Here is a 71,850-nt window from a genome sequence, read left to right as displayed (position 1 = left end):
GCCCTGGGACTTAATGTGGTCCGGTTTTAAAAGATTAGGATTGCATTATATCTGGTATTCTGGTTTAAGGATAATTTCGAAACTCGACGTCAAGATGAGGGACTTTATGTGAACTTTTTCCCATCAGAAAAAGTTACGTGTACATGGGCTGGGCTCATGAGATAACTGGGCCTAATCCTCTTAATCAGGACGGTTATCTTGTCTAGGAATTCCTCTTGTCTACGGGCTGGGTTCTATGCATCGAAGCGATGTCGATGCAGCGTGTCGGCCCTGAACGTTTTCAGCGGCAGCCCAGGTTTCACCGTGCTAATATATGACTCTAAATTATAAAACCGGATATCTGTACCTCCAAACTTTTAAAACCGGTGTAATTTGACTCCTTGATGGTTTTGGAGGGCGGTTTCGCTGACGTGGCGGTATTGACCGGGTCTCCTTTACACGTGACATTGACGTGGCGTTTAGGTGGCATTTAGAATTAAAAAATATGTGTGGGACCCATTTGTCATTGACACAGAAAACAAATTATGGGACCCACGATCACTTGTCTCTCTCCCCTCCTTCTAGTTCCTTCTCCTTCCTCGCCACTCCCTCTTTCTCTCTCCCGCGGCAGGCAGCGAGGGCCGGAGCGGCGGCGGGCGGAGACGGCGGCGAGCGGCGGAGACGCGGGAGTGGCGGCGGCAGGCATTGGATCGGCGACGGCGGCCTCGGGAACCGCATCCTTGCTGCCGCGTCGGCCTTCCTCTACGCTATGCTCACCGCCCATGTCCTCCTCGTCGACCCGAGCAACGAGATGGACGAGCTCTTCAGCGAGCCATTCCCTGGCACGGCGTGGCTGCTCCCGCGCGACTTCCCGCTGGTGTTGATGCGAAAAACACACACTGGCCTGGAAGGTCTGCTTAACTTCAGTGCATGTCTAAAATCTTGCTTTTAGGTTCATGAGCGTGCCAGTTGATTTGATCCTGCAATCAACAAGAATAAAGATAAGAAAAACCGCGGTTAAATCCATAAACGATAGCCGATCGGCTAGTCGCCGATGACATATCATTTATCTTCAAGCCGATGTCATATTGAAATCGATCGGCAGTCATAAGTAAATAAGATAAGACTAAATCTACTCGATCGGCTGTAGATATTAACGACATATAATCTCTTCGTCGATGTATATTTAAACTAACTGATTGGGATAGATCGGTCGCCATGTAGAGACGGTATAAATCACTTAAGTAGAAATATACAATAACATAATAACATAAGTATTATAAACATTTATAGCATAGCCGATCAGATAGATCTAGCATGTATCGGCTAATACTCCGATACCACTCTATACCAGGATACTAAAACAAGCAGAATATATCAAACAAGAAGCCTAATATACCTTAATGTAGTAAGATCTTAATATAAAGGGCAGATTTAGCATATCAATCAAGCATATGAAATATAAGGTAGCTAAATCAGGTAGAATCGGCTGAAACCCCGATGCTATCTCCCTGATGATTATAAAACAAGCTGGATATCATAATTATAGATATTACTTAATAGATCGAACTCAACCGATGCAGCATTAGGCATAAAGATAAGTATAAGATCTAGGCAAGATGATGAAAATTTATAAGAGATGGTAGATACACAATATAATCTAAACTAATAACAAGATATAACTCTACCGATTGCTTCCTAACAGTAAGAATCAGCCGATGATAAGTTATATAGAGCAACTAACAAAGGTTACAAAGTGTATATGATAACTCGACGAATTACATAAACAAGATTAGAGTGTCATAAAGATGGAAGCACTAATCCTGAGAACGCAAGCCACCATGACAAGTTTACCTTTAGTTTAGTTGAAGATCGAATCGATGTAGCTCAACCTAAAAGCAAGAACTCGTCGAAATAGAACGAAAGTAAAAAGGATGGCGATGCGCCAAAAGTGTATTGAACTGATGTTAATTGATTACATGGATTCGGATCATATTTATACCCGAGATACAAAATATGTCCTTGCCAGACACGACTCTTATCTCTAACAAACTCCAAGATACCATAAGTCTTTGTGGCAGACTTTTGCCCAAACATATCTCTAAGGAAATTTCATAATATCCTGATTAATAGATACAATTGTCTTATTCAGAGCTTTATCTCTATCGTGGCAATCCCTGTGAAGCACGTCAATCGATTTTAGAAACAGCCCCGAAGCATCTTCGTTAGAATCGGCTATACCAACTCCATCGGCTGCATCGGCTGTCCTCTGTCCGATTCATCTTAGCCGATGCAGACTCCAACCGATGCCACCGCAGCCGATGCATACTATGTTCTTCGAATTCAGCCTGAGATGTGCCCGTCAAACCACTCGATGGCGGCGACTAGATGTGTTACACATTCAGGAGACTTGACAAAAATAGCTAAAGATCTACAATATCTCAAATATTCTTAACTCATACTCATGTGAATCTAGTTCAGGAAGTGCACTAGATTCACACTTTCATCTTAAACATGAATATACATAGCAAGATACATTTAAAGCAAATAAAATTTAAATTACAACTACTAAATAAATACATGGGCCGACCGGCCAAATATAACTATATTAGAGAACAACGAAAGCTTAACTACCCAATCCTCAAGCACACCGACTAGAGGTTTACCCCATTAAGTTCAAATCCTAGAAGAAGCAGACGAAACCCGCATCACTCAAATCTAACTAAGCCTATTTCTGCAAAACAAAATTAGACAACATATGACAAGACTCAGTACATTAATCAAATTAATATACTGGCAAGAAGCACTATCAAACCTACATACATGAAAACCTACATACATGAAAGCTCTAATTCAACGGAAGGCTATTTGTGGTCTCAATTTTCTTTCAGCATAAAGCAAGTTTTAGTTCACAATCCATTTGCAACATAATTTAAGCAAATCATTTAAGCAATATGTAAAGCATAATAATCATGGCATGATATCAACATAAATAGATAGACATCATTCCCTTACAACACAAGGGTAAATAAGGCAATCATATAACATATACCAATCTCAACATCATCTCAAAACATTTAGTTTCAAAAGCATTTAAAAATCACACGATTATACCCATAGCACATCATCATGTCGCTCATGACCGTGAGCACGGCTAAACGATTAGTTTAAAGAACTCTGCAGAGTTTGTACAGCTTTACCCACATGATATGAACACTCTAGTTTGTTTTGTGCCCGCGACGCATCACCACACTCTACACGTTGAGTGCGGTCTAGAGGTCATAACGAAGCCTTTGCACTACTTAGAATCTAGCCTTGCACCAGCGCGATACGTGTTCCTCCATCCTAGGCATACTTGGATATATGTCTAGAACCGTTAAGTGGCGGGCCCACGCCTTAAATTTAAGGTCGTGGTGGCGGACACGATGGGAACCCACCACGTGGCACAATACCGTTGTATTAGACAGACGTAGTCACCTAAACTACCACGTCGTGGTAAATAGGAAGTTCCTCTAAATCATCGACTAATCCCTCAGGATTATCGACTAACACATACACACCGGTCTACCAGAATGGCTAGTCCTAAATAGATTAATCAGCTTAGGCCATCCCATACTAGCACATATGGATGTACGATAAACATAATGGGTGGTATGATGTTCGGTCCTTAATCTACTCAGGCGAACACTCCCTCTATCGGTATGCAACTACTACCATATGCATATCACTTGCCGCCCAAGTATAAAATCACATTTTATCTCATTTTATTTCACAAATAATCAGAGAATTACCCCTGAACATAATGTTTAAAAAGAGTTCCAAATAGTATATCAAGTGACTCATTGCCATGTTTTATTTATCACTAAGCAAGGCTAAGCATTTGCACTTTATAAAAGCATAGTATAGTCATATGAGCACAATCAAAGTACTCTAATTAATCCTAAGGTTCAAAACAGCAAGGAAGTGATTTTCAAAAGGGGAGTTATGCATCTTTTTAAGGGACATCTACAATTTATAGTTTGGAAGTACCGATAGTTATAAATACGCATGCAAATTTACAATCAAAACATTTAGCCCGAAAATATGGGATTCAATGTGTTCAAAGGAAGGGCAACACTTGCCTTGGTTAATATAAGACCTTCTTGAGATCAGCTATAAGACCAATCACCTCACCGATAACGAATTCACCGTCTAAAAGAAATAACGGTAACGATAAATGCCAAAATATGTAAAAATCTAAAATGCTCTGAAATGCATGATTTTACTGGTGTGGTTAGGTGCTGGTCTAAGATGAATTTAGGTGAAAGAATTTATATTTTATCACTTTGCATTAGAGAGTTATAAATTTTCAAGGTTTAATACTAGCACTAGATTAATTAAGCTCTAATAGCCCTTAGGTGCATTTTAGGTCCATGATTTATGAATTGTTGGCTTGCTGAAGTGAAGGGGATGTTCTTAGGTGTTCAACAAAATTGGTTTCACAATTTTTAGAATTGGGATGATTTTACTATGAATTTTACAAGCTAAGTGATTTATTATAGTAGTTGTTAACTATTTCAAATTTTAGACAAGTTTTGGGTACTGTAAGTGTCATATTTTATTTGATAAAAACTAAGTTCATGGTTCTTAGAATCTAGCAAACCTGAGATCACTTCATTTAGACTTGTATTAAATTTTATATGAATTCTAGAAGTTTCTATACCGTTCTTTAATATTAACTCATTATTCAAATTTTAGTGATGGTTCTAGATATGGTTTCTTCTACAGATTTATCTACAGAACAAATGCACATGATTTTATCAAACTAAAAATTTTTTAGTTTGCCTCATTTGGAGTTAAAATGAATTACTTGTGGATTTTATAGTTTCTAGTTTACACTATACTAGTTATTTTACTAATTAAATAATTGGTGATGATTTTAATACAGAAAGTATCAAGTTTTAGTTCATTTAAATCAAGAGTATGGTTTTGTGAGCACACTGAAACTTTGTTCACTCCAAAATGAGTTAAAATGAAGTTTATATGAATTTTCTAAGTTGGAGATTGCTCTATGTTGATTATTTATTATGTGAATTATTAGAGCTATTTCTTCTACTGTAAGTGCCAAGTTTTATGTTTCTAAATTAAAGTTCATAAGTTGGTGAGTTCACAGATATTTTATTAATCTCAAAATGAGCTAAAATGGATTTTACATGTATTTTACAAGTTTGATCATTTTTCTGTTGAACACATATTGGTTTGAGTATTTTTCTTATTATTTTCCAGATTTTAAAAGGATTGGGTCCACAGGTCAGTGAGAGAACTTTTGCAGAAAAGTCTCTGGAAATTCTAGGAATAAGTCCCGTAGTCCTTAGCACATGTTTAAATGAAATTTTATTAAGAGGGCTCAATGTTTTAGGTATTTATAATTAGATCCAGGTCCCACATGTCATTCTAAGTATTTTTACAGGATAAACCGTACAAGATTTTAAACTCATACTAATCAAATCCTTAGCATCTAATGAAGTGGGGCCCTTATGTCAGTGGGACAGTGGCAAGGAGAGGCAGAGCAGCGGCTGGCGCGGCAACCCGGCGAACTTGTCGCCGTCGCCGGCGGCGATTGGTGCTAGATCTCGCGAGGCGGTCAAAAGATAAATTGTATAGTGGGAGATGATGAAGCTAACGATGGTGTTCTCACGGGCTGCGGTGGTCGGTGTCAGAGATGGCGGCAGCACGAGCGGCGGTGAGCTTCGGCATGCATATGCATGTCGAGCTCCGGCTTGTTTCGGTGTGAATGAGTGTATGCATGTGTTTCTACGGAGTGCCTGGGTGCTCACTTGAGGTCGTGTGTGCGCCGGCGGAGCCTGAACGACGACGGCAAGCCGAGGAACTCTCCGGCGGCGATGGATGGCGTCGGCTCGCTCCGGGCTTCGGGCTGCCAAGGAAAGGAGGGAGACAACTCAAAACCTATCTGAGGATGCCACACGTGCGAATAATTGCGCCGAAGCTCACCCGAGAGCGAGGAATCGAAGGAATAAGCCGGCAGCCGGAGATGAGGAAGGCGAGCTCGATCTTTAAGACGGCAGTGCATAGGCTTCGATCTTCTTGAGCGTCTTTCTCCTTGGACCTAGGCGACGTCGCTGGCGCAGTGGCTCGGCCAGAGATCCACCGGATGGATGGGAACGGCGATGCGACGCAAGGCGGCGCTCTGGACGCCGGGAGCGACGACGAGCTCGACGCAGGGTGTTCGACCTGTGCCATATTGAAACACAAGAACATGGATAGATCAGGCATAGGAAGATGATCGCGATCCAATCCTTGAGGAAGATGATCGCGATCCAATCCTTGAGATGCGGCGAAGCCCACCAGAGAAGACATGCAATGGATCAAACACTGGCCACTGAGAAAGATGGGGTTTTCTAGGTTTCTCCGAGAGAGTTCTTAGTGTTTTGCTTAGTGGAACACGATGAGGGATGAGAGAAAATTACTATGGCGAAGTGATTCTTTTAATGGTGAAAGTTGAGGTGGCATGGTGAGAGCTAGGTGTCCATATGTGGTGTTAGGATTGAGTTTAGGGCTGAGATTCAGCTTGTACTTCAGCTAATCTAGTATGAGTGGCTGTCTAGTGGCCCCATATAGTGATTTCCTAGGAGAAGATGTGAGGTATGGTGAGGTTTTGGGTGAAAATTGTTTTTTAATTCTCCCTCTCTCTTTCTTTGTCTTTGACTAAAAGAAGGATAGATCAAAGGAGTATTTTAACTAAGGTGTATAGCTGATGTGTAAATGATAAGTGGGTCCATGTAGATACATTCTAGGTCCATGTGAGAGGTAGAGTAGTAGTTTAGGTAGGAATTGATTTTCATCTTATCCTCTTACTTTTGAATTAACAAAAGATTAATTTGATGAGAGGTGATGAAAAGGGGTGTTGCTGTGGTGAGGATGAGACATGGGTCCCACTATGGCTAGGTCCCATTTGTAAGAGAGATGTAGAAGAAGAGGCCTAGAAGCTCTAAATTTTCTAAGTGTTGAATTTATTCTAACATGTAGTTTTAATCCCTCTCCTTTCTACCATTTAATTTAGAATTTTGGGATACAAGGTTGCTGTAAGGTAGACAAGGATTTGATGGTTCAATGTGCCAAGTTCCAAGATTTAATTACTTTTTGAGTTACCATGGTAATTTAGTAAAGAGGCATAAGTTACTATGTTGGCTGCAGTCTAAATATTGTTTAAGCAATTTGTGGCTCTCATTTTCTGTGGTTACATTTCGAATTTAATTAATCAATTACAGCAGGTGGTAGAGTACACTATAGTTAACATTTTGACCAAGTGGTTTAGCTAGATAAATGATGGTTAAATTTTGATGAAGGTGCAAAGTAGGCTAAATGATATGTTGTTTTTCAGATTTCTAGATGAGTTGTTGGAATTATTTGAGATACCATTTGATGTGATAAATTAAAACTAAAATTACTACAAACTCAGGATGTTATGTAATATTTATGAGAATTTTGGTGTAATTTATTGTTGCATTATTTTCTTTTAGGAGTTTCCTTTAGACATGACATGCATATGAAACCTATTATGAGATGCACCAAGAATATCCAAAAACAAACCTAAAATAATAAAATGCACATACAACCAAGTATATTTATTTCCATTTAGGTTTTGCTTATTTTAAATCTTATGTTTTCATTTGTTTTTCTTTTAGTTCAAATATTTTGCTTAGTGAAATGCAAAACCAAAAGAATTAAATTCCTATTTTATGGTTAAACCAACTTATTTGAATTGAGATTTGTTAACTCAAGATTTTATAAAATCTAATTTTAGATTAGCTCTAATCTTGTTTCAGCAAAACTTTGTGTTTTATCTTATTTACAGGATTTTAACTCTAAGCTCAACTATTATGCTCTCAAATGTCTTAGCTTTCAAAAAGTTTTAAATTTTGCTGGTATGTTACACACTCCTGCGTCTCCGCCGCTCGCCGCGCCTCCGCCGTTCGCCGCCGTCTCCGCGAGCCGCCGATCCGACCCTCGCTGCCCGCCATAGGAGAGAGAGAGGGAGCGGTGAGGAGGGAGAAGGAACTGGAAGGAGGGAGAGAGAGAGAAGGGACACATGGGTCCCACAATTTATTTTCTGTGTCAATGACAAATAGGTCCCACACTTATTTTTTAATTCTAGATGCCACCTAAACGTCACGTCAATGCCACGTGTAAAGGAGACCTGGTCAATACCGTCACGTCAGCGAAACCGCCCTCCAAAACCGTTAGTCAAATTACACCGATTTTAAAAGTTTGGGGATCGAGATATCCGGTTTTGTGGTTTAAAGGTTATGGATTAGATTTCGATCACTTTTAAGGATCATCAAGTGAACTTATTCCCCCTCTTGTTCCCTTTGCCGGCCCAGCCAGCAAGGCCAGCGGCCCATCAAGCTAGGACAAGTGGGTTCGCGAGCGTTCGCTTGTCGCGAACGGGCTCCGAGCCTCCGACATTTCTCGCTTCTCGGCTGCATATGCATGCACGTGATTAGCATCTAGCAGCAATTAGCATTGCTTGTTTCAGCGCCCAGCAGGACAATTGCTCTTCGCGTATGGCCCAACATACTCTAACAAACACAAACCAGAGAGTGCTCTTGCATGCATGCGTGATTACAGTTTAAGGGTGTAAAAATTGGATATTCCGCTTGATTACTAGTAAATATTAAAAAAACATTATATTGAAATACATATAGAGAGAAAATATAATTATCTAGTATTTGGTATCAAAATTTTAATTATTCTCACACATTTTTTCTTAAATTATTAACACTTCTCTTTTCAAATAAAACCCTACTTAAAGTATTTATGTATGAATATAAATTGGTGTTCAGAAAATTTATGCATAAATAAAAAATTCTATTGATAAACTTTATACATAACATATATCCATTCATAAAGTTTATGCATAATAAAAAAATTCATTCATAGACTTTATACATAAAATATTTCCATTCATAAATTTTATACATAAATAAAAATTTACATTCATAAACTTTGCACATAAAAAATTTTCATTCATAAACTTTATACAAAATTTAAAAATTTCCATTCATAAACTTTGTACATAAAAAATTATATTTAGAAAGTTTCATAATACTACCAACTTTGTACAAGAATAAGAAATTTAAACCCTAAAATTATAAAAGGTTATCTTGACAATTTATGTACTCCCTCAGTAAAAAAATCAATTCTAGCTACGAATCTGACACACACGTGTCCAGATTTATAGTTAGAATTGTTTGTTTTTTATAGAAGAGAGGATGTAGTTGAAAAAAATTTGGGAATAAAATTTGCAATCTACTACTGTTTGATGTAATTGACGATATAAAAAAATAAATATACATCCTATCAATTTGGGATTAATATTTAAAGTTTCATAAATAAATGAGCTAATCAAGGGCACTGCCGCTAATGACACATGGTCACATGCACAGGAAAATCGCTACTACTTCGTTAGTGACATGGGCTAATCAAGGGCACTGCCACTAATCAGGCATGCACAGGGGAGTTGGAACTGGACGTGTTCGTGGCTCGAAAGCAATAAGCCCGGCCCAGTGAAAAAAAAAGGCCTCCGCCCACACAAAAACGGAAAGGGAACGGATCAGAAAAGGAAAGAAATCTGTCCCGCGACACGTTCGCCGTATCGAAAATCAACGAACGTTCGCTAACTAGCTATTTCGGTCGCGATGTCGTACGTGCCGTGCCCGTGCCACCCTAGTCGCGCTGGCTGACCCGCACGACGTTGCCGCGCGTACTGCCCGCCTCGCCGACTGGCCACCAATGCCAGGCTAGTGTGCCGCGCGCCTCCCGTGCGCCCCGCGCATCGTCCAGGCGGATCGGAACCCCTGCACTGCGACCAGCAGCACCGCGCCTCCGCTTGCGCCGCGAATCCCGTCCGGCTCGGTCCTGCACCGCACCAGCGCCCAACCTCATGCCACGCACCAGCGCCCAACCTCGCGCGGTCCGCAACGCTATATAAATCTCCAGCCCAGCTGCCTTCCTCTCCCTCTCCGTCTTGCCTCCCTCGTCCCGCAGAAACCTCTCGCGCGAAGGAGATGGCCGATACTACCTTGCGGCCATCCGGTGAGGCGGCGAAGAAGATCGCTGACGCGCTGAGGAAAACGCGTGGGTGAGTTGCTGCTTAATCTCTCGCTTTCTCGCCTTCTCGATCGGTTTCTTCGCTTTCTCGACTTCTCTCGCCGCGGCGCTGTGTGTTCGTTCGTTCTTCTTCCAATCAGTTCATCCCCAAATCTAAGCGTGGTTTTCCCACTTCACAGGGTCTTCTCCAATGCGTATCGTACTGTCAGAATAAGAGTGAAAGGGACAAAGGTCGAGGAGATCCTCGATAAACTCGAGAAGCTGTTAAATCTCTACAAAATCGGTCACTCTGACACATCTGATAGTACTAGGAGGTGGAGGTGGAGGGGGAGGGGGAGGAGGAGGCGATGTTGGTGGAGATGGAGGAGGGGGAGGAGATGGTAATGTCGGTGGAGGTGGAGGAGGTGGAGGGGGAGGAGGAGGCGGCGGAGGTGGAGGAGGAGGAGGAGGGGGAGGAGGCGATGGCGTCGCAGGGGACGATGACGCCCCAAAGGTTAGTTAACTTGGTGTCTGCTTTGCACGGTGAAATTGGATGTGTTGTTTAACATTTTGTTTGCACGGTGCAGGGTCTTAGGTTAATTCTTGTCGCCGCACCTTCTTCCATGCCGTGGCCGCGTTACCTCGCCGTGAAAAACTCTGGGGAAAAGCTCGTGCCTCGACAAGACGGAGGCGGCGGAGGGGGAGGCGACCAAGTCAAGATCGACAAGCTCCGCACCGCCGCCGGCGAGTTCGTCTCACAGAAGAGCAGCTCGGTAACGTCCCCCTTTCCCCCCGAGCGCACCCGTCTCCTCTGATCCTCCCCTCCATCCTCTGCAAACTTTGCTTGGTTGTAACCTGTGATGGTGTTTCGCTTCTGAGTTTCTCAGCCGCGCGTGTAGTCGTAGTGCTTCCTGTAAGTGATTCGCTTCTGGGTTGAGTTTCTTCTTCCCCCCCCCCCCCCCCCCCCCCCCCCCCGTGCGTACTACTAGTTCTTCTTCTAGCAGTTTAATTTATCTTGGTGGTTGGTTACAGTGTTGGATCGGTTGGGATGCAGCGTGGTCGTCGTTTTGTAATGGATCATGTCGAAGACGCGATTAGCATGCGAGTTCATGCTGTTTTGCATCGAGCCTTGTGTGTGTTTAGGGGGGAAAGGTTTTGTTTGCGAATAGGTTCTTGTTTCACCATTTTAATCATTGGTGGGTTCAATGTTGTATTGCGGAGTCTCTGTTTCTGTACAAACTCTACTAGTGCTTTGAGGTTTAACAAGCGTTGTGAGTTCGATTCTTGGCTTTCATTGTGTTTAAGGGAAAACCTGTGAGTAGGTTCTTGTGTTTTCGATTTGAATCGTCATTTGTGGTCAGGTTCAATGTTACTCGATTTGTGCCGTAGAGAAGCAGAGGCGTTCGGTTTTTTCCTTGTGGATTTGTGACGCTATTTTTGTTGTGTAATGATTTTTGTTGCTAGCAATCATGTTAGAAGTAGTGGCAAATAAAAGATTATGTTGAAGATGATTTGCAAATGACATGGAACCTGTCCTGCTTTCAGTTACTACTAAATCTGCTTATCAAGTCTCTATTTCTGCATATACTTCTACCAGCGATGACATTTCTGCACTGTTTTGTCTTGGTGCTGAAATATTTGCAAATGATACATGGTTCTCTATCTTGGTATGCAAGGTTTAGCTGTATCTGCTTGTGTGATCTCTCCTAAACATTTGCCATGGACAATTACTTACCTGCAGCAGCGTATCCTAGGCTCCTAGCATTTGCATTTCAAATTAGCAACGCACTCTAAATTGCAATCGGGTTCTCCAGTTGCAACGAATGGCATTTGTCATGTTCTCTGTTCTTGGCAGACTTGGCAGACTGAAGTTAACTGGACTTCTTTTTATGCTGTTATTTTGATAGCTAATTACAACATGCTGTTGCCTCTGATGGTTCTCGAGGGCTAATCTGTGGTTTCCTGTCATGTAATTCAGGTGTTTGGCAAGAAGAAGGTCGAGCCCGTGGTCAAGGATGCTGCAGTTCCAGGGGAGACGAGTTCGGTGACAGTCGAGTCTCAGTGAGGGGGGCCTCGCTTCTGATCGGTACCAACTTTGATGAGACAAGTGTAAATCCTCTTAGGAGTTCAGGTCTTTATCTCTTACCGACAACGACATGCTGTTCTTTTTATGCTGTTAATTGACAGCTAATTAACAATATGCTGTTGCCTCTGATAGATCTCGACTCTGTTTGCAAAGAAGAATGTCGGGGCCGTCTTGATGGATAAAGAAGCTCCATGGAAGGCGAGTCCGGTGGCAATCGAGTCTCAGTACAGCCGTACAGGGGATCCTGATTGTTTCTAACTTTGATGAGACAAGTCTGCAGAGAACTTGGTGTTGTGAGGTCTTATCGATCGTAGAGTAGTTTTTTACCATGTCATCTTTTCCGTAGTTCTAGTGGGAAGAGTAGTTTGGACATGGTTGGCTAAGTGATACTACTACTATGACCTCGACATGTTTCTAGTTTCTACCTGAAAAATATGTGTGCCTCAAATCTTCTTGGTAGGAGTAGCATATATGATTTGATATCTTCAGTGGAGCTGGTTAAATTTGCGCCGCTACTATTCTGTGCGTTCTTGTGTTGAGCATGGGTGATATTCTCACTGGATTCCTCTTGTTTTTCTGAATGCAAAGATCAATTAGCAGTTTAGCACTAGTTCATGGTGATACTGTAATATCATTGAGTCCCGGAGTCTACCGCTTTCTCCGCTTTCTGTTTCATTATACTCCTATTTGCATTGGTTCTTTGAGCATGCGGATGATAAGCAGTCACACGAGATCAGAATACTGGCCTTGTTTTAATTGGATCTGTACCATTGTAAATTGTTATTACTATTTATCTATTTGGATCTATACTATTATAATCTGGCACATATTTAAAATATATGACTCTACTCACCTCTTCAATGTGTTTATTAATTTTTTTTATCAAATTGCCCTCTTATGTTTTTCTTTTTTTCTTTTTGACCAAGCTGTTGCTGGCCTGCTGCTTTGCCTCCGCCGTCGCTAGCAGGCCGCGCTCCAGCCCAGTGGCGCGAGCCACCAGGCCGTAGCCCGCCTCGCTGCCCTGCATGCGCGGGGCTCGCTCGCTCGCGGTTCCGGCGCGACGTCGTGGCCGACCGGCTAGGACGCCGGCGTCACCCACCCAGCCTGCAACGGCGACCGCCGTGTCCCCGCTAGCCGCCAGTTTCGTGTAGGCAGAGGCGCCCGCTCCGCTGGCCCACTCCGATCCCCACCAAAGCAGATTTCTTATATTGTTACTAAAATTTGACATTTTTTTTATAACTTTATCAAAATTTGGTAAGATTGAAAATGACATTAAACTGAACATGCCCTTAAGGAGCCCGTGATTGTGAAAGAAAAGCGGTTGGGAGGAGTCCGGTCCAAATTGGGACTTGAAAAAAAGAAGTGCTACTCAGATGACGGGCCTGATCCAAACTCATCGAAGAAGCTTGGTTTCCGACACGGATTAAAATTAGAAATAGGATTCATTACTTACCCCGGCTCGTGATGAGATATCCACCGCGTATGCCGCCTCTCCACGTCGACTTCGCGATACAGCCTCAATGGATTACCGCCACTTCTCTCTCTTTTTTACGCCAAGGGCACCGGCCGGTAAGCACGTATTACTCAATTATTTTATTTCTTTCTTTCCTTTTTAGATACTCACAGCGTTCAGAGGGATTAGACGGATCGAGTACTATGTTCTATCACCGGCTAACCGCTTCCTCTCAATCAACAACTTTCTTTTCGAAATCAAAACAATACGTAGATCCTATCAGTTTTGAAGAAAAGAATTTGGCACCATATTATTTTTATTTCTATTTTAGTCACTTTTTCATATGGAGTAGTAGTTGATACATCACCTTAATTTAACCTCTTATTCACAAGAATAATATTTATTTTAGTAATTTTCTCCTATGTAGCTGATATATCTATTTTAACCTCTTATTCGGAAAAAGAAATACCTCCCTCTTGATATAAGTATATATATTTCTATCCTCTTGTCTCCTCTTTCAAGTCTAGTACCTAATGGACTATTTTGCAAATATGTGATACAACAAATCAACAATTATATGCCTTTAATTTAGTGGGCTCTATATACAGGACTTGTGTAAACACGAGCGATAATACCAGATCAAAGTGGCAAGCACGGCTAGTGGGCTGGGCCACTAGCCCGATTGCCCAAAAGCACAAGTTTTGGTATGAAAACTTGATCCATAAAAATAACTAGCCTAAAGTGTAATTTACTCAATTTTGAGTAAACTTATTTTGTTGGTTTCACTCCATTGTTTCGCTTATACATATACTTATGTGAATTGTTTATTAGTAAATAAAAGATTATTTGTGAGTAAAACTTTTATATATGTGTCCTTAGCGACTCAAAAGCAAACTTTATAAAATAAACTACGATGAGAAAACCAAAAATAATAAATTCAAAATTAAATTTTAAAGCTTAAATTTTAGTTTATAAGTATAAGTATAAGCTAAATAATAAGATCCTTCAACTTTACGATTGGTTCCTTTTTCAGCTTGGAGAGTTGGAGATGCCTCGAGCCGGGGATCGGACAGCTAATTCGATGCCAAAAGTAAAATACGAGCTCCTATACGTGTCTTGCATCATTGGGACATGCTACATGCAACGGAATTATGTCAGACAAGGAATAAACTGTGTCCTTCCTAATCTGATAGCATGCGGAGCGTGGTTTACAGGAGTGGTCGGTATGGTGCAGACGGTTAAGTTTTTCATTCTGGATGCAATCGACTCACCTTATGCACGGGAAGATTCAAGGGATGAGAGGCTCTAAAGACCAACTTAGTGCTGGATAAAACATTTATTTGTACAATAAATTTGAACAAGCTTGTATCCTTATGGTGCTATAAAACGTCCCATCTAAATCTAGATTTGCTTTTTGCGTGACGGAGGGAGTATCTACATACATCGGTCAACACTGGGCACACCCAAAGATGCGACTTTTTACTGTGATATTGTCATTTGGATTAACTGTTAATGACTTTACTCTAGCATTTGTGCATTTTATGATATATAACTATATTGAAATGACAACCAAAGCCAAAACTACGACGTACTCCCTCCGTCCAAAAAAAAATCCAATCCTAAAGATATATATTTAGACATACACTGTCTAGATATATCTCTAGGATTGTTTTTTGTTTTTTTGCTTGTTTTTTTTTTTACAGAGGAGTAGACACTGAAGCTTATATAACAATTGAAAGCTGGCCAAAATGCGACAAATTAGTGGGGGCAGAACATGCAGGTTGATCTTCAAAGCAAAAGCATGAAGTTCACACTCCACAGCAGCCAAAACAATTTGAGTAGCCTATATTTAGCTTCATGGACGAATCAACGAAACACAAGTAAGTTTATTTTTTTCCAAACCAACAACACATTCATGATACCAAGTAACTAGTCAGCTGGTAAAACACACTCTTAACATATGAGAAGTGCTTCTATGCTCCTCAATAAAAAAATCCTTTACAAAAATTAAAGCACATCAATGGTCTGGATTAAAAAGCGATTAACAAGGTAAACCTCATTAGCGAGGGGCAATTTTATCCAGAAAGCAAAAGTTCATATCGAGAAATATAAAATTCCCACCATCAAGATCTTGCGGCCACCACTATGTAAGGCTGTGTTTTGATCCAAAGTTTGGATCCAAACTTCAATCCTTTTCCATCACATCAACATATCATACACACACAACTTTTCAGTCACATCATCTCCAATTTCAATCAAAATTCAAACTTTGCGCTGAACTAAACACAGCCTAAATCATGCATAAAACTACACATCTTACGTACTGGTCAGTATTCAAATAGTTTTACGACAACGTTTCACATCGGTCGACCGATTGGAAAAAATATATCAGGCGCTCTAAGCCTTCCACTAAGGCCATGTTTAGTTTCCAAATAAAAATTTTTCACCCTTTCACATCGAATGTTTGGACACATGCATAAAAAACTAATTATCCAGATTGTGTGTAAATTGCGAGACGAATATTTTAAGCCTAATTGCGCCATGATTTGACAATATGGTGCTACGGTAAACAAATACTAATGATGGTAAACTGTACAATTAGTTTTATTTTCAACTATATTTAATGCTACATACATCTGTCCAAAGATTTAACGAGATGTTTTTAGAAACTAATCAGGGCCTAATACTAGGAGCACGCGATACCCAGTGATAGCATCAGAGCGCGAAGAAGGCATACTCCGGCGTCATGCAACGGTGAAGCACGAGAACATGTTGGTTTGACCGGCACAGCTGAAATCTCTAGACAAAATTATTTAGCTTGACCGCACCAAACGAAACAGGAAACAGACAAACCGGTCAGGTTCAACGTATCTGAACCCTGGGCCCAAGAACCCAACCGCCAATGATCACACGCCACTTCGCCCCCTTCCCCTTCCTCTCGCCAACGTCTCCTCTCCTCTCCGCCCCTATCCCTTTCTCCGCCACCTTTGTCATCGCACAGTCCACATAACTTATCCCCACGCAACGCCCACCTACCACACTCCCACCGACACCCATGGCCCACCGAAGTGGGCCCCACATGTCATCGCGAGGCATCCTCCGTGGGTAGGATACCGTCGGTGCACTAGGCATGCGCGAAGTGTAGGCCCCACCGGTCAGTGCTGTGCGCGCGGGCCACGGTGTGTTTTGTTTTCGGGGAGCTCGGCGACGCGCACCGCACCGCGCAAGCACACGACACCTCGCGGCGGTGCAAAGTTACGGAAACGCCCCTGCCGCCGCGGCCCAAAACCCAGAACCCCCCCACGCGGCCACGCCACGCCTCGCCAAGGAGAGCCCAGGGCAATGCCGTCCATGCGCGCGCTCGAGCGGCTCGCCTCGTGGCCGACGCCCCCGCCGCCACCTCCGCCGCCGCCGCCGCCGGCGAAGGCGGCGGCGGCGGAGGCGGAGAGGCCGTGTCCGCCGTCGTCCGCCGCCACCACCTCGTCGTCGTCTTCTTCCTCGGCCTCGGCCGCGCCCGCGGCGGCGGGGGCGCCGCGCGTCTACCCGCTGCGGGACTTCCCGGGGAGGGAGGCGGCGGGGCTGGGCGGCGCGTTCCGGGACAACGTGCGGTGGCTGCTGAGGCAGTGGGGCGGCGCCTCCCCCGCCTCCCCCGCCGCCGGGGGTCCTGGGTCGGCGTCGGCGGCGGTGGCGGTGGCGTGGCGGGTGCTCCTCTCCGACGACCGCACCGGCGTCGTCGTCCCCATCTTCGCCGTCGAGGAGCCCGTCGCGTCCTCGCCCAAGCCGCTCTGCGATTACTGCCGCTGGGCGGGTGAGTTTCCCTCCTCCTCCATATGGCTCCTCGCGTGCTTGGCCGTGCGCGCCGCGCCTTCCCCTTTCGAAATGGGTGGGAGTTGACGGGTGCGGATATTAGGTTTTCCCCCCAATCCTTGTTGATTACAGTTGATTTGGGCGAATTGATGAGTAGTACTCCGTATTGTTCTTGCAAATGATATTTTCATCGTGGTTTGAGGAAATGCGCGGGTTTGTGATCCTAGAGATTTCTTTGGACGACTTTGAGACGGTCATCTTCTTCCAAATTGCAAATTTCTTGGTGAATAACGTTCCAGAATCGTGCCCTCGATTGAGCACTTACTAGTTAGCAACTTTTGATTCCGTTGATGAAATGGATCGTGATAACTGAATTCTGTTACTGTACTTGAATCGATGATCATTGGAACTTTTTTTTTCTGTACTCCTTTACCTGGATTTGGTGTGTCTATTTCAATTATTTTTTGAATCCGTTTCCTAAAACAGCAATGCTAGTTGTAATGATGGCCTCTGGCCTCTTAAAGTTTATTGCTTCTATTGGAAAATTGGTAGTTTGGGCATTGATTTGGGTTGGTTCCTGGTTCTTTGAACCAGTACTAACAAATACGTGCTATACTAATGGTGTCAGGTTGGAGCCACCATTGGGTGTCAAAGCGGAAGTACCATTTCATTATTCCGGCGCCCGCCGACTGGGACCGCCAGCTTGCTGCTGATCTGATCCTTGGACGCACCGACCACCTCCTCCATGGCCTGATCCACAGCAATGGTTTTGGTCACCTTGTCATGCTCCGTGGTCGCGATGGCGGCTCCACTGCACTATCTGGCCGTGACATCATGGACATCTGGGATCGCCTCTGCTCCGCTCTTCGTGCCAGGTAGCTTCAGATTGTTTTCTGCCTGATCATTAGTTCTCTGCACATGCTTCTGTTATCATGACTGAAGAATTGGTTAGCTCATGTTATGTAAACGCCTGAACGGAAAGGGGCTTAGTGTAAAACTTCCATGGCACAACTTAGGAGGTAAGGAGGATAAGTTATAGAAGTTCATAACTTTTGCATGTATTCTTGGTGATCCTAAATTATGATAAGCACGAAAAGGTTATTATATCATGATGATTACTACTTCATCTATTGAGCTTGAGAACCTTCTGTGCAGGGCTGTGTCTGTGGTGGACTTTTCCCAGAAACGCTCTCTGGATCTTCGTCTCCTGCTCAGCGTGGCACATGGTGACACATGGTTCACCCGATGGGGATACTGCCTTGCAAGGGGTTGCTTCTGTGTGTCTACCTCGACCTATGCAGCTTCCGTGGAAGCGTTGGCTGCCCTGCCTGTGGACTATCTTCGCAGCCGTCACGTCCGCCGTGTGGTAACCATTTACCGCCGCCTATCCAACAAACCTCTGGTTACAGTCCGTGAGTTCCTCCGCTGCCTCCTTGATTGGAAGCACCTTGAGCCACCCCTTCAATTACCTCCTGTGAAGACATGCACACGGCTGCAATTCATGCTGCCAAAGCCATCTTTGATGAAGAGACACAGGCAGCAGCCATGCCAGCGCTTTGAGGATGTGATTGACCTGCTCCAGTGTCGCTGGTCCAAGAAGCGGCTTCTTGATGCTGCAGAGGTTGTTGTTGACAGGCTGCTAGAGCATGGCAGCGGGGCAGAGATGACACGGCAGGCGGTGCGAGATGCTGCAAGGGGCGCCATTGGTGATACTGGTCTCCTTGACTTTGTCATCAAGTCCCTTGGTGATACCATTGTTGGCAACTATATTGTGCGACGTGTGCCTGATGCTGAAACACGTGTGCTTCACTTTAGCCTTGAGGAATATGAAGAGCCAACACCAGCACTGTTGGATGTTGAGGTAAAGTGCACACCATTGCCACCTGTGGTACGGTGGCCTAGCACAGTGGAAGTAGAGCGAGATCTGCGTGCTGTCTACCGAGCAATGGTCGAGGCGCGCAGTGAGGCAGCACAGGCTGTGCTGGACTGCAAGCACTGGGTGAAGTGGTGGGGCCTTGGGGATGAGTCCGATGACCAGCTGAGGTTTTTCGTTGAGTGGCAACCCCAGCCATGGGAAGCTGCTGAGCTTATACGGCCAATGCCACTGGGGGAGATTGTGGTGGTACCACTTCATGCATCCATGGGTGAGCTTCTTGTCGAGTCAGAGCATGCGCTGCGGGACACTTACTACTTCTTTGAGGAATTCCAGGCTGAAGGGCTGCATGGCATTGCTGGGGAGAAATGGGATCCAGTGATGCTTGGTGGGGCAGAGAATGGTGACACAATCAGCGTGTATGGCAATGGGGCAGACATGGAAACTGAGCTGCGGTGCCATGGTGGACTTGACTTGTGGGAGGTGCGGTGCGTGTGTGGTGCGCAGGATGATGATGGTGAGCGCATGATAGCATGCGATGCTTGCGATGTATGGCACCACACACGTTGCGTGGGCATTGCAGACAGCGAGCCTGTGCCACCATTATTTCTTTGTGTGCTCTGCGGTGGTGCGCTCATGGCAGCTGGACCGATCAATTCTTGAAGAGGCACTAACGCTACCTGAAAGCCAAGTGACTATTCTATTCTTTTCCCCTTTCTTACTTCCCTTCGGTTCATATTTCCAGTGACGATAGTCTGACGAGGTAAACTTAGTTCTGAAACTGCAACTTATGGTGTAAAGTGCGTTGTTTTGGCAGTATGTAGTAACTTCTAATGCTGTGTAGTAAGTAGTAGATGGGAAGCGGGTTTAGACAGTAGACTTGGGGAAGCCCTATCCATGTCGTTAGCAATTCGACTGGAAATTTTGTACCTGATACACTACAGAAGATGATATAGCTAGATGTAAATACATGTTCTGTGATTGTATCTTTTACGGCCTCCCAGTCCCAATTGGTGAAGCTATACAGTGTAATTTTTTGTGCTAGGTATACAATGTAATTTAGCATCAGCAATGACAAAACTGTATCTTTCTTCTGTGCTGGTGTTTGCTTTCTTGTTAGCCATTTTTCTAACTGTCCTTTTTGTTAGCCACTGGCATCGCTTGGAGTTCTTCTACAGTCGTCAGGATGTTTTCTTCCAATTGGGTGTTGATGCTCGTCTTAGTATTAATGAACAAGTATCGAGGTACCCAGATCAAGATTAGAAAGTAATTCTGCAACTGCGAAAGTTATTGTCATTCGTTCCGTTGCTCATGAATTACCACTGATTAGCATCACGGGTTCTATGTTAAAACATAAAAGCTATATTCTGATGTAAAAATGTTACTACATACATTTATTCATATCAGCTACACAACATATACACTCAATAAAAAAAATGTAATACCTGGTTTTGGTGAAATAAAGTATTGACGTAAATATGTGTACGAGAATTATACGTAAGATACACCATATTTTAATACATGATATTGTTAACTTTATTTGGTTAAGCTTTTAAATTTTTTTTTCCCATCAATAGCTTTTAAAATATTTAATTTAAAAACATAAAAACCATACGGTAGATTTTTTAATAAGTACTTGTACAATACTATAGTCTTGTTAAATATCATTGTTATATTTTAATAGGAAAATGGTGGTCGAAATTTAAGAGCCTTAATATTTTTTAGGTAAGAAAGAAAGCATGTTAGCATTTGTTTAAGAGTCTTAATCTCCAAAAAAAAAAACATGGAGTCTCCCTCTTCTTTCTTTATTATTAGGGCACGCATAGAGGCTCTTAACTTTACATATTAGGAATACTTGCTGACATCAAGTAAAAAAAAATTACGGACAGGAAGAGAGAGAAAGTGAAGAATGGAACATTAGAGCATGTAGAAAGATGAGTCTAATAAAAGCTCTCTATATATTAGTTGATGTCACTAGAGACTATCTTGCTTTTATGTTTTAACTTTCTTATTTTTCATTAGCATGTAAATTTTATATAGAAGTTTCTTTATGAAATGAAATATGATTTTTTTTTCTAAAAGCAACTTTTCTATAGATAACTTTTGCAAAAAAAAAACATTTAGCAGTTTAAGAAGCGCACATGTGCACATGAAAGAAAAGTGGAAAGTGAGTTGAGAAACTAAAGGGGAAGTTTACATGTTGCTCCTAAATTTGCCATAGAGAAATGATGAGGTGGAGGAGAGGAATTAGAAAGCGAGAATGAGTCACCGGATGCAAGGGACAAACCTTCATACAACTTCTCAAGAAAAAGTAAGATGGTTGAGACTTGAGAGTGAACTGATGTGATATGTTGTACTTGTTACCTCTTAATTAATGAGTAGATGACATGATTTAAATTATAGGTGGCATTCACCTGTTTTATCTTTAATAGATACTCCCTACATTTCAAAATACAAGATGCAACTAGCACTAACACAGGTACCAAGAAAAAATTTATTATCATCTCCTCGTTTGGATCGCTTCAATAAATACAATACATGCACCCAATATGATTTGAGATCTTGAGGGCAGAGAATTTTAAAAAAAGAAATTATGGAGAGAAAGAAATGCTAGTTAATTGCATGTGCACGCACGTCTTATATTATGAAATATGGGGAAAATAATATAGTTGTCCCTTATATTTGGGATACGGTGAGTTATCTGAGTGCATTTATCATGTATGTGGTCTTAATACGAATTTGTTAACACTAGTATATATATAAATGACTGGACTACTGGAGGGAGTAATTTTTCCCAAACTCAGTCAAAAACTCACAATGCCAAAGTAGTTAACAGATAAATCAACCACAATGCCACAGTACAGTCATTAAGGGGAAAAACAAAATCAGAATGCAAGAGTATAATCACTAATGTTGTGCATGTAAATCTTATCTAGAACTACAATCAGCCGGTCATCAACCACGCCGTGCATTCGATCGTCTCGAATATCGCCGTGCATTGGGTGAATTGGTTGCATCAAGGAAAAAGAATCTAGCAGTCTCCACCATGCCTACCAGTCCTGCCACGTACAATCCGAATTCCACTAAATTAAGAAGAATGCCATCTCCGTTTCCCCGTCTCACGTACTCTCGTTCTATGTAACATGTCGCCATGATGCAAGAGAGATAGAGGAGCTCATTTGCCACTTTAGGTAGCGAGCATGCTGTCCGGTCGCCGACTCGAGGCATTATATGGTCAAATTAATCAATGCCAACTCGATACGACTGGCTTGAATGGAAGATATATAGAGACTAAAAAAGAAAAAAGCGAGTGAATTAGCACGGTGAAGAAGAAAAATTAACAAAATGAAACTCGGAATTGACCGAAAAGCGATTATTTAAACATATATGAGGGAGCTACATATAAGAGATAAATAGCCTTGTATGAGTTGAAACTAATTTTTTTTAGAACTTGTTCGATTAATCCTTATGATAGAAAGAAATTAATTAAGAGGGATTAATTCTATAACTCAATAGCCATTGCCAATCCCTCCTATGAGAGAGTAGATTTTAAACTCTCGAGTGGACCTTCCCTCGTTATTTGCATGTCACATAAATAGTTACAAAAAAAATTAAAAAATTGAATATATTTATTAACATGTGATATATCACCCATGTAAACATGTAAGTTAAAATTCAGCCTCTAATATCACAACAAATTAAACTAAATGTAGTTAATGTATATTCACCGTTAGTTTTGTTTTTTTTCCGTTGCAATGTGCAAAAGTGCATGTGGGTGGAGTGATTTATCACATATTAAAATGTCTTATTGATTTTTTTTCATAACTATTTGAGAGTTTAGAATAGTTTCTTCTCCTACGAGCGGGTTAATCACAGAGCCTTACCGATCGGTAGATTATCCGATCCGTGTAAACTCTAAATTGGGACATCGGATATATATACGATGGGTGTTAAAAGGCGTAAGGAGAGAGAAGGGGGAAAAACGAATGAAAGGGACTTAATAATACCTTCTGGGCTAGCTTGGCGCTAAATCAACCACGCGTAAGATCTCGAAGAGGAGCCCGGACGAAAGCACGGTGTGGGCATCAAATACGTGCGGCAAGTCGTAGACTCGTAGTGGAGAGGCGGCGCAACGCAAGGGGCGCAGAAAAAATATACATCCATCTATATTTGATTTGTGGTGCTACAGTACCACGGTAACGGATCCTGTCTCTAATTAATAATAGTCTAATTAGTACTAACCGAAATAGTTGTCCGACAAGATTCTGTATTAGTTTCCGTCTCTAATATAGAAAGGCGAAACTTGACGGACTCTGTCTCTTGAATACTACCTTCGTCCCAAAATAAACACAGCCATGAGTTTTCACACCTAACTTTAACCATCCGTCTTATTTGAATTTTTTTTATAATTAACATTTTTGTTGTTATGAAATGATAAATATAAATAGTACTTTGCTCGTGACTTATGTTTTAAATTTTTTTAAAAAAATTTTAAATAAGACGAACGATCAAAGTTGAACGTGAAAAATCATGGCTGTATTTATTTTGAGACGGAGAGAGTACTGTATAGCTCAGGTTCAACCGTAACCGTGCCGAGCGTTGTTATTGGTTGGCACGTACTTTGGCAATGCGGGTTGCACTTGCAACGATCAATCGATCATGCCTCATGCATGTGACGTTCGCCGGCAGCGACGTGTCTTCACTTTGCCGTCGTCCCTGTCGGGCGGTTGCAGCGACGAGAGCGCACTGAAAACATATTTTTACAGGGGGTGAAAATAAATTTCTCAAGATGAACATTCATCTCATCTGTACTTCTTCAAGGCGCCTGCAAAAATATATCATTTTCACATGCGAATTTCGATCCCGCCTGCGTCTACACTATATCTTCACAGGTGTTAGATTTATGAAATATTTTCAGCGAACAAAATAAAAATCCGTCACCATCAACCCTACCCGCCACCCCCTTGTCCCCTCTTGCCAGATCTGGGAGGGAGGGGAGGGGATCGCCGCTATCAATTGGTTCTCAGAAGGACGAAGAGAGCTAGGGGAGGAGAGTGACACCACCGTCACTCCCTCCTCGTCGCCTCCATTGCTGTTGTCGCTCCCCCTCCTCTGACCGAATCTAGGAGCGGGGAGGGAGAGAGGGGAGGGGAGCGCCACCACTATTGCCGTGCTGCCTCTATCGCCACATGCGGTGGCCGCCGCCGCCGCCGCCGTCACTCCCCCCATCTCCAGCCAGATCTAGGAGGAGGGAGGGAGGGAGAGGAGGGGAGTGCCACCTCCGCACCGTCTTCATGCCACCGGCCTCCCTTCTTCCGCTCGGACTTGGGAGGGAGGGAGGGGAAGGGAGGGGGTCGCGCTAAGAAGGTGGAGGGTGAGGTGAGGGAGAGGGAAGGGGAGGTGGGACTGTGGGAGGGGAGACCAGGAGAGGACTCGGTGGAAATGGGGCTGGGTAGATGGTGATTTTTATAAGGTATAATGAGATTAATATCTTTAACTATTTTTATAAAGAGAAAATTCGATACATAGCACAGGAAAAAACTCGGTACCAAAAAATAGCACAACACATTTTTCACTTCGACCAAAGGCACAGGGCACCAATTTTCTTGCGATTCATAGCACTCCTGTCACATTTGCCATCCAAACATTTGAGTTGACATGGAAAAAGACTCATTTGCCCTTCTTCCCCGAGCCTGCCATGCAATTAGGAGGATGCCTCGCATTGTGATTAATCTGGGGAGTACTGCACTTGCAAAAAGCTAATTAGGATTTAATTAATTAGTTGATTAATTAGGTAATTAATGACCATCTCGGCGAGGCTATGGCTATCGGTGGCTTGTCCCATCCTCGCCCTCACATGGATGTAGTCTTTGGCTGGCTCTGGCTTCTCCTCAGCCGCCGCCGCGTCGCCATCGCCATCATCTCCAACGCCAGCGACCTTGGGCCGCTTTGGGCTCGCGTTCGAGGCGTGCTATAGCACGAGTTGTTGGCGCTAGCGCCACCGTGGTTGCAGATGCTCCCGAGCCGGCCGATAAGGCGCCGATGGCCGCCATCTCATCAGTCATCACCACCGCCCTGCGGAGACGACACGAGTGAGCTGAGCGCGGAGTCGAAGTGCGCCACGGACTCCGCCGCCGCCAGCGTCGTCATCATCATCATCTGTTCAACCGCCACCGCCCACGATGGCATCATCGTTATCATCCCGTACGCCGCCGCCCCGCGGGCAGCAACGCGCCCGCACTCGTGTCGGCGCCGGACGAGGAGATGGAAGAGGAGAAGTAGTCGGCCATCATCGTCGTCGTCAGCGGCGGCGGCGGCGTACAGCAGCCACATCCATCCACGCTGACGCTAGGGCCGCCCGCATCATCATCGTCGTCCTCGTCGTCAAGCGGCCGCCAGCGCTGGAGGCTCGCCCTGGATCAGCAGTGCCAAGCGCTAGACGGGGTCCACCTCTCCGACGGCGAGCCACGCGTCCACGTCGTTGAAGAGCGCGCGCCGCAGCTCGCTCGGCGGTCGGGGAGACAAGGCAGTCGCCCGGCACGCCGATGGCCGCCACGCCACCGACCATGAGAGAGCGGAAGAGGAGACCTGGTGGGGAACGTGGGAACGAAGGGCAAATGTGTCCGATGAAAATTTTCTCCACACCGATCTAACGCCGTTACTTCAAAATGCGACAGAAGTGCTACGGGGCGAAGAAAAATCGGTGGCCTATGCTATAGATCAAAAGTGGAAACTTTTTGTGCTATTTTTTGGTGCCGCATTCTTTCCTGTGCAATGGATCGAATTATCTCTTTTATAAACGGTGATTTTATAATTTGTCAGGAAAAATAAATCATAATGTTGAAAAAAATCATTTTTCTAGTAATTGACGGTGGAGTGAAGTACCTCCTTTCGAATTTTATATAACTCTGGTTGTTTTGAATGAAGACATGGTTTTTAAAAGAACAATTTTGATCATTATTTTATTATATATATATATTTATTAATAAGCATATTATTTTATTAAAAAATTTAAGTACTAATCTATAAATATCTCTACTATTATCAAAATTGAAGATGTTTTTGCCAGTATTTTGGTATCATCCGTGTTTGAGTTTTTAATTTCGTTCGCTTTTGGAAATGTAGGTTTTTAAGTTGTTTGTTTTTGAAAATACAGGAGTCGTATAAGAAATTTCTTTATTAAAAAAATACACATGCTAACTTGAGACGATCGCACTCCTAACTGAACCTGATGGTTTTCTAATAATATATTATCCAAGCGAATTCCTATATTGAATTTTATCTTAACTAAACCATATAACAATAATAATAATAAGATTAAATAACCTTCACCAGTTGTAACGCACGGGCATTTTTTTTCTAGTAGTCTTTATTAAATATTTTAGATGTTATTTATAAGTTAAAGTTTTAAAGATTTTATTAATTTTAAGGGACTTTCGATCGTGGAGCGCGTCGATGACCTCCTCAGACGGATGAGGCTGGCGTAGAGGTGGAGGAGATCGGCCAGTTGTCTGGCAGATAGAGCGTGCCAACGGGACGCATATCCTCTGCCTTTGGCCACGTGACTTTACTTAACGGTTTTGCCTCGTATTTTCTCACCCAACCCACACCCCCTCGTCGGTGAGCTCGGCAACAAGGAGCACAGGGAGATTGCAGGTATAGTTGCTCGTGATCTTGCTCAAGAACGGCAAGGCCAGGCAGGCAGGAGCCGCGGTGCTGCCGCTGTCCTAGAAGGCCAGCAAGATCCCCGATCGTCGCCGGCAGCCACGCGCACAACCTCGGCTTCCTATGCGTCGGGCTGGACCAAGCGGTGGCAGGGCGAGGGCGTCACCAACGTCACCGCCTGTAAGTGCACGTCCGATCTCAAGAACGTCACGACGCGTCTCGTCGGTGTTTACAGTGGCGTATCTAGAGATCTTTTAGAGCTTGTGCAAACACATATCCCTAAGACCTAAAGCTGCCTCCTCGATTCGCCACATCATCAATATTATATCAGCCGTTCGATCAATATGTACATCAGATATACACCATTAGATCCCTCGTCCTCTTGCCCAGCATGCATGGTAATCACCTTGCTCCTTCCCATTCCCCTCCCTTAATCACGTGCATTTCCAGTGGAAACCGCCAAATCAATTGAGGCATGAGGTGCGATGGTTTGATTGGGTCGGATGACAGGTAGGTTCCACGTGAAGGATTGCAAGATTGTTGATGAACTCGCACTTTTTATATTAATATAGATATTTGAACAGCGCCTTTTCAGTGGGGGTATTTTAATAAATTCCAGGATAGATAATTAGAGCTGTCAATAGAATGCATAGTGCAAGAGTGGAAGTGCCATTTGTTGACAGATTTCAAAATTCTGTACTCATAATTTTTAGGTGTCAATACAACAACACTGAAAGCTTAAGCAGGCAACCCGTTGTCAACCTACAAATAGAGGACTGCACATGCAAAGGCAACCATGAATTTGATATATCTCGGCTATTAAAATCCACATAGCTGACCAATCGCATCAAATTCCGTATGTAACAGTGCCAAGCAGCAGATTGTAAAACTACAAAACAGTAGTATCAATGATGGAGCCATGCTATCGACAAAATCAAGGCCACCTTAATCGAGGTTCGAGCGGTTCCCGAACACCGATTATTACGATAGGGAAATGGTGCCGCCGCCGTAGCCGGTGGCCTGGCAGAAGCGGCGGTAGAGCGGGACGGCGCGTAGGAGGCGCCGACCATCGCCGCCGCAACGCCTAGCAGGTACGCTACGCCAACGTCCTCCTCGAGCTCTTCTCCCGGCCCGCCGTGGCGGCGCCGGAAGAGGAGGACGACGAGGAAGACGTCGGCCGCCGCGGGAGGCCACGGGTGGCGCGGGGAGCGGCCGCGTAAGAGCAAGAGGGAGAGGCGGTGGTGGAGCCTGGCCAACGGAGGCAGCGATGTGTGATTCCGCCGCCGCGATTCGCTGTATATGAGCCGTCCGATCCACATCAGGCAACTCCCAGCAACCCTTCACTAGCCTAGTAGCGTACTACTAGTCAGATTTGCAATTCCCCGTTTCTGAATTGAGAACAGAGAGGATCAGAACACAACACACATCAACAGGAAGCAACTAAAAATCTCAGCCGAAGTAATGATGTCCCATTTATGCTAATAACCATATCTCTTCCTCAGTAACCAAAACTGTTAATTCATCATTCGTGGGTGAAGAGCGACCGGAGAGTTACAGGATATGCAGTTAGCATCAGCAAACACGCCAATGTGTCTAAGCAAGCTAACTAAACAAAGAGCAAGAACACAAGTTACCAGTGTGATCCTAAGAATTTCCTCGTACTCGCCATCCAAAACTTGTCTCTCGAATATCTTGTCGCGAAGAGAAAAAAAAAAAAGATAAGTCCTAGACATGATCTATGCTTCACTAATCAAAAGTCGAGGCATCAGTCTATCAATTCCCTGTCAAATAGCTGGAAAGCTTCTATCGATTCTTCCTCTGCATCATGGTAGTCCTTCAAGTGTACAAATCAGACTAATTAGATTTTACAACAAGTATAATGCTGTACATGATTAAAAACGAACAGAAGTAGTATGTGAGTGATGACTTATGCTAATGTTCGTGACTTATGCTAATATTAAAGGAAATCGAGATCATGTCAAATGCCACCATGATACTGAAAGCAATCAGTGTATACTTCAAGCAGTGCACATGTTTGAATGACTCACTGCTCATCACTAAAGTATTGTTGCATGGACTAAAGAACATTCAATCTGAAACATGCAAATTACATAAATACAATAGTGGTATTAGTTCTCTTTAGATCCAGTCTCAATCAAAACTCTAGTTATACAATGTAACTAACATCAAATGTCAATCACGTTGTACTCAAAGCACACACACAAAGAAACATTGCGAAGGAATGAGTGTAGGGTATGACTAATCAATGGCAGCTTGTCTGGTCAACTAATGCAAAGAACTTTAAATTGTTGAATTGCAATTGACTAGATGTACTTAGAAGTTACACATTATTCATAATCAAAGGAAAGCACTACATGTTATGCAAATTACAGAACACAAAGCGTTTTTTAAAATAAGAAGGGATTATGCCAAGGAGGAATAAATAAAAAGGAGAGCAAGCCATACCCTAATAACCCAATTATGTGCAATCGTCAAGAACTCATGAAAATCAATTGCCCCATTTCCATCGGGAGCAGCCTCTTCAATCATGGCCTGTAGTTCAGCTTCAGTGTGGTTTAGCCCTAAGCAGCTCAACAGTTCTCCAAGCTCTTCACTGGTAATGAAGCCTGTATAGACAAAAAGTTAAGCACATTATACCCTCTTGCATGTGTGAAGCAAGTACCATGAGAACTAATTCTTGCAAATGAAAAAAAAAAAACACATAGAGAGAAGAATACAACAGTACTACTCTAGTTGCGGCGGATGGGTCATTTTGACAATATCACAATATCAGATTAAACAGAGTGCTAGCGGAGCCTGTACAAAAAAAAGTCGGTAGATATTCTCACTTCCACGATTCCATCCTTATCTAGGGAAGAATGAAACGGAAGAAATTGTGCAAACTAATCCAAGCAAGGAAGAAGCCGCAACAATCATCACCCAGAACAATTGCGGCCAATGGAGGGTCACCGAGATGCTAGATACCGCAGCTACACAGAACAGGCGCACACTCCAACAACGAGGCAACGAGTGCAAACACAAATGCTCCATAAAAGAGCTCAAGAATCCCCAATACCAACTCAAAACCGACGCCATGATAGAGTGTGTTGTTGAGAAGGACATGGCAGGGGCACATACCATCGTCGTTGCGGTCGAACCTGTCGAACTCTCCCTTGAGATAGGCAGTGGTGTAAAGATCAGCGACGAGTCTTCTCTTTGCCTCTTCCCTGTAGTACCTCACGAGCAAAGTAGCACCTACTACAGCCGCGGCCAATCCCAATCCGATGGCGAGCTCCTTCCAGGATGGAGACGCCCGCCTCACCTGACAGAGAACTCGGTAGAGGCTGCAATTCTGAAAGAGCGGCCTTCTGGGGATGAAGTAGCGCGGACGGAGCAGGCAATCGAGGGTATCTCCCGTAGGGAAGGCGCCGTGGCCGGCGATGGCGGTGCGGCGGCTGCTCCCTGTCAGGCGGTGGTACAGATTCCAGGCGTCGTCGAGCGGTTGATGACCTGCTCATCGGAGGTGTCCCTGAGGCGGTTCAGGAGGAGGCGCAGGTAGGAGACGATCCTGTGACGAAGTGGAAACACTTTCTCGTTGATCAGTAGGCATTGAGAACCAATGAGCCCGCGAGATTTAAAGGCAAGCGAACTTACGGCCTTGTGCTTCTCCTCGCCGCGGCCACCGCCGCCGCCGCCACCGCCCTCGGCCCCGTCTCGGGCGCCTCCATGATGATGACCTTCGTCACCGTCGCCGTCGCCGACGCCGCCGCCGTCCGACGATCTACAAGAAAGCAACGTTACATGTAGGTATTCTCCACTTTCACGAATCCAGTGCAAACTGATCTAGCAAGCGCAGCAATCATGATCACCCAGAACAAATTGCAGCAAAATGCAGCCTCGTCTTGACCGATCAAGCATGATCACCGCGCAGCATACACAGAAACAGCCGCAGCACGATCCAACGAAGCAACGGGTTACTAGAGAAGTAGCGGAAGGAAGAACTCGCAACCGATTCGACGCCGTGATGGTGCTCGCTCTCGAGAACGACGACGACACAGCACGTACCGTTCCGGCCGAAGAGCGCGAGCACGTCCTCGATCTGCTCATCGGTGAGACGATCCGCCATCTCCAGCACCAAACCACCTCCCTCCCGAGCCGGGTACTCGCCTGCGGGCGGTGGAGCTGTGCGGCAATGGCGGTGCGCTCTCCGCTCTCGCTCTGGAAATGGGTTCGCGGCTGCGCGTGACGAGTCGATGACTACTAGTAGTACTACTTGTACTCGAAGAGGAAATGCGAAGCGGAGGAGGAGGACGATGAGGTGGAGGCGGTGGGGCCCGGGACGTGGGCCCCAAAAGCTTCTCAAAGTTTTTTTTTTTTTGACACCAAAGCTTCTCAAAGTTTTTGGAAGCATTTGCATGCGCCTCGGGAGAGGAGAGAAATGGTTGTTTCTCCCACTGCCTTGTGGGTCCATCAGGTGGTTTCGTTGTGATATTTATCTCCCGATTGTATTGGCTCACACGAACTTGGACAGTTGGACTACGGGTCCACGAGGCCATGGGAGGCTGGAGGCGTCAGCGAGCTACTTGTGCAGCTGTGCTTGTGGAGTTGTGGTCGTGGACCGAGAGAGAGAGAGAGAGAGAGGGAGAGCGCGCGAGCGAGGAAGAAATGAGAAAGTAACCAGGTCGTGACAGTTCGCTGCAGCAAGTGCACTCCGCCGGTCTGGAGACCAAGTAAGACTCGGGTCGTGCCGGTCCGGCCGAAGGCACGATAGCCTATCGTGCTTTTCAAAAAAAAGGTCTATTTTTCCTATCTAAACTCTGTGGACTGTGTCCATATAGCTGCAAAAGAAGTCTATTTGTATTCCTCTTGTCTTTGAGCATTTGTCTTATATGGTTAACTAAGTCTAATTTACGTCCCTCTACTATTTTTTTCCGATCATGCCGTACCGGACCGGCACGAGCACAACCCCAGTCGGGCTGTGCCCTGCTTGGGCTGGGCCAAATTGGCGTCTCCTTGGGGCGGGCCGCGGGCCTTGTGCCATATGGCCATCTATACCTCTAACACGAGACGACATGGAACTCTAGAAAGTCGGCAGCAGTAACCATCTTTAGAGCTTAGGCCGATGACTTCTCATCAAGTTCAGATCTCTAGAGGCCACGACAACTATGTTGAGTGTCAACATCAGCAGCGACCACCTCGTCCCTAACAAACTGCGGTGGCTGAAGCTGGCAGCGGGACTTCTTCTAGCTGGGATCCAAAGCCTAGTTGCGACTACCTCGGCAATGGCGGCGCATCTAGCTGGCGTTCATAGTGCGCCTCCGTGTCGTTCGGCCCAAACACCCGACGCGGAATATTCGCCTCCACATCGGTCACCCGCGGAGCCAAATGAAGCACATGAAGTCAAAATTGGGCACACGGACTTCGCCTCCATTAAGGGAGTGCGGCGTGGGGAGAAAGGCGGGGCGCTGCGTTGTGGAGGTCATCGCCTCATCACTCCGTGGCTTCGTGTATTCCCCTCCCACGCTCTCCTTCTCTCGCACCAACAACTAGTACCCTAGCGCAAAGGCAACAGAAGGGAGAGAGAGAGAGAAGCGATGACAAGAAGGCGGCGGAAGGGAGAACGAGAGTGGCGGGGCAAAATAGGAGCCTACCAGCGACCTATGAGCATCATCGTTGGGATCCACCGCATCACCACCAAAGCAACTCCACCGCGCCGCCTCCTGATCCGCATCAGCCGGAGCTCGCCGGCCACGGCGTCTCCCAATCCGTGTCGGCCACATCGCCCCTTAATCCACGCCGCCAAGAGCTCGCTGGCCGCACCGCCCCTGGGTCCGTGCCGACCGGAGCTCGACGGCCACGCCGCCCCCTTAAGCGAGACGGGAGAGGTAGTGGTGGCTACTTGCATCAGCCGGCCATGAGTAGAGGGGTAAGGTGGCATCGATGTCGACGTCACTGAAGAGAGGAGGGGAGGGGGAGAGGGGCACCGGCGGTGGGTGGTAAGGAGAACGACGGAGGGGGAGGGGCTCCAATGGCAGGGTATTCGAAGGAGGAGACCGGAACGAGGAGAGTATAATGGAGAGAGGGGGAGAGAAAGGGGTTATATCCCTATTTTTTTTTCTAGACTAGCAAAAATGCATGTGCATTGCAACATGTGAAGATAATTTTCACGATTGATAAAAACTATATTATTTTAAAGTACAAACAAAACAACAGCAAAACAAAGTCAGAAAGCATATATAACATGTGTGCTTCATGCGCCATCACACGATGAATCAAACTCCTATTTACCGACAAGATTATTAGCACGGATTATATCTATTTCATTAACAAAATAAATTAATATTTTAATAAATAAGTTTTACAAATTTAGAACGAACAGGTGATCTAAGTAACGTATCAGAAGAGGTTTTTCTTTAAAAAAATAGTTGTTTTTATTGAAGGTCGAGCAATGCCAATAATAATCCGATATGTGTTTGTATCCCGTATACCTATACAGCTATACTATACCCCCCATTCCGTATACCATCATGGCCTAGCCGAGCCAGAGTCCTCGACGCAACGATCTCGCTCTTCCCCCTTTTCGTTCTCGCCTCGCCGCACGCGACGATCGCCGCCGCGGCCGACTCGCCTCGCCGCCGCCGGGGCGGGAGACCGCCGCCCGATCGGGGGGGCCCGCGGCAGCCATGGTGCACAGCGCGTACGACGCCGTCGAGCTGGTCTCCGGCGTGCCGGGCGACATCGTGGCCGTGGCCGCCTACGCCGGGAGGCTCCTCGTCGCGGGGAAGGACGGCTCCCTCCGCATCTACGCCCCCCCGGGCCACGCCGGCGGCGGGATCCCGCGGGACGGGCCGTACGCGCTGGAGCGGCAGCAGCCCTCGCTGTGGCGCCGCGGGACGCCCCTGGCGATGGAGGTCAGCGCCGGCCGCGAGCTCCTGCTCTCGCTCGCCGAGTGCGTCAACCTCCACCGCCTCCCCGGGCTCGAGACCGTCGCCGTCATCGGGAAGACCAAGGGCGCCAACCTCTTCGCCTGGGACGACCGCCGGGGCCTCCTCGCGGTCGGCCGCTGGAAGCGCCTGACCATCTTCCGCCTTGACAGTGAGAATTCGGCCGCATTGCCTATTCGTTTTCGTTGTGATTTGAGTGTTTGTGGCTATGATTTGACTGTTACATCATTTGGGTTTCGGTGGAAATGGAGATGGCCTGTTGGTAGTGCTCAATTTGGAGAATGGGAAGTCTGGATTGAATTGGGGCCGTGTAGTCTGAATTGATGTTCTTAGCTGGGACTTGGGATCTGTTGGAGAAAGGGAAAAACACTCGAGTTAATTCCAGGCTTTAGTTAATCTATTTAAGTTGGCTAAATGTTTTAGTGGAAAAATACAGTTACTGTTCTAATGATGCGATATATTCTATGAACACCATGGGGGATTAATAAGTGAATTTCTTGTAGTTGGAAGCTATTTGTGTAGGATATTAAACTTTTGAATCATTAATTGGTATATTCACTCTTTGATTATTCTTTTTCTGGCAATAATTACTGATCCTTTTTGTTTTTCCACATGTTGGGCACAATGAAATATTTCAGTTAAAACATGTTCATACATTCCAGAATTATTCTGGTTCTAATGGTGTTAGATGAAGATGATATATAGACATTTTTGCTAAGGCACACGATTTCATTATTCCACTTAAAGAAAATGTGTTATTCTGCTAACTCTACATTGATACAGCATACCAAGGAAATCATGTGTTCATGAATTTTCTTGTCATTTGCTTGATCGTAGATTTTGTTTTTGGCACAAATTGCATGCACATGTAGACATCATTAGGATTCAGAAGAAGTTTCTGAAGTAATAGAATTTTGTGTGCTGGAACCGGTAACAGGGTTTTCTTTTTGTAATTTATCTGTATCTTGAATTTGGGAAAAAGCTTACGAAACATTAGCCTTTTGTTTGCTGAAACTGGTAAAGGAAAAACGACCTGTAAAATTTTTTTAGTACTGTTGTAAGTGCAAGGTATATCAGAATAAATGTATTTAGCAGCATTTGGCATAACTTAAGACTAGAGTTTGTGTTGTTCCTTTAAAATTTTGATTATGGTAATCTTGAAAGAAATCAAATGGCTGAATGATCTTGTTCTGAATACGCGTTGCATGGTGACTTAATTTCTGTTTATCAGGTGGGAGGGAGTTTGTTGAGGTGAAGGAATTTGGAGTTCCGGATACCGTGAAATCAATGGCCTGGTGTGGCGACAACATTTGTCTTGGGATTAGAAAGGAGTATATGATCATAAATAGTATGACTGGTGCATTAACTGAAGTGTTTTCTTCTGGAAGGAATGCTCCACCTTTAGTTGTGGCTCTTCCTACTGGGGAGCTCCTCCTGGGAAAGGTATAACGTTAATTTTTTTTGTGATATTATATATGTTTTGTTGTCAATTTGCCATTTGATGAAATTGCTTGGTTAGATGAAATCATTTTGTGATATTTGTTTGGTTCAAAGATGAAAGTATTCTGCTTTAGAGGAATGATGGGGCAGTTGGTCTGAATGTAGTAACTTGTTTTCACTTGTAAGTTTCTTTAATCTTAGCTCAATCATGTACTATTTACTTTGTTTACTCAGGATAATATTGGAGTATTTGTTGACCAAAATGGGAAACTTATTCAAGATGGCAGGATAATTTGGTCAGACACGCCTGCCTCTGTTGCTATACATAGGCCATATGCGGTGGCACGCCTGCCACGGCATGTTGAGGTGAGTTTATTCATCTTGTATACTAAAGCTATAGTTACATCGTTCCACCTGACTACTTGGTTTTGTTTCAGATACGGTCCCTTAGAGCCCCCAATGCATTGGTTCAGACGGTTGTACTTCGTGATGTTCAAAAGCTTGTTGAAACTGAGAACTGTATACTTGCTGTGCTAGCCCACTCTGTTTATGGCTTGTTGCCTGTTCCTATTGGTGCCCAGGTATGCTGTGCTGTGTCTGGTACTTTGGTTTATTAATTTCGATGAGCACATTTCTGTAGACATTATATGATATCTTTTGTTCCGTGTTCCTAAAATGTTACTGTTCACAGCCTTGCTCACCCACATCACCTCCAAATTGTGGCTGCCCGTCCTGACACAGTGCCACACATGCACCATCTAGCCATCCTTCCACTGCCTACGGGCTTCTAGTAGTTTATCTTGATATCACAAATCACAGCACTAAGCTGTTTCATGCTAACTTTTGGTATAGTTTCCCAAAATAACCATTGTTGGTGCCCTTTATAAGATCTTGTACTGTTATGGGCATGGGCTAGGCCCATGCAACAGTTTAGGCATGATAATTTAGGAATAAGTCACATAAATATAGGAGATTACCTAGTTAGGAAAGGGATGAGGTTTATTAGAAAGTTAGAGATAGAGATTGGATTGGTTTATATAATAGTAGAGACTAGTTCCTTATGTGTCTAGTCTATCCTCCCTATATATAAAGGGACCCCATGTACTCTATTATCAATCAATCAATGAATCTCTAAAGTTAGCCCTAAGCCTCGGAGTCTCTTTTAGCTCAGCAGGGAGAAGCCCCGCCACTGCTATTAGAGGGCGAGTGCCCTATCCCCCGGTCTTCGGACCCTTACCCTAGCCAATCCATAGCATGTACCAATTGTTATAAGGCTTCTTCTATGGATTTTATTTCTTTCATGTACATGCTAAATAATCAGCCTTGATCATTTTACAAGTTGTTTCTCAGGATTGATTCTTAGCTCTTACATTTGCATCGTTACATATGTTGGTCTACAGATAGTGCAGTTGACTGCATCTGGTGAATTTGAGGAGGCTCTGGCGTTGTGTAAGCTACTTCCTCCAGAGGATTCAAACCTACGAGCTGCAAAGGAAAGCTCAATACACATAAGGTATGTTTCAAGTTGTCCAATCTAAAGGTCACACCAGCACTCTATTTGCAGTCTGTATAGATTTCCTACTTCTATATGTTTATCATCCTGTAGCACAAATGGGTAGATTCTGCTCCTCTTTACTCAAGCTGTTTGAATCACTTTGCTCTCTGATTATGTTTTGAATCCATGATCTGCTGAGAAACAAATTCAATAAAAGAATATGAATAGCTTATGGGTTTTCCATACTTTTACTATCCTTTTTTTTGTTAGAAAATAAGCAGATTGAACAGTACAGATGATGTTTGCAAAATGAAAATATGGAGTGTAAGCAAAGCAACAATATTACCAGTTTTGAATCCATGCAGTTTCTAGTCTATAATTGAAGTAGGCGAACAGAGCCATCTACTACATTTCTAGTCAGTGAATCTTGTGTTTTCTTATATATTTTTTTTATTTGGTTCCTCACATATAACTAAATTGTGTGTTTCAAATTTGATTTCATGAATTAGATATGGACACTTTTTATTTGATAATGGGAGCTATGAGGAGGCAATGGAGCAGTTCTCTGATTCACATGTGGATATTACTTATGTCCTATCTCTATATCCATCTCTTGTTCTGCCTCAAACGCACATCATAGGTGAACATGACCGGCTGCAAGATCTGCCAGAATTAGCAAGAGAATCATCTGATGTGACAGATGATATGGAACCATACTCTCTACAACTTCATGAAACTGATGATAAATCTCCATTGGAGATAAAGAAAATGAGCCACAATGCTCTAATTGCCCTTGTGAAGTATTTGCACAAGAAAAGAAATGGAATAATTGAGAGAGCAACAGCTGAAGTCACCGAGGAGGTGGTCTCTGGAGCTGTGCACCACAGCTCAATCTTATCTGAGTCATATCGATCAAAGAAGCCAAATAAGGTACTACTGCTTCAAATGCCTAGGTTTCCTTGTTAAAACTCTTGTAAATAGTAGTGACAGGTGTGGAATTTCCTGTACCAAGAACTAATACAAAATAATTACCAATAAGTAATAAAAGTACACTACACAAATAATGAACCCCTGGTTTTATCCAAACTATCAGTAAGTCAAAGTACAACTTGAATATCCCATATTATATTAGTTCTAGTTTTCGAGAATGATTCAGGTCTTGCTATAATTCTGAATCCTTATTGACTTCAACGTTATTTACATAATGATCATGGTGCATGTGGGATTTTAGACTATTTGCCATCCTATTGAATGGCGTATTCTCAAATGTCATCTTCTTCAATAACCTCGATTATTTACCATCTGGTTCCACCGATTTGTTTCTATTTTGCCACTTTCGTTTGCCAACTCAGCAACCTGAGTAATAGATGACCTTGCTACCCCTCATCTCTTCTCTTCAACTTCTTCCTCCTCTTCCTCTCTGTCGCTTGGAGTTGGCTCGCCACCGGCGAGCGTGCATGTTCTAGCTAACACTAACAACAAAGCTAATCGAGCTTTTCCATCCGTGAGTAGGAGGCAGCATTGATAGGTATTGCTGCTGGACGAGCTTGCCGGCGGCCGCGTGAGCAAGCATCAACGTGCTCGGTGCAGAAGCTGCGTGTTACTTGCTTGTTGCTGTTCATCGAGCTTGCTGGTGACCTCGTCTTCCTCCTTGGCCGCTGCCAGCTACAGCAGCCGCCGGAGTCTTGCCTCTTGGAACTGCTGGTGCTGACCCTTCCTCATCGCCCCCACCTCGTCCTTGTGTGCTGTCCAATCGCCCCCTATCTCCATGTCTTGCCTCTCAGAACTGTGGGTCCCGCGCCACCCCCACGGTGACCACGCTGTTGGACCCTTCCCCATCGCCCCAACCTCGTCCAACACCCTCCCGCCCCCCGCCCCCTGGATTGTCTGAATGCGGTGAATGGACCGAACAAGGTTCGTGAGGCGTCCAAGGTGAGACCGTAAGAGATGCTCTCTTCTTCGACGGGGAGAGGAAGAAGATAAGGGGCAAGAGAGTCAATTTTTCTTCCGAAATGCTACCATGTAAGTAAAAGTGGTAAAATAGAAACAATTCAGTGGGTCCGAATGGTAAATAATCTAAGTTGCTAAAGAAGATGGTATTTAGGAATACGCCATTGAAGAGGATGGCAAATAGTCCAAAATCCCACCATAGCCTGCCTTTTGTTGAGCCAAATTCATTTTTCACTATGCCTGGACATAGTTAATTGTTTTTGTAAGGTAGTCCTGAAGTTCTATTCATTAAGCAGCTGACAGATTTATAGATTGATTTATTGATACATGGGTCTCGGATGTCAATAAAATATGAGAATTCAGACCTCCTGTCTACGTCCATGCTGTTCTCATTCCTTTAATGACGAAGCACATGTAATTACTTGAAAATTGATCAACATGAACATTCTAGTGCGGGAGTGGACATTGATTCAATTTGTTGCTAGGATAGCTCCTATCCAAAAGTTTTTGGGGTTTCATGTGTTTATGAGATTGTACAGTGCTACGTATATCGTACAGATGATTGCACATCCAATAATATGTCCGATAAGTATAAGTAAAAGATGATTCATAATATTTTTTACTGTCTTTATGTCAGAAGCGAGCTCAGACGCATACAAGCTCTATTGCTAGAGAAATGGCTACTGTACTGGACACATCTCTTCTTCAAGCTCTTATTCTTACTGGACAGTCTTCAGGGGCAATAGAATTGTTGAAGGGACTTAACTATTGTGATCTGAAGATATGCAAAGAATTTTTAGAGGAAAGGAGCGATTATATGGTGTTACTTGAGCTCTACAAAAGCAATGAGATGCATCGTGAAGCTCTCCAACTGCTTAATCAATTAGTTGAAGAATCAAAGGCTGAGATGGGAAAAAATGATTTTAACAAAAAGTTCAATCCACAAATGATCATTGAATATCTAAGGGTATTGTTATTCCTCCTCTCTTGACATTTACATGATACTGTTCTTCACTCACATAAATCAATGAGACCGAACCAGTTGTGTGGGATTTATATATATAATATCATGGTGTTTTAGGCTTTCAGCTGCCCTTAACTGAACTATATATGTAAATTTGATGCTTGCATGTTTAAGTGTCTATTAGAAAACAGTAGCATAACATACTAAAAGTGGAAGTATCAGTGAAATATTAAATATCAAGGTGTTATTCATGATGTTCTGAATGGTACTTTCTAAACCATGTTATATGTGTTAGATTTTTTAATCTAAGTACCTTGTATTTGTTAGTTTTATTGGCATAATATTTGTTTTATATTTTATTGCCTGGTATGTTGATTAAGTTTCATTTGGACTTTTGCCTCTATTATAAGTCAGTATCACATTGTTCTAGTTTTCTCTGGCTGATTTGGCTCTGTGCTTTGTTGCAGCCCCTCTGTCGGTCTGACCCAATGCTGGTTTTGGAATCATCTTTATATGTCCTTGAACGCAACCCTTCAGACACTATTGAGCTCTTTTTATCAGAAAATGTTCCAGCAGATTTAGTAAATTCATATCTAAAACAGCATGCTCCAAATTTGCAGTCAACTTACTTGGAACTAATGCTTTCAATGAGTGTATCTGGGATCAACCCTAATCTGCAAAATGAGCTGGTGTGTACTCTTACTGCTGTTACTTTGTCAGTATGTTAATTTAATTTCATATCTATTGTCTATTGCTACACTGTAGGTATTGCAATTTCGTATCTAATAAATTTATTTGTGCTGTTTAGATGATCTTATCCCCGTACTGGGATCCAAATTTTGAATAAATGGATCACTTTTAATCTTAAGATGGTCATTTATTCTTGTCTGAAGGTACAACTATACCTTTCTGAGGTTCTTGACTGGCACAAGATTCTGAAGGAAGAGGGAAACTGGACTGAGAAAACATATTCCCCAACACGGAAGAAGCTGATAACTACATTAGAGAACAATTCAGGTTACAACACAGATATACTTCTTAAGCGTCTTCCGCAAGATGCTCTTTTTGAAGAGCGCGCTATATTGTATGGGAAAATAAATCAACATCTCCGTGCACTCTCTCTTTATGTGCATAAGGTATTATTGCTCTGTAACATTGTTTTTTAATATTCTCCATCATATTTGGGTAATGGTTAGTTCAGACTTTTTAAGGTTACCCAAAATAACGAGTGTGAGAAAGGCCTGGGGGTCTCCTGGCTAGCATCACAAGGTGTGGGCTAGCCGACCCGGGTTCGAGCCTCACCCTTCTCTTAATAAATTTTGATATGAGAACATTTCCTCTCATATCCAGCGGTTTTATTTTTCACAATAACAAGTGTACGGTATACCTATATTGCAGCTCCAGATGCCAGAGCGAGCAGTTGCATATTGTGACCGTGTTTACGAGGAAGGAGCACAACAACCTTCCAAATCAAATATCTACTTCAATCTCCTACAAATCTATCTGAACCCAAGAAAAGCTGAAAAGGAATTTGAGCAGAAAATTGTTCCAGTGGCATCACAGTACCCTGGAATTCAGAAGGCTACTAAGGTTAGAGGGGCGCGTATGGGTAAAAAGGTTGTTGAGATTGAAGGGGCTGATGATGTGCGCTTTAGCCCCAGTGGAACTGATAGTGGTCGAAGTGATGGTGATGGTGATGGTGATGATGTTAGTGATGGAGGCCCAATAATGTTGAATGAAGCACTTGAATTGTTAAGCCAACGGTGGGATAGAATAAATGGTGCCCAAGCTCTTCGTTTGTTACCTAGAGACACGAAACTCCAGGTAAATGCCTTTCTTTTTATATTGTGGTAGAGATATTTCCTTCTGGCCTGGATTTATACCAAGCCACACTCGTAATTTTGTTGTGTCATTTTCTCTGGAAAGCAACAAAATGATGTTCCTTTTTGTGTTGATATAATACTTTCCCCATTTTGTGTATAAGCCATTTAGCTGTTATTGGTAGTTTAATTGTTATTTAGGCTCTTGAAAAAAATGTAGTTATGCCCCTACAGAACACAGTTATGCAGCTTTTAGATACTTGTGTTCCAGAGTTGGTTGTTTCGGCTTTCTAGCCATTGAAGGTTCTAATGATATAGATATGTACACTTGCAGGATCTGGTGTTATTTCTTGAACCACTTCTGCGGAACTCTAGTGAACATCGACGCAATTATATGGTTATCAAGAACTTGATTTTTCGGGCAAATTTGCAGGTTAGCTTGGTGCTATGATATTCTGTTAGCTGTTCCCCTTTGTTTTCAATGTCTTTTCCATTTTTCCTAGCTTTACTCAATAAAAGATTATGATCTTTAGGATTCTCCTAGGGAAATATCACTGAGCCTTGAAATTGAATTCATGTACCATTGTAACTATGTTAGTAATCGCCCTGTGCTGTAAATGAAAAGTGTGCATTTTCTATGGTAAACTCTTAACTTGGGAATTGGGATAAGAACGTTGTTGAGATGGTCAAGGAAGGTTGATAATTGTGCTGTGAACATAAGAGAAGACAAAGGCAGATAAAATATGTTTGATTGGGATTTGAGACATACTCCTATGTAGTAGAGAGAGAGATGGCGTACTAATTTCTTTATTGCATGAACAAATAAGTTTGGCTATGTTATTTTATATGTAGTCAACAAGGAAATTGACAAAACAGAACCGATTTCATAAAACTAAAAATCTCTTAACCATAAGCAGCCAATCTGCTAACCTCTTCTGTGTCACCATGCTCTCTTGTGTGCCCTGCACCTTCGGTAGCAGCCTGGTGTATCACAACATAAACTGTCACGGTGCACATTTGGCTATCTCATCAAGCATACTGTAGTGGTGTTATGGGCTAGTTATGATGGGCTCATTGACTTTATTAAATTTATATGGCCGCTGTTCTACAGTGTTATTATGACGGTATAGTGTTTATTCTTATAATTCTCACTTTTTATCAGGTAAAGGAGGATCTGTATAAACGGCGTCAAGCTGTTCTGAAGATTGATGGAGATAGCATGTGTTCTCTTTGTCATAAGCGGATTGCAAATAGTGCTTTTGCTATTTATCCAAATGGGCAGACGTTGGTGCATTTTGTCTGCTTTAGAGAATCACAGCAGATTAAAGCTGTTAGAGGAGTAAACTCTGTGAAACGTAGATAGCATGTACATTCACCAGGTATGCACTCAGAACTCCCAAGTTGACAAATTAATTTTTAAGCCTAGCATGCACTGATGTGATGGATGACTGACTTTTGGTGACTACTTGAGCTATGTTTCTGCTAACCATTAAAAAGATCTGAACACTCATTCTGATCCCATATGCTTTCATCCTTTTTCCATTTTCCCTTCCTTTTCCACTCATTCTGATGTGAACACTCATTCTGCTACACTTATAAATTCACATTTGTCACTCTTCCACTGACCTCAGTACATCTACAAATTTGTAACTAACCGCATCGCTGTTTCACAGACTAATACTAACAGAATAAGAGGGAAGTGGCCTCAACGAGCTCATCCTGTGAGACCCAATTTGTTATATCCATACCCAGATCATGACTGGTTCCTAGGTAGATTGTTTTTCCTAGGATGTCATGTTATGAGCTTTGCTGCCATCATCATCTTTCATAGTATTAGATTACCACTTCACCACGACTTCTATCCGATACACATCAACTTCACTACTGGAGTCTGAATTTCCGTATTGTCTTGTTTTGGTCAATCTATATACATGGATACACCTTTGTATTCTGTTTTTGATATCGCATCTGTTTGCTACTGTAGGTTACATAACTATAGTAGTTATTCAGATCTTGCATAGGCCATTATGTTTTACTCATCGAATAGCCTTTTCCGCCGGTCGAACTTCAGCAGTTAAAGCACTTGTGCGAACTTTGCATCACTCTAATAATATATACGTTTGACAGGTGTGAGTATCATCATAGAAAAAAGGATGCAACGTTCGCATTTTCTGCACATCTTTGGAACAGCAAGCCAACAAGCATGCAAGATTTGGGTCCTCAGCACTTGCTCATTCACGTTGCGTGATGTGTCTGATCGAGAGGCGTTGCTTGATTTCTGATCGAGATTTCTTTTGTTTCTGTTGCCTTTACGCGGCTTGGTTTGCTTCATGTATTTTTACTGGCGTTTTCTTCCGCTCTTCAGAGCGTTGGTGTATTCAATCTGCGCGTGTCTGCCTATCAGTTCGCTTTCGCTTGTTTTTTATGCCCAGAAAGCGTACAAAAATGTAGATGAAAACGTTGTAAAGTTTAGATTAGGTGTGACCGTGATCAGTGTTGTGTTTAATCACCATGTAAACAGGGAAACATAATAGCTAAGTGCTTATGTTTTAATTGAAATAATAATCATAGTAAAGGAGCACTTCCTTTTTCATCCCAGGAATCGCTTAATACGGCCTAACCGTGGTGGGATTACATTGGACGCAATTACTTCAGAACCGGTAAAACCAGCTAAACTACTTGCATAAGCCTGTAAAATACTGTGATCGGAACTTGGCATTTGCACACATGAGATAAGCATGTCTTTTTTTTTTCTCAAAGGAAATGTACAAACATGTCTTGTGGACAGAAGAGCAGGCTTTGCAAACATCTTCTCTAGGTTGAGAATATACTTATATATGATGAAGCTATGAGCTATATGAACAATAGGTACTAGAAATAAAATAAACCGTGAACACCGCAAAATTGGACTTTACCCAGTTCCTCAGGATCAGAGAACCTCTAAGCTGTACTATACTATCATCAAGAATTTTGCCATATGGGCATATATGTATATCTGAACTCAAGCAGCAGCTGCAGCGGTTGCTGTACTTCACGAACCACAGCAAATGTCTGTCTTCCCGGGGATGTTATCTTTAACACCAAACTTTGGTGCCAAGTGCTAAATACTCAGTCCACATGTTGTTTGTTTTTGAGACGAAGATTTACATACCAAGTTGCAAGGCAGCGCAATACCAATCCCACTAGTATCTTGAATACGGCGAGCATGAAGTAGGTCAGGACTGACCAAAGCAGGATCCAAAATACTCTCCAGATAAATGGGCCAGCAGGAAGGAGGGTGGCATATACTGGAGTCAATACACGAATCACCTACAGAAACAACACATTGCTTGAATATAAGCAATCTATAAAATGCAGGGTGGTAGTATAAGAGGATGGACTTTGATGACTTGTGAACTTACCACACACGCAGGGGCAAGGGGGATGAATGTTAGGTCCTTCTGACGGTCATCAGTTTTGTCATTCAAAATCTGCGAAATAATTTCAGCAAGATAAACAATGATAGCAAAATTTGGAAGAATAAAGTTCAAGATCAAAGGCAATTGAAAAAAAGCGGTATATAAAATTCCATTATGCTCCACTATGAAAGCTAAAAAAATTGATGGTCCAGAGGATGAGAGGACAATCATGGTTCACAAGAAAAAGGAGCATGCCAAAGGTAAATTTTCAATGCAGGCCAATCATTTATCATAACGGCAAACTGAATCTGTCACTAACTAACATATAGATGGAATTCTCTAAATGGTACTATCAGGGTAAAGACAGTCAATATACTGTTGAAAGATAAACTGTCCAAGAATAGCTGACAAAAAAAAGTTCTAAAACCAATGTCATTTCATATTTGGATTGTTTTGCAGGCATGTAGGTGTCTCGTAGAGTTGGACAGTTAGAATAACTTCAGAATTACAACTTCAAGTGTCAAAGTTGCATGAGTACTGTAGAATTCAAGTCAACAATTACAATGCTAATTAGAGTAAAAAGGATGTAACGTATGAAATCATTTATCAGCACATCACCTGCTTGCATAGGTCTTCCAAAAACTCTGAATAAGCAACTGGCTTTATCTCATTGAACTTTGCAAGGAAAGAGTGCTTGATAGCATCAATAAGTACTTCACACATAAATACCAAGGAGGCATTCTGCGGTAAAGAAAAAAAAAGGTGATATAGATTTACAAAGAAGAGTCTGTAGCTATGTGAAGTAAACATAGTGAAATATTGAACTTACAATAAGAAAACTGTCAAACCATGGTCCCTCTGCTTCTAAGATATTCTGAGCTAGTACAAACAATAGAAAGGATGTGATGTGAAACCTCTCAATGATGTCTGCAAATCAAATTGTTAAAACCACATGAGACTCATGTGCCACCACAGCAAGAATTATGAAGACTAAACATTGTAAAAAAATGGAAAAAAAAAGTAACTGGGGCATGTGAAATGCACAATGCTTTCTTAACTAAAACTAGAAAAGTTAAGTATTTTGAAACTAAGGTTCACAATGTAGCACAAGCGGGTCCCTACAACATGAATGGTAATCGATCCAACATCTACGTAGATAACATACGTGCACAAAGTGCAACTCAGCACTATCCATTGATCAACCAAACATTGAAAGAATAGTGTACAATCATATGAAAGCAATACGCATACTGTTCAGAATTATGAAAAAGAAAAATCATAAACATACTCACCATAGTATACCAAATTGTGAAGGTTCTCTTTGCTAACACGCTTAAATACATTGCTTTTTATCTCAGCAAAATTATTGGACACCAAAAGAGCCAATAGTGCATTGTTGTGGGCAATAATACATGTTGACAGGGTGATCGCCTGAGCTAACAGGACAAATGAATGGACAAGTATAACTTGTTAAGGAATCAAATCTAGAAAATATCAAATAACAACAGCAGCAATAGCACAAGTCAACCTACAGTGTAATTAGAAGTTTGAAAAATAGATAAAATGAAACTACTGTAAATTCAATTGGGACTAATAGCCAAGGATATCAAAGGCAAGAACTGCAATAGCCTCATCCAAAATGAACCGCATCAGCTCAAATGTTGCATTATCTGTCGAGCATGTTGACAGTCCCTCAGCAGAGTTGAACAAAACTTGTAAGACATCCTCACCAAATGATTGACAGAGTTTGTCAAAGATCTAGAAAGCAAAATAAAGGTTTGGATGAGCTAAGTAATCGAGCAAATAAATTTCCAACAAACAGCCTTGCTCACCTCTAGCACGTTGTATACAACATATAATTTGATTGTGCCCTGGCCACGAATGACATGGTAAATCAAACTAATATCTGGCACACACAAAACCAACTGTGAGTGGATTATCGTATGCGTGTAGGATATCATTTGTATTTAGTAAAAGCCACACAAAAAAGACAAACCTATCATTTGCAAAGAAGCAACTCCTAAAGCTAGAACTACAAAGCATCCATAATCTGATAAATCAGCAGCATTAGGCCTCAGAAACTGCCTGTCACAAATACAATGGGTAAGTATGCAACTCAATATGGCTATAAATGAAGAACTAAACTGGAAAAAGTGGTTGATCCAACAAAATAGGACGCAAAAGTATATGGCAGAAAAAAATGCTTAATGTTATAAGCACCAATAATTGGCTATCATAAAACTATGAGAATCATACATCAGCTTATCAATCTACTATCGAAAAAGAAAGGAACAACATATTAACTAAACTCATATTGGCAATGGATCATACAAAGTAAAAAATTAGCTGCCTAACTAAATTGGAATAGTAGCAAATAAATAGCATCAGTTGCTGCAGATCCAGTTAACATTAGCAACAGCTACCCACCTGGTTTTAAGCACCCGCCAGACTGTAATGGCAATTCTTGCAGGCATAATGGTGAGTAGAGATAGAAATGAATCCAAGCAGACAAAGAATCCTGCGACAATCAGCTGCAGCATTTTATCACAATCAAACATCTCCTCATCAATTAACCAAATATATGAACTAATGACCTATTATACATATTGAAAGTTAGTGTTTCTAGATGAACCTGTCTCTAATCTCTATAATTGAGTTACTTGTTACTAGCATCATCATGCTTGGACTTCAAAAGATCTGTTTATGCATAACACATTTTGAAACCATTTAGGTAAAATATTGCAATTATGTAAACACAATTCAATTAGCAAATTGTTACTTCCTCCGTTTCACAATGTAAGTCATTCTAGCATTTTCCATATTCATATTAATGTTAATGAATCTAGATAGATATATATGTCTAGATTCATTATCATCAGTATGAATGTGAGAAATGCTAGAATGACTCACATTATGAAACGGAGGGAGTATTCTATTAACTTTGGCTAAATGTTATTTGTCTATGGTCTGTACATTTTAAAGTTATTAACTCAAACCTAATCACTACATGGTTCAAAGGCATATATTTGTAAGTTTATTCAAATACTGCCCCAAAAAATATCTACTTGTAAGGTTACACATAGCCATATCCTAACCAGGATCTGAATCGATAAATACATACCTCCTATCAAGATAAGGGCGATTCACATGAATTCAGCAAATTATTTTCATTTCCACCATAAAATAGGATTGCTCTAAAAATTCCAAATACTCTAGTGTATGGGGAGGGTATCAGGGTGCAATTGGCATGATTACAAGTGCAGAAATATACCCGTTCACATCTCCACGGCACATGAAACATAGTGTTGTAGACCCGCTGTCGTTTCTTATCATTGCCCGCTGAAATTGTGCCTCTAAGTGAATTTCCACCATATAATTCTCCAAGGAAGTATCTGAATGGTGAGTTGTCAAGGCGCTCAACTTCTGCAGCAGTATTTGAAAAGAGCGGTAAATGCATGGTTATAGACTTCTTAACTCAATACACAACAGGCTTATTATAGGGCACCCTAACCAGACTTGAAATATGACGAGGACTAACTGAAATTTGGCACTTGTTCAATTTTTTTTTCTTTTTTAAAGCCCTGCAATTGGAAGAAGAGTACAATATGTTTCTTTGAAGCTTCTCTGGTAACAGTTACATATTTAACCACAAAAAGGCACGATACCAGCAATCTCTATAAGCCACATTGTTCTGTTTGTGGCCAGCTCTCCAAACTTGAGTTGGTCTAAAAATTTCTAAATAGAACACCTTCATTATACCCCAAAAAAAAGTGATTTGACGCCCCTAGGCTATCCTGAGACGACGTTCACATAAGACTCGTAGTATTTCAGAACAGATACATGTCTCAAGAACATCCCATCAATCTGACTAACCTAAGTTCAGCACTGATTAAATGACGTCACAAAACACAAAAATGGAACATCAACGAGAAGCACAAGAAACTTCGTTTGAATACGAGAAATCAGCGAGATCCATACCTCCAAGAACGTTGCCATTCTCCTTCATGTACCTCTCCCAGTCTAGCGAATCCTCCTTCTCCAGCTTCTTCCCGCCACCGTTCGCCTCAGGCCGCCACGCCGCGGGCGCCGCCTCCGGCACCGCGGCAGCCGCCGCGGCGCTCTCCCGCGCGCTGCTGCCGCAGCTGCTGGTCGCGTCCTCCCGGGACACCACCCTCCCGCTCCCGGAGACGCTCCTCTGCCGCAGCTCCACCCCGACGCCCACGTACGTCACGCAGCTCGCCGCGGACCTCTCCGCGTCGGAGCTCTCGCGCTCCACCACGGACACGGACACCAGATCCGACACCCCGACGACGCCGCCGCGGCGCGGCGTCCCCTCCTTCTCCTCCTCGATCGGGGGGCTCCGGAGCCCGCGCTTGCGCTTGGAGCGCCGCCTCCGGCGCCGCTGCCCATCGGAGGTGGTGTCGGGGAGGGAGCGCGGGGAGAGGTCGTCGTCGGCGTCGTCGGCCGCGGCGAGGCCGCCCTCCCCCAGGAGCTCGAAGGAGAGCTGGCGGGTGGCAGATCGGAGTGGCATACCCGGCGGCGGGCGACCTGCGACGGCGACGAGGGCGGCGCCCTCCCCGGCGAACCCTAGGCGGCGGTGGACGTCGCCGCCGCGCCGCGGCGAGGAGGCGGAGGCGGAGGCGGAGGCGGGGGAAGGAGGGGAGCAACGGACGCGGAGGCGAAGAATATTTTTTCTTTTTTTTTTCTTCAGATTCGCGTTTATTTGTGCGCTTAATCCGTTTCGTCGCTTAATTTCGGGATTATTTTGGGTTTTTCCGCGATGTGGCAGCTGGGTACTTGCACAGGGGAGAATGTGCGAGTGGAATTTTCAGCCGTTTTTCCTGATTCCTTGGGTACATTCAAGAATCAGAAAATTATAATTGTTTTTTTTTCTTTGGAAAGGAACCAGCGAATTTGGTAATGACACATTAATTGCCACGTCAACGCCGTGTGGCTACTCACAAGTAATATAGTAGTATTTTTTTTGTTTGATCTATCGTATTTAGGCCATGTTTCTTTCAGTTTGGGATTATTATAATCTAGATTATTGAGTCAGATTACTATAAACTAGATTATTATAATCTGTAGTAGAATAAGCGGTTAGTTGTTTCTTTCCTAGATTATTAGAGCCTAGATTATTAGGTTTGCAAGTTTAAAGAGGGAGTGGGGTGGCATGGTGGGTAATTTTTCATCCAATAATTTGGAAAAAGCTCACCTAAGGCCCTGATTGATTCAGCTTAGGATTATTATAATCTGGATTATTAGGAGTAAGCTGAAACAAATAAGTAGATTATTATGCTAGATTATTATAATCTATAAGCCAGATTACTATAATCCAATAATCTCCTCTAGAGAAGCTTTTTCCAGATTATTGAGTGGCTAAAGACCCACTACCCTTAGATGCATCTAATAATCCAGATAAACAAACAACTCGTAGCTTATTATAATCCAGTTTAAAGTAATCTGATTTAATAATCTAGATTACAATAATCTTAAGCTGAAACAAACAGGGCCTAAATAGGGCCTAAATGAGCTTACCAGATTATAATAAGCCGGGCTCCAGATTATAATAAGCTACTTCAATAAGTTGTCCCAAGCTAAAAGAAACAGGGCCTGAGATTAGAGATCACCTTGAAGAAAGAATAATGTGTCTTCTCTTCAATATCATAATTTAGATTAAAATTTATCAGTTTCAAATAATTCTATAGGGAACCGTGTTCTGAATGTGAGTATTTTGTAGAAAGACTAATCTCAACCAAATTGAACTTGAAAACATATGTCACAATTTAGGCATGGCGGTACACATAACACAGGTATATGAGGGAAAAAAAACGGCTCCTTTCGAGATAGTAACACATGATACATACACAAATTCCTTTGAATTCAAATGCTACACACACTAAAACAGAACACAAAAAAAATGAATGAACAAATGAACCGATGAACCCCCCCCCCCCCCCCCCCCCCCAAAAAAAAAGGGATTGACATACCGTCTGAATGAACGAATTGATGAATGAATCGTCAAAAACCAAACAACTTTTGTACAGACGTACATTGACTACGGACATGTTGAGAGAGAGAGAGAGAGAGAGACGCGTCTTGGAGTGCCACCGCTGCTGCTTGCGTGCGTGCGTGCGTGTGGCTACGGACGCAGCTGCTGCTGCGGGCAACACGACGCGCCCACCGTGTTGCCATCATGCGTGCAGCACGACGCCCTCGACAGCAGCGACCTCACCGCGCGCGTCACGGCATCACCGTTCGCGCCGGTGCCCGGCGCCGCCCTCGCCGCGTGCGCGGCCGTGGCGACCAAGGCGAGAATCAGCAGCATCAGCAGCAGCAGCTTGCGCACAGCACCGCCGCCCATCAATCAAGCCAAAAAAAACCAGCAGAGCGACTCACAAGCAACGATCGATTTGTTCACGCTTAATTTGGATGAAACAGGGGCGACGGGTACGGCCACGGGAGGGTGGCGTTTATATATACCACAGCTTACTACTACTAGGTGTTTTGTCATGGAAACGCGACGGCATTTTCCTTGGGAATTCTCTCCACTTCTCCTCCGCCAAGTTGTTTTTCACCGAGTTTTCCTGGGGCGTTTTGCCGTTTTGGACGCCGGCGTCCGTCACGTCGCCTCCCACGCTGCGTCCGCCGATTCGCGGAATATGCACCTGCTGGTGGGTGCTGGCTACTGTGTACTTGTGCGGCACTTTCACGGGATCATCTCGGAAAGGAAACCACGAAACGGGCCAATCCGGTGCATATGGTCCAAGGCCGACACGGCCCGGCAGAAGGGGCAAGACGGTGCATACGTGCCAATTCTTTGCCGATGGATATGCTGGGGATGTGATGGTTGGGCCGGTTCCTCCGTTTCACTCGCCGAGCGAATCACTGATGATCATCGGGCCACCGGAACCCGCCGACTGAACTGGGTACTGAAACGCATCGGTGTCGCTGCCATGGTGCTGCCGTGCTGCGCCGTTGAACTGATCACAGGCACACAGCTTTGCGGCGGTGTTGGGTTGAAGAAGGATCTCTGGCGGCGCATTCAGGTCTGCGACCTGCTTGATGAAACGCCGGCCCTGCGTGAGAGTGATCACTAGAGCTACTACCAAGATCCAGAGCTAGTGCCTTCTTTGCCACCAAACATAGAGCCACCGGAATGTAAATATCTAGGACCTGTTTGGAGGAAAACTATTCTAATTAACCCTCGAAGGGATGTCCTCTCGTTATTTGCATGTCACTTAAATGATTATAAAAAAATATTTAAGAAGATGTATTAACATGTGATATATCACTCCACAAACATGTATGTTCAAATTCAACATATATATGTTGCAACGAAAAAACAAATTAAACTACAGCTAGTTAATATTTTTTCGTTGCGACTTATAGAAGTTGAATTTGAATTTACATGTTTGTGGAGTGATATATTACATGTTGATACATCTTCTCATTTTTTTTTTAAAAAAATTCATAATCATTTGAGCGACGTGCAAAAAATGAGAGGACATCCCCTCGAGAGTTAAAATCCACTCCCCTATTTGGATGCATACTTTACATGGTCAATGTAAAGTATCTCCAACAAAATGTAAAGTACTCCCTCCGTCCAAAAAAAGACAAACTCTGGCTATGAATCTGGACATGCATCATGTCCAGATTCATAGCTAGGGTTTATCTTTTTTTTAGGACGGAGGGAGTATGCATCCACACTTCTATTAGCTAAAAGTATAGCCAACAAAATATGTATTTGATTACGCAAGCTAAAATTTGATCAACATAGAGAAAAATGAGTTTCAATAGATTCTCCGTCCAGATGGCTAAGCAAAATGTTTCCAGCCTCCTCCGCTGACCAAAGGTGGGTCCCACCACCTCTTCCATCCCTCCTTTCGGTTCCTCCCCTCACTCTCTCTCTCTCTTTGTCGGCCACCCACTAGCAAGCAGTGACACCATTAGTGGCAGATTAAGCGGCGACAACAGTGCTGATCGTGGAGTTAGGAGTAGCGACGCTTCAGAGTTAGGTGCTCTTGTAACAAGGAGCAGCAAGCGATATTGATAGAGCAAGCAGCGACCTTGAGCGCGCCGGTGGCGCGCTCGGGGATTAGATCGGATGGCACGCCAGCCTCGAGCGCGCTGCTCTCCACTAAGGTTGTCGTCGTCGTCGTCAGATCCGCCCACGACGGGGAAGAGGTCGCCAAATGCGCTTGTCACCACCGCCGTTGGTGGCTTCGGATCCACACACGGTATGGCTACGAGCCCTCTTGCCTCGAGCAACACCAGCCACCGCCGCCGCCTTTACCTCCTCATGATCCGCCGGTTGGGTGGGGGAAGGAAAGACGTGGAAGGAAAGAGGTATGAAGAATAAAGATAGAGATTGACATGTACGATCCACTGTTAGACTGGAGAAGGTAATAGATAGGTTATTAGAGTGAAAGTAAAATTTGACTCTCCAATTTTTTAGCAAACTTAGCTAAATGGGTATTTGGAGAGTTGGATTTGAAGATGTTGGAGACACTCTAAAGCATTTCCAAATCTAGCTATTCAAATGCTTGTCATCATGCAATAGTAGGCATGATGGTACACCAACTATCAGAAGAGTCAATTACTTCCCTTGTTTCAGGTTGTAACATGTTTTGATTTTGGTCAAAGTCAAACTGCTTTAAGTTTAACTAACATTATGGACAAAAATAGTAATATTTACATTACCAAATTAGTTTTATTAAATTAATAATTAAATATATTTTTATAATAAACTTATATTGGATAAAAATATTACTATTTTTTTTATAAACTTGGTCAAATTTGAAGCAGTTTGACTTTGACCAAAGTCAAAACATCTTATAACCTGAAACGGAGAGAATAATCCTTAAAAAAAAGTATCAGAGACAATTTCTCTGTAGGAGGGGAAAAGACTCCTTTTAAACTCGTAACACATTTCACAAAGGATTACACAATTAATTAATCTCTTTCGACTTGAAATCCTATCACATATGAAAAGAAAAGGAGAAAAAAATAAACATATGAATGAACCGATAAACCCAAGAAAAAAAAAGGATTTACCTCTAATGCCTGACCGGCCATATGAATGAAATTATCAAAAGCCAACACTAATGTACATACGGTCAATAGTAATACCGTGTTACATATGGGACTATACTATGCATTCGTTGAGATCAGGGACGAGTCCACGTTTTGGAATGCCGCGCTGCTGCCGCCGCCGCTGCGTGTGCGCGCGTGCTACCGATGCCGCTTCCCCGGGCAGCACGACGGCTGCGGCCTCGACAGCAGCGACCTCGCCCCGGCCCCGCCACCGCCTCGGCCAGCGCTAGCGCTGCCCGTGCCCGGCACCGCCCTCGCGGCGTCCGCGCCGTGCGCGGCCGCAGCAGCGACGACCAAGGCGAGAACCAGCAGCAGCTTCACCAGCTTGCCCACCGTGACGGCCGATCCAGCAGCGCGCGCCGCACCACCACAGGAGCCCATCGTCGTCGAGGAAGCTGCAGTATCAACGCAAGAAAAACCAGAAAAAAAATCAGAAGAAGAGCGATCTGTGTTCACGCTTACAAAAACGGAGGGAAGCACGTACGGGGGAAGGGATATATATAGCGATCGCGAGGAGTTTTTTCATGGAAAAGATACACGATTTTCCGGATTTTTCATGGAAAAGAGAGGCAATTTTCCATGGGTAAATTCGTTCGTTCTTCTCTGTTATCTCCACTCCTACTACCCCGCGGAAGTTTGCATGAAAGTTTTCCTGTGCGGAGACCGTGCCACTCGTGGGCGTGTGGCCTTTCGGCTTCTGCATGAAAAACGTCACCTCGCGCGTCAGCCGAACGCACGCGCTGCGCTGGTCGAAGTGTGTAGTTGGGTGGCAGTTTCACGGTGAAACTTTCACGGAATAATCCCAGTATAGTTTTCCTTTTTTTTTTCCCTCCACCTCAAACTGGGCCCGGTCAGATGAGCGGTCCAAAACGACGCGGCCCGGCAGAAAGGGAGAGACGGTGCATGTGCTGGGCCAAGAAACTGGGCTCGATGGCTGTAAGGATTCACCGATGGACTCTGGGCCTGAAATGCATTGGTTGCTGCTGCATCAAAGCCTCTTCGACTTCGAGGAAGCTGGTGTGTTTGGTTTAAGTATGGGATGTGATAAATTAAATGCATATATCTTTATTTTTTTTGAATCGCTAACCTTCCATCGACATAAAATCCATTCCAAATCTTGTAGATTTTGGTTCACTAGATGTGTTTCACGATTCGTGCTCTAGATGCTTCTTCTCCAACTCAGGTAACCTCCTCTTTTTTTCTGGCGGGGAGGTGACAACCCAAACTTCAATGAAGAGCCGACGAAGGGGGATGGGGGGTGGGAGGGGGAGGAGGAATAAGGGGGAGGTCACTAGCACCATTGACGCCTTCCAACCAGCTGGCGAGGTGGGGCAGCAGTACCGGAGGTGGCACGGATCGCGCTCGCACTAGTGAGCGGCGGTGGCGTGAGGGGAGTCGGGAGAAAGGGGATGAGGAGGAGGTTTTTAGGGTTTGGTTATCCTGAACAAATCTTATTCAGGATACAATATAATTATGAGCCACCTAACTTTATTAAAATCAATCTTGATAGATCAGACCAAACCGGAACAATATAATATTGAAGATAATAAATTAGCACCTAAACAATTATATGATCTTTGAATATAGGCCGATGTGACAGGTGAATTGAAATTTATCTTGACTTCTATGAAAGAAATAAATATTATCAGCTACAATAAGTGAAAGTATAATCAACAACAATCTTCAATTATTAACCACAATCCTGATAGATCGGATCTAACCAAGGAAGTATAATAAGATTGAAGATAATAGAAGTAGCAACTAAACGATTATATCAAACCTACAAATTAACCAATATGTAGCAATTTAATCAATGATAAGTAGATACTCCATCGGCTTAAGATTCCAACAAAATGGTGAACAAAGCATATCAGATTGTTTAAGTTCATATAACAAATTACAAACTAGCTAGAAGATCGGACTTAACCGAGACAGTCTAGATTTATAAAAAGTTTGACGAATTTAACCAATCTGATAAACACCGTGCAAAGCGATTGATATATCAAATCCAACTAGACAACAAAGTATTGGATAGGCAACGCGGGTAAAAGCCTAACTAGTATATCGGACTTAACCGATAAAATACCAATTCCGCCGATGCAAGCGAAGTTGACGAAACTTACTTTCTCGCCGGAGATCAAAACCGATGGAGCCAAAACTTGAAAACAATAACTCGTCGAAACTGAACTAGGGTGACGACGCGTCGAAAAAATGATTATTCAACCGTTGTTATATTATAAGAACCTCGGGCGTATATATTTATATCTGTGGGTTAGAACAAGTCTGACTCAGGTGCGACTAGATCAACTAACTACAAGGAAAAAAGAAACTTAATTCAGTTCAATTCCAATACAACATAACATATCTCTATCTCTACTACTTAAAAAATAAGAGGTGCTTCCATCGTCCGTTAAAAAACCGGGCGAAAAAAACCAAATTTGTCCGATCCAAAAAAACCAGGCAAAAAAAGAAAAGAAAAACCAAATCCAGAAAAAAGAGGCGAAAAAACCAGCGAAAAAAACCAAAATTGTCCGATAAAAAAACCGGGCGAAAGAAAACGTCCAGAAAAAATAGGCGAAAAAAACCAAAATTGTCCAATAAAAAAGAACCGGGCGAAAGAAAACGTGTGAAAAAAGAAAAGAAAAACCAAATCTGCAAATCTGTTCGACCCAGAAAAAAAGGCGAAAAAAGACCGGGCGAAAAAAAACCAAAATTGTCCGATCCAAAAAAACCGGGCGGAAGAAAACGCGCGAAAAAAAGAAAAGAAAAATCGGGGGAAAAATGAATTTGTCTGATTCCCCAAAACTAATTGTCCGATAAAAAAAACCGGGCGAAAGAAAAAAAAGCGAAAAAAATAAAAAAAATAGTCCGACTCATATCCGATTCCCTATTAGAAACGGAAAAAAAATTCCGACTATAGATCCGATTCCACCATTCCTCTCAGTTTCAATCTATACTGTGATATCTCATATATCTTGGTGAAACAAAATAATGTGCCGGATTGAAGATTTGATTTACATTTTTATATGATTTTAATTTTTGGTTTGTACTTTTGCATTTAAGTCCCTGTAATTTTTATATTTACATTTGAGTCCCTATAATCTTGCAATAAGGTACTTGAGGTCTTTTTTGTTGAAAATAATAATAAAAGAGAAAGAACAAAAGCAGAAAGGTGCACAAAAATAAAAAGGAAAGCTGCAAAAAAAAAAGAAAAACAACAAAAAAGTTCTGTTTCCCCTAAGTGGCGAAAAAAAACTGTACATCTGAACGGAAAAAAATCCGGTTCCTATAAAAGGCAAAAAAAAAAGTGGTGAAAAAAAATACTAGATTCGATTCCTTTAAAAATGGAAAAAAGTCTGATTCATATAAAGGCAAAAAAAAAACCAAAAAAACATCTAAAAAAGTTCGTCCGATTCCCTAAGAAAGTGACGAAAAAATAGTTCGTAAAAAATAAAAAACTGGTTCGTATAAAATAAATAATGCACACGAGAAAAAAATGGAAAGGGCGAAACAAAGTTTGATTTCTTATCAATATATATCTCTTCTCTATCTCTAATATAATCTAACTATTTAAAAAGAGAAAATGCACGAGAAAATAAAAACGATTCAAAAAAAACGCGTGAGAAAAAAGTCAGAAAAAAGCGCAAAAAACATGCTAAAAAGGCTTTCCATCTTCCATAAAAAAAATAAAAAAACACGTGAGAAAAATTATTTCCATCGTCGGTATTTTGTTTAAAAAAAAACATGAGAGGAAAAAACTGTTAGAAAAAACGCGCCATTTAAAAAAATGGTTTTAGAAAACCGTGCAAGAAAAAAACACCTTCTATTAAAAAATCACTATGAGTCGGATAGGATCCATCGATTTTTTTGCCACCTACTACACGGCTTTTATTTCGTCATATATTCTCCTGTATTAAGAAAAATTTAAAAAAAAGAACATTTGAAAAAAAAACTAGCAAAAAAACACGCGAGAAAAGAAAAGAAAAAAAGGGAGAAAATTATGGTTTTCGTTGTAAATAAAAAAGAAAAAAAACATGCTAGAAAAAAAACTTTTAGAAAGAAATACGCCATTTCTTAATGGTTTGAGAAAATCGCGCAAGAAAAAAACACCGTTTATAAAAAACAAGCTGCTCATTAAAATACAAATATTAGCATTGGCATGATTATTCATGAAAAACATATATTATCATTAGAATTTTTTTCACCCGTTGCAACGCACGGGCATTTTTGCTAGTAATCTAGAAAAAGAAACTAAAACAAATCTTCTCTATTACAAAAAATAATAAAAATAATAATTTTAAATTTGAATAAACTTTTCGACCAAATCAACTATAATCATAACATTAACTAGCATGGTGGCCCGCACAGATTGCGCGGCTAGCATCATTATTTTCTCTTATATAATAGCATATAGTATGTTTTCTCATTATATTATTCAAATATATTAAAATGACAACATAATTTTAAATTTTGCAATAACTTTACAAAACTACTAATGTGTAATATTCATATTGTATTTTATATACGTGTTAGTTATTAATTGTTTTTAATATCAAATTTTAGTTATTTGTAAATTATACATATTGACTCTTTTTTAATATTTTTTTAATTCCGAATTTTCTATAAATTGTATTTCTATATAGACTCTATGCTCTTCTTCCAATATTATTTATTTTTATTTCTGAATTTTTATTATTTCTAATTGTATTTCTATGTGGACTCTAAACTAATTTTTAATTTTGAATTTCAGTTACTTCTAAATTGTATTCCTATATTGACTTTAAACTCTTCTTCCCACGTTTTTCTTAATTTCGAATTTCAGTTATTTGTAAATTGTATTTTTATATGGACTCTAAACTCTACTTTTAATTTTATTATGTTTATTCCAAATTTTAGTTAGTTTTAAATTCCTATATGGACTCTATACTCTACTTCTAATATTCCTTATTTTTAATTCCGAATTTCAGTTATTTCCTAATTGTACTTCTATATGGACTCTATACTATACTTCTAATATTCCTTATTTTTAATTCCGAATTTCAGTTATTTCCTAATTGTATTCCTATATGGACTCTATACTCTACTTCTAATATTCCTTTTTTTTAATTCCGAATTCCAGTTATTTCCTAATTGTATTTCTGTATGGACTCTGTTTTTTCTTTTTCTCCGATTAATGTGGGAATTTCTAGGCTATAAGAGCGAACGTGGAGGCTCATTTTTCTATTCCTTTAATAATATAATAGATAGATTTCTTCTTTTAGGTCGACTAACGATAATTGTTAAATTTTACAATTAACACCATTCAACCAAACATATGTTGGGTTGAGGAAGAATATTGCCACGTTAGTGCCGAAAATAACAAATACCTGCATTGCGTAATCACAGCATTTTTTTAGTCGATCGACTCGATCGTCGGCAAGGCGCCGTCCCAAAATTAACTTGTAAAATAATTCAGACGATTTGTCGTAGCATGCATGCAAGCCCCCCACCGAATTAAAAGAGAGAGCCCTTTATGGAAAAGCTAATCTTCCTACTCTTGATTCTCTATATCGCGGATACTGATTCTGGGCACGTGCACGGGTATATCGCGGATACTTAGGTGCTAATCAATCTACAGAATAATACTGTAGAGAATACACACCATGCATGATCTCGCCTAGCTCATTACCTAATCAAAATTCGCGAGTTGATCAAAATATACGACAAATTAAATGAGCGGTTCCACCTGCTCTATAACAGCAGCTGGTCGCAGTGACCTTCAGGACTAAAAAAACTACAAAATCACTGTAAAATTCATTGTTTAGGCCATGCTTAGCCGCTACACTACTTCCTCCATTTCATATTATAAGACCTTCTAACATTGCACATATGTGTGTCTAAATTCATGAACATATATATATATATATATATGTGGGCAATATTAAAAAGTCTTATAATCTAAAATAGAGGTAGTAGCTTTCTTCCACTTTTTAACTTCTATTTTCTTATTTTTCATGCGCACGCTTTGCAAACTGTTAAATGTTGTGTCCTATTTAAAAATTATATATATTAATTATTTTTAAAAAGCTTTTAAGTTAATATTTAATTAATTACGTACTAATGGGTAATATTAATTGTTTTTGATGCGGGGCTCCACCTCCCGACCACAATCTTTATTAGGGTTGTGACTGTACGTACTGTGAGTACTCTCAGTGCTACAAGATCAAGGAAGTGGATGAACTTAAGAAATTTTGGTGAACTTGAATTATAGATTGAAAGACGGCAATCGAAGCCCCGGAGAACAACGACCCTAATTAACTTGCACCATATTATGATATTAATCAACGAATTATATATACTATCTGCTGTAGCTAGCACACGCCTACCGTATTTTCTGCATCGAAATTCTGTTTAATTTGTTTAGATATGATTGGATGCACATATATACATATACATGTGTAAGCTAGTATACCTACTTATTACTTGAGTCTCTGATCACTATAATCTGAAACTACTTTTAAATTTTATAATTTGATTTTTAGTTAACTTCGGGGATTTTCTTCATTCTCTTTCCACGATTGGTAAAAAGAAAAACTTTAACTTCAAATTTTGTTTATGTACAATCGGAGAACAAATATATAAAACCAAATAAGTATATGATAGCATAGAAAAGTTTTAGATCATGAAGATAAGATGGGGACATATAGTAGTTTTATTGGGAAAGTAATTACACATACTGAGTGCCGATGTTTACACACACACAAACCTGAAAAAGGAAAGAGAAATTAAGACACTTGCGTGAATAAGAAAAAAAAAAGATCGATCAGAAGTGCACCACTTCAGAGTAACTAGTTGCACAAGCCATACATTGCATGTACAATGAACTACTCTATATATAAGTATGCACGCATAGCTAGCTGCTAGTACCATGCATGCATGCGAGGCTGCGAGCTACTACCTCCGTCCAAATTATAACAACTTTTAACTACGAATCTAGATATTGTGTTTAGATTCATAACCAAAAGTTATTATATTTTAGGACGGAGGGAGTAGCCAGTAGCTTTATTGAAATAACAAAGCAACATTGATCCATGAAATGACAAGCAAGAAGAGAGGAAGCTAGCACGGAGGACAAATGCCGGCGCCGCCGCCTCCGGGGCCATAGTTGGTGCATCCCGACGGCGACGAGCTCCTCTTCAAGCCCCCACCGCCCGTCGCCGCCACCGCCGCCGCTGGTGGCGGCGGCGGCGGCTGACTTACGGCGGTGGCGTTTGCGTCGTCGTCGTGGCTGCTACTAGGCATGAGATGAGATCCGGGCGTGGCCACCGGGCGCGCGTGGAGAGGGTGGAACTGGGATGCCGCCGACACCAAGAGCAGCATCGCCATCAGCGCTGCTGCTGCTGCAGACATCTCGTTGCCTTTACTCTTGCTTATCCCCTGCCATATATTATACTCCCTCCGTTTCGAAATGTTTGACGCCGTTGACTTTTTATCACATGTTTGACCGTTCGTCTTATTCAAAAAATTTAAGTAATTATTAATTCTTTTTCTATCATTTGATTTATTGTTAAATATATTTTTATGTAGGCATATAATTTTACATATCTCACAAAAGTTTTTGAATAAGACGAACGGTCAAACATGTGCTAAAAAGTTAACGGTGTCAGACATTCCAAAACGGAGGGAGTATATAGCTTGATGCTTAACTAGCACTTAATTAAGCTACTCTCTAGCTGCTAATCAAGAGATGCTTTTGGCCAATACTATTATTGTAGGTAGCTAGCTAAGTCACTCGACCTCACGTGTATATGTATACAGGGGTGGAGCTAGAATAAAATGGAGGGAGCTGCCACTTGATTAATTTACTCTACTTTATATCGAGTTTAATTAAACTGATGCGGGTATCTAAAAATTTGTATTGAGGGTGGTTATACATAGTGAAGACAGATGAGTTATAGCTACAAAATTTTCTTAACCGGGTTTCTGGGTACCCCTCAATACCCTAGCTCCGCCCCCTTATATATATAGGCATGGCGATTCTACTAGTATTCATAGTGGTATTAATTTACAAATTATATAATTAAGTACGAAATCAGATGTCCTAACGCGCGTACGTCTCATGTTTCTTCGAGGAGAAAAAAATGAATGAGTGATTCATGGGGCTGCATATAAGTATGCATTTTTTTTGGCGGGACCGCTGATAAGTGTATATGAGGTTTTTTTAATATTGTTGAGAGGTCCCTCAAGTACCTCCTCCTTCAGTAAACATGCACCGTTGATTCATTAAGGATATCTTGGAAATAAAAAAATTGCAAACATGGGTAATATAGTATTAGCTAGTTCTTAGCCCTAACTGTCTATCTACTTTCTAGGCTATGCTGCTTATCTAATTAATTAACCTGCTTTCTAGGCTATATATGTTGCTTATCTATTGTACACACTTGCTAGGCATGCAGCTGGTGGAAGGTCCATGGTCAATCATGCATATACGCTCTAACGTACAATCAGTGGCGAATCTTAATTAGAATGTAAATGGTGGGGCTTATGTACAAATATAGTAGTGAGATTGAAACAAACCCTTTTCGATGAAAAGCAACAACCTATTACTTATCTATTTTAGTTTACAGCAATACTAATATATCCACACAAATATGTGAATAAATTGGTATAGACTAGAGCACATTCTGACACTGCAACTCAATTTGGGCACTGGGCCCTTCAGCTAGCTTCTTTGCCTTACTGCTAGATTTATATTAGTCGTTAATTAGAGTCATTAGTATCTAATTGGTGCCCGGGATGGAGCTGGGGCTTGCGCACCAGCAAGGCTCAACAGTGGATTCGCCACTGCGCACAATATGCATGTGGAACGCACATTTCGCGATCTATAAAGGCTTAATGGCACGAAAAGGAAACACAAAATGACAAGAGTCGTAATGCATGCATTGCATTAGCTTGGAAGTACTGCTTAGCTCACAGATTCTGGGATATGATTAACTATATACATCAGAGAACACTTGGAAATTTACAAATTACAATGGCCGGCCGGCACTTCGATGAGTACCGACATTACGTTTTTGTTCTAAAAAATCCGTAGTTAATTTGCACTACTACAAAAACGTCCATAAGGAACGGCATTATAGGTGCCGGTTGGACAAAAACCGGCACCTATTAGGCGCTTCCCGCCTTGACCCAGATAAAACATGAGTTTTTTTTACCGGTCTTAATTCAAAACCGGCACCTATTCTCCTTCCGCCAACGCCCACCAACCAAAATTAATGACCATCGTTGGGTAAAACCGGCACATATACTATAGGTGCCGGTTGTAATCAAGATGCGGCACCTTTTCTTTGGTTAAAGGTGCCGGTTTTGTATCTAACCGGCACCTATTACCCTTTCCAGCTCAGCCTATATATACTCCCTGACGTGAGCTCGCCATTTGGGAGGTCTTCTTCTTCTTGCTCATACAAAGGGGGGAGGTTTTGCCCAAAAATTGAGAAGACACCCAGAGATCTATGTGTTTGCATGCCTAAAGGTCAGTTTATCTTGAATCTATATGTAATTTTTCTTCATTTTTGTGATTGTCGATGTAATTTTTCCTCAAAATCATTGATATGTAATGTAGATGGTATAGTGCACGATTTTTTGATAAGTAATTTTGTAATTTGTCTTGTTGAATTTGACAAATAATTTCAATCTTAATTTGGCTTGAGACGATGATTTGAGACCAATGAGTTATTAATCTTGGAGTAATCTATGAGTAATGTACCTATGTTTGATAATTTGAAATATTGAGTAATGCAAAGAGTATTAAATCATCGAGTATTTTAGATATTAAGATTAGTAATTATGATTTTTGATTGATTTTCGGATTTAATTGATATATGTATGTGAGCGGTTAATTTAAGAATTTTCGTAGGACAGATGGATGAACGGTGCGAAGCGCGGTACCTTGGAGTATGCAAGGGAAGTAACCAACTTCGTGATCGCTGCCACGAGTTCCGGATCGTTGAGCTTGACGGAATATTTGCATTGTCCATGTGCTGATTGCAAGAACGAGAGCTGGTTTCCTTCAAAACAAGTTCACAAGCATCTAGTAACAAGGGGTTTTATGCGTAATGACACATGTCAGGACAATCACAGTGAAGATGAGAATGAAAGAGTGGACAATCAGGGTGATGTAATGGACGAAGACAATGTAGAGTTGACTGCTGATGGAGGTGGATATGACAGTGGCGAATCAAATGGTTTGGATCAGATGCTACATGATGGGGAGACAACCTACGACAATGACAGACAATACGAGAAGTTCGAGACCATGGTGGAGGATTCAAAAACCCCGCTTTATCCAGGATGCAAAGAGCAGCACACCAAGTTGCACGTCGTACTCTCGTTGCTGCAGATGAAAGCAAGTAATGGTTGGAGTGACAAGAGCTTCACGGAGCTTCTACAGCTGATTGGAGACCTACTTCCAGCGGGACATGTACTACCAGAAACAACATACCAAGCGAAGAAGGTTGTCTGCCCACTCGGTTTGGAAGTGCAGAAAATTCACGCATGTCGAAATGACTGTATCCTATATCAAGGTGACTATGCAGATTTGGAATCATGTCCAGTTTGCAAAGAACCGCGTTATAAGGGTGGAGATAACGATGTTGATGCTGATGATGACATTGGTGGCCCTATCGTGAAGAAGAGGAAAGTGCCCGTTAAGGTTGCGTGGTATTTTCCTATAATCCCTCGGATTAAACGCATGTTTGCAAACAAAAAACATGCAAAGATGATGCGTTGGCACCACGAAGAGCGTAAGAAGGATGGGATGATAAGACACCCTGCCGACAGATCCCAGTGGAGGAAGATAGATAGGAAGTACAAAAAGCATTTCTCACACAAGATTAGGAATATAAGGTTTGGTCTGAGCACAAACGGGGTGAATCCATTCGGTGACATGAGCAATCGGCATAGCACGTGGCCAGTGGCACTTGTTATCTACAACCTTCCTTCATGGTTGTGTATGAAGTGCAAGTATATCATGATGCCACTTCTAATCCAAGGGCCTAAGCAACCTGGCAACGATATCGACGTCTACTTCAGGCCATTAGTGGATGATCTTAAGTTACTATGGCATCGGGGTGTGCAGATGTGGGATGCGTACAAAAGAGAGTACTTCACCTTAAGGGCAATGTTGTTCGTTACCATCCAAGATTACCCCTGCGCTGGTAACACATCCGGGCAAACAGTGAAAGGTGGTTGTGCATGTTTGCAATGCATGCGAGACACGGCGAGCAGGTGGCTGAGGTACTCTGGAAAGACGGTGTACATGCGCCATCGGAGGTTTCTTCCAGCCGACCACCAGTACCGTAGCAATACAAGAGATTTTGATGGCACGGTGGAGCTAGAGGACGGTACGTATAGCTCCAACACACCATACTGGCCGAGAGATTTTCGAAGAGGTCAAAGATATTGAATGTATATTTGGTAAGGGGCAAGACAATACAAGCGCGGTGAGCAAGGGGGGTGAGAAACCTCTCTGGAAGAAGAAATCTATCTTTTGGGAACTACCGTATTGGAAAGATCTGGATGTCTGCCACGCAATCGACGTGATGCACGTTGAGAAGAATGTGTGTGAGAGTTTGATTGGGATCCTTCTAAACATTCCTGGCAGGACAAAGGATACGTTGAAAGCTCGGAGAGATCTCGCAGACATGAACATCAGGTCTGAGCTACATCCTCAAGAATGTCCAAATGGTAGGTAGGACTAGACGATAATCGAACGAAATTTTATTAGATGGAGATTAGACAAGTTATGGATTACGATAGCTATACATAAGAGAGATTTTCTGGAGGCCATTTCGCGCGCTTCTTATGTGGGCTTTATTAATTGCTGAGTAGAGGTTCGTCACTGATGGCACGTACTGTACGTACTAACGTACATATATATAGCAAAATATATTAATTGGTACTTTCTCTATTTAACAATGTAAGTCATTTTAGCATTTCACACATTCATATTGATGCTAATGAATCTAGATAGATATATATGTCTAGATTCATTACCATCAATATAAATGTGGAAAATGCTAAAATGACTTACATTGTGAAATGGAGGGAGTAGTACTTAATTTGCTTACAAAATACTAACGTACTCCTAGTAGAGATGAGAAAACTAAACATCGATCATACATATCAATTCTTCGATCTAGAGGGAAAATCTACCCAAGTGATCCATATGCATGCATGTGTGTCATGTGTGCACATGCCATATCGCACGTACGCTATCCGGTTGGTCAATATATATTGCATCGGAAAGGCTAACGGGCGATCGATCGCTGCTAGAGATCTTTTTTTCCTTTTTTTTCTTTTTCTCTTTTTAGTAAGTTTATACGTCTAAAGTTTATACATCTAAAATTTATTCACCTAAAATTTGTAAAGCAGATGTTTATAAGTCAAAAGTTTATATATCGATTCAAATTCAAATTTGAATTCAAATATTTTATATTTTCCTCTTTTAGTAAGTTTATACACTAAAAGTTTACACATCTAAAATTTATCCACCTAAAGTTTGTAGAGCGAATGTTTATAAGTCAAAAGTTTATATACCTGACTCAAATTCAAATTCGAATTCAAATATTTTATATTTTCTTCTTTTAGCAAGTTTACACATCGAAAGTTTATCCACCTAAAATTTGTAGAGCGAATATTTATAAGTCAAAAGTTTATATACCCGATTCAAATTCAAATTCGAATTCAAATATTTTGTATATAAAATATTTTTATACACAAAGTTTATGTTTACTATATAAAGTCTATGCACGTGAATGAGAGTATTATTTTTTTTTCCTAATTTTTTTTTACTAATTTTTTTTAAACTTATGATGTAAAAGAAAAGTAAAAAAAAGAGATGAAAGAGGAGTATTATTAGAGGGGAGGGACGGGTGATCGCTAGGAGGAGGGAAGCAATTAATTTATGTGGGACGCACCATGCATATATATGCACTCATGATATGCTGGTATATGGTAGTTAGAATATCAAGTTCTTCACAGTACTACATCCATTTCATATTATAAACCGTTTGATATATTTTTTCAGTCAAAATTTGTTAAGTTTGATTAAGTTTATAGAAAAAATCTAGCAGTATTTAAAATATCAATTTAGTTTCATTAAAACTAACATGTGATATATTTTGATAAAATATTTGTTTTATGTTCAAAATATTTTTTTCCATAAACTTAGACTATGTTCGGCAACAATTGTTACCACAAGTCTGCAACAACTGAATCAGCAATAAAAATATTGTTTAAGCTGTTGCAGCCAGCCGCAATAACCGGCTTCCTACAGAGCCTTGCTCAAACTAAAAGAGTTTTGATTAGGAAAAAAACAATGACTTATAATATAAAACGTAATGACTTTTCCTTTCCTTTCCTTTCATTTGTGTTCCGATCGATAACACGAACTATACGTCGTACTTTTAATTGCATCCATATTGCCGCTTTTGTCGATCAGCAAGTTAATTGGTGATCACCACTTTCCAGTTTCCACCTTCAATTCAATAAGTAGCTCAGATATTCCCAGATCTTTCTCTAACCATCGGATAACGAACACGATCGAAAGGGTTATAGTATTTAATTAGAGTCCATGCACGCATTAGAGCAAGACTAATAATACAGCCGATCTGTTGGCTATAAAATTCTTTGTAGCCTTCTCTCAGTCTACCCATATAATAGTTAGCTCTTTACAATTAATACAGGGTCCATTTGTCTCTTTCACAGAGTTTCTTGGTTCTTCTATCCAAGCCGGCTATAAGTTTACAGTAAGTTTCTCCTCTCTCTCCTATCTTCTCTCCTTCATCTTAACATTTAACTGGCTTATAGCCTACTATTATATTTGTGCCCGGTGCGTCGTCTAGAGCGCGCTTTTCATGCATGCCATTGTCCTAATTAAATATGCATATTTTGTGTCAACTGGATATCACATGCATGCAAGTAGTGCTGGCCGGCCTTAACCTGGGTCCAAATTAATGCGGCGTCTGGAGAGACGGCTTTCCAGTGGCCTGTGCGGCCGTGCCTCTCGATCAGCAATGCAACGAGATCCTAAGCCATGGCTTTCTGTGTAGCAATTAATCTGTAAGGTATCTTGTCTTCATTTTTGACGAAACCAAGCTAAGAGCTATCAATTTTTTTTTAACAAATACACAGCACAAATGCAGAGACGTCCACAACACGCATACACTTACCTTTATAAACACATACGTACACCCTATTTCTATAATCACACATCCAAATTACTATGCCAACATATTTTAAGATTGATGAGAAGTCACTATAGTTACCTCGTTGTCGACGTGTACGTCTACCAATGAAAAGTAATTAACCGTAAATATGAGCACTCATACATACCAAGTCTATAACTTGAATCCGGATAAATTGATTCCACAATTAAAAACCTAATCCGTTGAGCTACTTTTCCTGGCAGATTAAGTGTTACCAAATAACTTTTTTACCAACAGACAACTGCCTCCTATTTGGTGTTGTGGTGTAGTATACACTCGCTTCGCTTAGAGCTATCGACATTGATCAGACACCAACCACTGGTACGTGTTTGTCGAGCAGTGTGCACGCCCTTAGATATATATAAGCAAACGCCACATAGTTCCCTGCCGATTTCATCCCTCTTTCCACTGCGTGGTTTTATGTTAATTCACTTATTAGCACCTTTTAAAATGATGGTCACCAGTATGTTCAGAATGTTTTATTATATAAGGTGATGTACCAGGGAATTTAATTTCCCAGCTTATGTATACATACTTAATATATCAAAAATCTTTTAAGTCCTAAAAAATATACTCCATGACATATGAACTTTGTGAGAGGTTTGTAAATGTATTAAGACTAGACGAATTCTTACGTGTTGCTGTGAGAAAGTTGTATAACAATTAATTATATATAAACATTAGGTACAAACATTAGGTCCAAGTAACTTGCCAGGCTTGTACTACTAGAGGATATAGACTATAGTATTATTTAGCGGCGGCGCCTGCGATGACTCCGCAACACCTGAATCGTGCTAATAATAAGTTACCCCTCCATCCCATAAAAAATTTTAATTTTAGCTATACGAACCTGGACACGCATGCATCCAGGTTCGTGGCTAGAGTTTATCTTTTTTTGACAGACTTGGTATTAGTACATCCGGGTTTTTTTTGATCTGATTCCTCTTTTGTAATCCCTATACAATAATAATTCAAACTTTAGCCGCTAAACTAATAGACGGTCGACTTCATGCCGAACATACGAAGCACGTAGGCGTGAACCAATTAATTGTGAGTACTCCCTCCGTTTCATAATGTAAAACTTTTTAGCACTGCTTATATTTATATAGATACTAATGAATATAGACACTATTTTATATATAGATTTATTAGTATCTATATGAATGTGGACAATAATGCTATAAAGTTTTACATTGTGAAACGGAGGAAGTTTTGATTGTGGATGTCGTCGATCGATGCATGAAACATGGCATATGCGCGATGCATATATTTTGTTGTCCACGGCAAGCAAGACTTGTGTGATTTGCAGGCTAGCGCGGAGGACAAACGCTGCCGCCTCCAGCTGGGCCATAGTTGGTGCATCCCGACGGCGACGAGCTCCTCTTCGGCAAACTGATCCCGTCCGCCGCCGCCACCTCCACCTCCGCCGCCGGCGGCCGCGGCCGCGGCTGACTTGAGCCGGTGCTGTTTGCGTCGTGGCTACTACTACGCCTAGCCGGCGGCAGCGGTCCGGCCGTCGCGGCGCGCGCCACCGGGCGCGCGTGGAGAGGGTGTAAGTGGAATGCAGCCGCCACCAAGAGCACCATCAACGCTGCCGCAGCTGCCACCTGATGGCCTTTCTTAATAATCCCTACGGCCATAGCTATTAGCAGCTAGTACTTAATTAAGTGAGATCAACAAGAGCTATATATACCTGTACAATCTAGCTTAGCTTTGGCCAGTATGATCGATGGGAGAACTAGCTAGCTAGATAGCTTAGAGCTATTTGGCCCTAAGCTAGGCCACTTAGCTTATGTATATATAGCTGGAGTATGTACTTAGAGTGTGTTTAGTTCACGCCAAAATTAAAAGTAAGATTGAAATTAAAACGATGTGACGGAAAAGTAGTTGAAAGTTTATGTGTGTAGAAAAATTTTAATGTGATGAAAAAGTTGAAAGTTTGAAGAAAAAGTTAGTAACTAAACCAGGTATTAGCAGCATTGCTAAAAAGTAGATCGTCACCGTGGCCGCGCGTACTATATATTAATACATCAAGACATATATATATTGGTGTGCTTTGCTTAATTACAAAAGTGTAGTACGTAGAGATGACAAACTTTATCATATATATCATGGTTGACTTTTTGTTAGTCGAACTAAAAGACTTTAAGTTGCTTAGGTTAAAAAAAATTAGCAAACATTTATAACACCAAATTAGTTTCATTAAATATAATATTAAATATATCTTAATGATGTTTTTGTTGTTTTAACAAAAATGATATACTTTTCTTATAAAACTTAATCAAATTTTACAAAGTTTAAACATGAAAAAAAAGGCAAATCGACATATTAAACGTAGGGATCAATATTAGATCGATTCCATAGATGTATGCATGTGCCTGCCCTTGCACTTGCTTTGACGTCGTTTACTTTAGAGCTTTTCATGCCTTTGTCCATTTGTCGTCTAGGAAATTGAACATTTCTCGTCCGCTGGGTCGTACAATGGCCTTAAGAGCGAGTTTAATAGTATAACCAACTACTAACTCTAATTTATCTATAGTCAATCTAGTAATTCATTCATATAATAGTTACATACTGCACTATTAATATCTGGTCCCACCTGTTATATATACACACTGTGTCTTAGAGTCTGTGCTATAATAGCTGGCTATAAATCTGTAGCCTGCTGCTCTTCTCTCTCCTTATTTATCTTCTTAAAATATGTTTGCAGCTGATTTATAATCTGTTATTGTATCTACTCTAATAATGCGGCTCCTTGAGAGGCCGGCTTTCAGTTGGCCTGTGCGGCTATCCATCTCTCAGCAGTGCAACGAGAGGCCATAGTTTTTGCGAAAACCGCTCATGCATATCAGCATGTCGTTGCATACGGGAAAAGGATTGTAACCGCCCAGCAGCAGTGCTGCCAGTGCAGCACAGCCGCTCGATGTGTGCATGCTTTGCTTTCTCCGTATATCTTTAGCTCTTTGCATGCCAGAAGGCAGAGCATGACACCGGCCGAGAAAAGTTCACGGGAAGGTGTAAGGCTCCCTTAATTTGATGGGTTAATTTAATCCATACCATTGCAAATATATCATTTCAGTTTAGTATTATTACAATTCGTTTATTTGTAGTCGTGTCACAAATTTTATAAAATTAAGATCGCGGTGCACTAGAGGAGGAAAACCACGCGGGGACGAACACTGTCGACGAGGGATGCAGGCGCAGTACCACGAGGTCGAGGTGGTCTCTTGGGAGCTCGGATCACGAAGATTCCATCATCACCACCACCATCTTCACCTTCTCCTCCTCCTTCGGACATTGAGCTCTTTGGTATAGGCGCCAGCGGGAGGCACCGGAGCAGCGTGTCACCTATATAATTGATTCCCCCAATTCGTGCTCGGAGCAGTGGCATGATGTCTCCAATTTATTTGTACACGTCGCCTCGGAGCAGCGATGTGATGTCCCTGATTCATAGTTTCTATGAGAGAGATAGGTGGTGGAGAGAGATGGGAAAAAAGAAGAGAGGAGGATGGAGGAAGAAGATAAATCTAACGGGTGGGTCCCAT

General features: G+C 42.1%; 4 protein-coding genes, 1 long non-coding RNA gene and 1 pseudogene across 5 annotated transcripts; 4 read left to right on the top strand and 2 right to left on the bottom strand.

Annotated features, from left to right (window-relative positions):
* Positions 1 to 10,500: 10,500 nt before the first annotated feature.
* On the top strand, positions 10,501 to 12,894 carry LOC127768343 (uncharacterized). Its single transcript, XR_008016575.1, has 4 exons — positions 10,501 to 10,582; positions 10,656 to 10,841; positions 12,047 to 12,199; positions 12,287 to 12,894. It is a non-coding gene; the product is annotated as an uncharacterized LOC127768343 (long non-coding RNA).
* Positions 12,895 to 16,918: 4,024 nt separating this feature from the next.
* Positions 16,919 to 20,423, top strand: LOC127765243 (PHD finger protein MALE MEIOCYTE DEATH 1-like). The gene is given in 4 exon segments (XM_052290101.1): positions 16,919 to 17,415; positions 18,043 to 18,289; positions 18,570 to 19,941; positions 19,943 to 20,423. Coding segments are annotated over 4 exon segments (2,178 nt in total). The 5' UTR covers positions 16,919 to 16,949; the 3' UTR covers positions 20,036 to 20,423.
* A 7,462-nt stretch (positions 20,424 to 27,885) lies between these two features.
* LOC127768324 (uncharacterized) lies at positions 27,886 to 31,136 on the bottom strand (annotated as a pseudogene).
* A 2,399-nt stretch (positions 31,137 to 33,535) lies between these two features.
* On the top strand, positions 33,536 to 44,158 carry LOC127766023 (vacuolar sorting protein 39). The gene is made up of 13 exons (XM_052291025.1): positions 33,536 to 34,047; positions 35,128 to 35,339; positions 35,571 to 35,702; positions 35,774 to 35,917; positions 36,737 to 36,849; positions 37,341 to 37,761; positions 39,419 to 39,748; positions 40,213 to 40,434; positions 40,639 to 40,881; positions 41,144 to 41,569; positions 41,900 to 41,998; positions 42,728 to 42,944; positions 43,693 to 44,158. The coding sequence occupies exons 1-12, from the start codon at positions 33,636 to 33,638 to the stop codon at positions 42,926 to 42,928; spliced, it is 2,955 nt and encodes a 984-aa protein (XP_052146985.1). The 5' UTR covers positions 33,536 to 33,635; the 3' UTR covers positions 42,929 to 42,944; positions 43,693 to 44,158.
* Positions 44,159 to 44,293: 135 nt separating this feature from the next.
* Positions 44,294 to 49,679, bottom strand: LOC127766024 (protein POLLEN DEFECTIVE IN GUIDANCE 1). Its single transcript, XM_052291026.1, has 11 exons — positions 48,942 to 49,679; positions 48,235 to 48,386; positions 47,391 to 47,494; positions 46,960 to 47,048; positions 46,796 to 46,869; positions 46,571 to 46,721; positions 46,256 to 46,423; positions 45,793 to 45,890; positions 45,582 to 45,704; positions 44,967 to 45,035; positions 44,294 to 44,874 (listed from the first exon to the last, which is right to left on the bottom strand). Exons 1-11 carry the CDS (start codon positions 49,492 to 49,494, stop codon positions 44,674 to 44,676), a joined length of 1,782 nt encoding a protein of 593 aa, XP_052146986.1. The 5' UTR covers positions 49,495 to 49,679; the 3' UTR covers positions 44,294 to 44,673.
* Positions 49,680 to 64,146: 14,467 nt separating this feature from the next.
* On the top strand, positions 64,147 to 65,502 carry LOC127766395 (uncharacterized). Its single transcript, XM_052291445.1, has one exon. The coding sequence runs from the start codon at positions 64,147 to 64,149 to the stop codon at positions 65,500 to 65,502; it is 1,356 nt and encodes a 451-aa protein (XP_052147405.1).
* The last annotated feature ends 6,348 nt before the right edge of the window (positions 65,503 to 71,850 follow it).

This window comes from Oryza glaberrima, chromosome 3 (genome assembly GCF_000147395.1).
Source record: "Oryza glaberrima chromosome 3, OglaRS2, whole genome shotgun sequence".
In the NCBI taxonomy this organism is placed as follows: domain Eukaryota; kingdom Viridiplantae; phylum Streptophyta; class Magnoliopsida; order Poales; family Poaceae; genus Oryza; species Oryza glaberrima.
Note: the sequence above shows the minus strand (reverse complement) of the source record. Positions and strands in the feature narration are given on the sequence as shown.

What these genes read in the sequence shown, in the direction of transcription:
- LOC127766024 (XM_052291026.1), bottom strand. Translation starts at nt 49,494, where the DNA reads ATGCCACTCCGATCTGCCACCCGCCAGCTCTCCTTCGAGCTCCTGGGG. An exon ending in TGGCGGGTGCTTAAAACCAG is followed by an intron (nt 47,049 to 47,390) that starts GTGGGTAGCTGT and finishes TATTTGTGACAG; the next exon opens with GCAGTTTCTGAGGCCTAATG. An exon ending in TGGAAGACCTATGCAAGCAG is followed by an intron (nt 45,036 to 45,581) that starts GTGATGTGCTGA and finishes ATTATTTCGCAG; the next exon opens with ATTTTGAATGACAAAACTGA.
- LOC127766395 (XM_052291445.1), top strand. Translation starts at nt 64,147, where the DNA reads ATGCGTAATGACACATGTCAGGACAATCACAGTGAAGATGAGAATGAA.
- LOC127766023 (XM_052291025.1), top strand. Translation starts at nt 33,636, where the DNA reads ATGGTGCACAGCGCGTACGACGCCGTCGAGCTGGTCTCCGGCGTGCCG. An exon ending in GCCTGCCACGGCATGTTGAG is followed by an intron (nt 35,703 to 35,773) that starts GTGAGTTTATTC and finishes GTTTTGTTTCAG; the next exon opens with ATACGGTCCCTTAGAGCCCC. An exon ending in TCTCTCTTTATGTGCATAAG is followed by an intron (nt 40,882 to 41,143) that starts GTATTATTGCTC and finishes CCTATATTGCAG; the next exon opens with CTCCAGATGCCAGAGCGAGC.